Here is a 58,572-nt window from a genome sequence, read left to right as displayed (position 1 = left end):
ACAAAGGGTTTCTGGGTGCGCCTGGGGCGCGTTCCAGCAATGATCCCTCCGCTGGTTCACCAACGGAGACCTTGTTACGACTTTTACTTCCTCTAAATGATCGAGTTTGGATAACTTTCCGGCCCTGGGTGGTCGTTGCCGACCTCCCTGGGCCAGTCCGAAAGCCTCACTGAACCATTCAATCGGTAGTAGCGACGGGGGCGGTGTGTACAAAGGGCAGGGACGTAATCAACGCAAGCTGATGACTTGCGCTTACTAGGGATTCCTCGTTGAAGAGCAATAATTGCAATGCTCTATCCCCAGCACACGACAGAGTTTCACAAGATTACCCGGGCCTTCCGGCCAAGGAGGAACTCGCTGGCTCTGTCAGTGTAGCGCGCGTGCGGCCCAGAACATCTAAGGGCATCACAGCATTTTCGGTTCCTGAGCACCTGGATCATTCATTTATTCGTCAGACACTCTGGTGCGTGCGTGCCGGGAGATCAGTTTGGTGGCCGTGAGTCGATTTTTTCAAATCACCACGCAAACAGATTTTCCGGCACGGCTGAAATCGCACCAGAGCCCACCGCAGCGTGCCGAGACGTGAGACGATGTCGGAGGGTATACAAGAGGAGGAACATGAGAATCAAATCGGACCGGCGTGCGCCACCAAGAACAGCGACACCCGCCGCGTGCCAAGCCACAGGGCACAGCGGTCCAGCACGCGACAACCACGCGCCTTCCCGACTGCACCCAGCAACCCATCACGATCCCGATCTAACCACGACGACGGCAACTGCAAGACGGCCTCTTCTCACCTGGGTGCCCGGCAACACGACATGGCTTCCACCGTCGGGGAAGGAGCACACCGCTGCGCGGCGGCAACAAAACAACAAATGTCTCGTCGCGGCCTCACAGGATGCCCTCCCTCCCTCCAGGCTCAAACACACTCGCTCCGGTCCCCCAAGCTCGAATCATGCCGTCCGACAAGTCGCTCAAACGTCCCGCTGGGCGGGACATCTCGTCTTTCTTCACGCCGGCCAAACGACCTGCACTCTCCCCTCTCCCCGCCAACGCCCCAAACTCTGCGTCTGCGTCCGCGTCTGCCTCTGCCTCTGCCTCTGCCGCAGCGCCAGCATCTGCCTCTGCGTCCGCCTCTCCCGCCTCGCCCTCGCCGACCTCCCGCACCATGGAGGAGCTCCGACGCGTCACCCCCGCCCTGGCCGCCGCCACGCTCGACCGCTTGGTCCGAGGCTACACAGACAAGTCCGGCGCCTCGTACCCCGCAGCCCTCACGACCGCCAACGGGTGTGTGCTTGCCCAGAAGGGCACCAACCGCAAGGTGAGTTCACCTCCACAGTCGGAGACACTGGCAACCCGGACACTGACCGCCGCCCGCAGGACAACGGCTACGTCCAGATCACCCCCCTCAGCGCCCGCACGCGTGCCGGCACCTCGAACGGTTCGGTCGCCACGAAGCCTCAGCCCCAGGGCGCCCACCGGCTGGTTGTCATTGCCCACGGATCCGACGAAGACCGCCACCACCTCTTGCACGACGGCTGGCACGCCAGCCATCGCTGCCACGAGCCGACATGCATCGCCCCCGCCCACATCGTCTGCGAGCCAAAGGCCGCCAACGAAAAGAGGAAGGATTGCGCACGCCTGCTGTGGGTTTTGGAAACCAAGATTGGTGGGGTGGTCCGCGTGATTCGGTCCAAGTTCAAGTGTCAGTGCCAGCCTGCGTGTGCCCCGGTCCCTCGACGCGGAGGAAGAGGAAGAGGAGGAGTAGAGATTTTTTTTTTTTTAAGCCACGAATTGAATGATCCAAGCCCACAAGAACCTTACCAGCCAAGTGAATGATGCGCCATGTGACATGACACTAACCACCACTCGACCCCATGGAGCTTCGGCTGTCGGGCCTGTCTCTCCACGGCTCGGTTTATCATCCCGAGGGATTAGCACGTACCTTAAGCCCGGGTGCCAGACTTGCGTCCTCGACCCGAGCCCACTCCTTTGCGCGCGTTGCGACGGCCTGACGTTACTCAGGCTCGCCACAGGATTGGCCTAGACCGGTTGGCACCAATTGGTGCCAACTGTGGTCATTGAAGGCGTCCCCTACCCAGGTAGTGTCGCCCAACACCGGACCGCCCCCAGCGAACTGAGGACAGCCGACCCGCCCGACATGAGGGACTTCCCCACGGGTCTGGTGTGGACTAGCAGCATCCAACGGATCCATACTTTTACAGGCCTGTGAATACGGTTAACCTGTTATTGCCTCAAACTTCCATCGGCTTGAGCCGATAGTCCCTCTAAGAAGCCGGCGTGCCGCCTAGGCGGCACGGGCTATTTAGCAGGTTAAGGTCTCGTTCGTTATCGCAATTAAGCAGACAAACACACACCACCAACTAACGGCCATGCACCACCACCCACAAAATCAAGAAAGAGCTCTCAATCTGTCAATCTGTCAATCCTAGTTGTGTCTGGACCTGGTGAGTTTCCCCGTGTTGAGTCAAATTAAGCCGCAGGCTCCACCCCTTGTGGTGCCCTTCCGTCAATTTCTTTAAGTTTCAGCCTTGCGACCATACTCCCCCCAGAACCCAAAAACTTTACTTTCGTGTAAGGTGCCGAGCGGGTCAAGAAATAACACCGCCCGATCCCTAGTCGGCATAGTTTATGGTTAAGACTACAACGGTATCTGATCGTTTTCGATCCCCTAACTTTCGTTCCTGATTAATGAAAACATCCTTGGCAAATGCTTTCGCAGTAGTTAGTCTTCAATCGATCCAAGAATTTCACCTCTGACGATTGAATACTGATGCCCCCGACTGTCCCTATTAATCATTACGGCGGTCCTAGAAACCAACAAAATAGAACCGCGACGTCCTATTCTATTATTCCATGCTAATGTATTCGAGCATATGCCTGCTTTGAACACTCTAATTTTTTCACAGTAAAAGTCCTGGTTCCCCGACACACCCAGTGAAGGGCATGCGGCTCCCCAGAGGGAAAGGCCCGGCCGGACCAGTGCATGCGGTGAGGCAGACCGGCCAGCCAGGCCCAAGGTTCAACTACGAGCTTTTTAACTGCAACAACTTTAATATACGCTATTGGAGCTGGAATTACCGCGGCTGCTGGCACCAGACTTGCCCTCCAATTGTTCCTCGTTAAGGGATTTAAATTGTACTCATTCCAATTACAAGACCCAAAAGAGCCCTGTATCAGTATTTATTGTCACTACCTCCCCGAGTCGGGATTGGGTAATTTGCGCGCCTGCTGCCTTCCTTGGATGTAGTAGCCGTTTCTCAGGCTCCTTCTCCGGGGTCAAGCCCTAACCCTCCGTTACCCGTTGTAACCACGGCTGGCCAAGACCCAGCCGTCGAAAGTTGATAGGGCAGAAATTTGAATGAACCATCGCCGGCACAAGGCCATGCGATTCGAGAAGTTATTATGAATCACCAGTGAGCCCCGGAGGGCATTGGTTTTTAATCTAATAAATACATCCCTTCCGAAGTCGGGATTTTAAGCATGTATTAGCTCTAGAATTACCACGGTTATCCATGTAGTAGGTACTATCAAATATACGATAACTGATTTAATGAGCCATTCGCAGTTTCGCCGTTTAGGTGCTTAAACTTAGACTTGCATGGCTTAATCTTTGAGACAAGCATATGACTACTGGCAGAATCAACCAGGTAACTATCGTGAACGCCAATAAGGGGCCCTTATGGCGCCTGCCGCTGGTCGCCCAGCGGGAGAGATTTTTTGTCACCGGTGTGATGGCGCTGTCCCCAGAAGGCCCAGAGGACCGACCGGTTCGGCGCCGCCAGGAGCAGCCCCCGCGGCGTGGCCGCAGGAGCCACAGCTGGCTTCCGCTATCCCCTTCCAGGTTCCCCAGGGCGATGTCGGCTGGGCACAGGTATCACCAGCAGGGCTGATGACAGAGTGCCGCCTAGGCGCCCCAAGAGGAGACCGCTCCCCGAGGCTGCAGCTATTCAGCGTTCGCCAAGGGGGCGGGATCTCCTGTTGCTCAGTTTCAGGCCTGGCCAGCGGCCAGTCATCCACAGAGCCCATCCTCCGGCGCCGAGCGGCAGAAGCCGCCGACGCCTTTGGGCAAACCGCTGGCGATCATGCCGAAGCACTCTCGCTGGCGGCGGGGTTTGGTTCGAGCTATGAATCCCTCGTGACCGAGGCTACTAGGCCTGCTAGGCTGTTTAAAGGACCACGCAACAAGAACCGCACAAGATATGGGACCCGCGTCAGCTGCCACGACCCGAGGGCCGCGCGCCTCAGCTATGTTTTTTTTTTTTGGCGTTCTGAACGACCGCTAAGAGCTCCGCCGTCCCCGACTTATCGCCAACTGCAGTACCGGGTGAACCGCCCAGAGACCTTCATTACCGCGCGCTCGCGCACGCGACCTCACTCACGGGGAGGAGGGCCGGCCCGGATCAACCGCTTTACACCCTTCGCAGGGGACCACGAGGGCCGCAGGACCCGCTGTACCAGGGTGAATCAGGCCCGACGGCCGTCAGCAGAGCAAGGAAACGGTTCACCTCTCCACACAGGGGCTTACGCCTAGGAACGGGGTGCCCGGCAAGCCGGACAGCCCCCCCTAAGTGTCTACAGGGCACAAGACCGCTGGGAGAGGAGGCAAGCCTCGCTGACCCGTTGGTTTTTTTTGTGCCCTTATAGTCCCTCCGACATCGTATCACCCCGCAGCACGCTGCGGGGGGCTCTGGTGCGATTTCAGCCGTGCCGGAAAATTCATTTGTATGGGGAATCGAAAAAAAAAAAACTCGACTCACGGCCACCAAACTCATCTCCCGGCACGCACGCACCAGAGGGACTTCGTCGGAATTCTGCCCACGGCCGCGATTAGGCCTGCCACAGGGGCTTCGGCCGGCTTGCAGGCGCCGTAGGGCTGATTTTCAGGGGCTAGGCGCGGCGAACCACCGCTAAGCCCACTGAAGACCACTAAGTCTGAGCCGACCCAGACTTTTTTTTTTCCCCCCTCATATACCCTCCGACATCGTATCACCCCGCAGCACGCTGCGGGGGGCTCTGGTGCCAAAACGCCCGACCCGGAAAATTCATTTGTATGGCGATTTCAAAAAATCGACTCACGGCCACCAAACTCATCTCCCGGCACGCACGCACCAGATCGACTTCGACAAAATTTCGGTCCCAACGCCCACCGGGAGCAACGCCCACCACGAAATGAGCCGTCTGCCCGCCAGACCACAGCCAGATCGTCTCGCCTCGCCGTCGCCGACGACTCATCTGGCAATTGCCCACGACCACGCCGGCTGCACGCATCGTGTAAATAACCAAAATGTGCGCCTTGAAGAGCTCTTTCGAATGGTATAGTTTTCATTTGCGTGCGGCCACTGTGACGGGCTGCAGGGTCAAATTTGTCGAAAAGTCTAGGGTAAGTTTGGAAAAAGTCTAGGGTAAGTTCCACCCGTGCGGCGGGCGCTCACGGCTGGATTTCTCCACAGCTGCCGCGACTCACCACGAGTGACGTATACCATCCGAAAGCCCCTGAAAAGCTCTATCAAATGATATATATATCGTCTATATATAATATCTATTGCGGGTGCTGTGATGGAAAATAACAAAAAGTCTAGGGTAAGTTTGGAAAAAAGCTAGGGTAAGTCTCTCGGATGAGACTCGCACATAGAAATCTTGCTGTGTCGCGCTCACGGCCGGATATCTCCACAGCCACGGCGACGCACGACAAGTGAGACATACCACCCGAGAGCCCACGCCGGGCTCTATCGAATGGTATACGGCGCGGATTTTCCCCGTGGGTGTGGCGGGTGCTGTGGCGGAAAACGTTAAAAGTCTAGGGTAAGTTTGTGCTGAAATCTCGGATGCACGTCAAGTGCGATATACTTTCCGATAGCCCTAGATGTGCTCTTTCGAATGGTATATGTCTCATCCGCGTTTGGGTACTGTGGCACGTGCTGTAATGAGGAATGTCGAAAAGTCTAGGGTAACTCCCTCGGGTCCAGACGTTGGGATTTTTTTCCTCGGCCCACACCCGCGCTGACACCAGGTGGCGCATACCATCTGAGAGCTTGAGAAGGGCTCTATCCAACGGTGGTACCCCCGTCTGGGTTGAGGCAGTTGCGAGAGAGTTGGTCGGAAAGTTTCGCAACTTGGAAATCGGCCAGCACGATGCCGGTGTGAGCGAGTGCATTTTCAAAATGAAAATCAACCTGGGGACAAATCCGGCCGTGACGCCTGCTGTGATTTCCCCACGGCCAATAAGGACATACCACTGGAATGCCCTTGACGGGCTCTATCGGATGGTATATGTCTCGTTATCGCGAAGTGAAAATTGAGGGAGTTGGATCTTTCAAATATGGGTGGGTGGTGAAAAAATCTAGGGTAAGTTGCGAAAAAGTCTAGGGTAAGTTTGGGCTGGGGACTTGGTCAAATCACGATGCCGACCAGGTCTGTGCTCACGACGACGGACATCTCCCCCCACGGCACGATGCACCACAGGTGGTATATATCTCACCTGGGTGCGGCGGGTATCGCGTGCGTGGTGGTAGAAAACGTCACAAACCTCCAAATATCTCTGCGACGGCGACGATGCACGACAGGTGACACATACCATTCGAAAGCCGCTGACGAGCTCTATCGGATGGTATATGTCTCGCATGGGCGGGACAGGTTTGGCGTGCGCTGTGGTGGAAAATAGGGAAAAGGCTAGGGTAAGTTTGGAAAAAGTCTAGGGTAAGTTCCACCCGTGCGGCGGGCGCTCACGGCCGGATTTCTCCGCAGCCGCCGCGACTGGTTACAAGTGATATATAACATCTGAAAGCCCGTGAAAATCCCTGTCGAATGGTATATATACCGTTTGTATACGACGTCAATTGCGGGTGCTGTGGTGGAAAACAACAAAAAGTCTAGGGTAAGTTTGTCCGGCTCGGGTTGAAAAAGTCTAGGGTAAGTTGTGGAAAAAGCTAGGGTAAGTTTGTCCGGCTCGGGTTGAAAAAGTCTAGGGTAAGTTGTGAAAAAGTCTAGGGTAAGTTGTGAAAAAGTCTAGGGTAAGTTGTGAAAAAAGCTAGGGTAAGTTGCGAAAAAAGCTAGGGTAAGTTGCGAAAAAAGCTAGGGTAAGTTGCGAAAAAAGCTAGGGTAAGTTGCGAAAAAAGCTAGGGTAAGTTGCGAAAAAAGCTAGGGTAAGTTGGGGGTAAGTTGCGAAAAAAGCTAGGGTAAGTTGCGAAAAAAGCTAGGGTAAGTTGCGAAAAAAGCTAGGGTAAGTTGCGAAAAAAGCTAGGGTAAGTTGCGAAAAAAGCTAGGGTAAGTTGCGAAAAAAGCTAGGGTAAGTTGCGAAAAAAGCTAGGGTAAGGTAAGAAAAAAGCTAGGGTAAGTTGCGAAAAAAGCTAGGGTAAGTTTGTCCCCTCCACTTCCTCTCCCCTCCGGCCGCCTCTCCGCCGGCCGGCCACCACGACGCGGAAGAGGAGCCCCCCCCCCTAAATCAGGAGCCCCAGCACCGCCCGCCTGCAAAATCACGAGTGGACTTACCCTAGAGAAAAAAGATAGGGTAAGTTGCAGGGAAAGTCTAGGGTAAGTTGACTCGTGCGCCCACCGTGGAGGTCTAGGGTAAGTCCTCTCGTGTGAGGGCCACGCCAGCGCCCAAGTCAGACGACGCCGCCGCCGCCGCACGAGAAGACTTACCCTAGACCTCTCCCGCCACGCAGCAGCACAAGTCCAGAGGGTTACCCTGGACTTCGCCGCCGCAGGAAGGAAGGCAGGCAGGCCAAACTTACCCTAGACTTTTTCCACACCAAAAAAAAAAAAAAAAAAGGAAAGAAAAAAATGCAGAGAACCCTCTCCGCCGCGGATATTATTATTATAGTATATAATGTGTAATTAATTTAGCTATGGTGTGGAAGGTAGGTTGCAGCAAAGCTGCAGCCTTTCCTTATTTAGCTATAGGCTGGCTATGGAGGTTTATGCGCGGGACACGTGACGCCAGCTGGCAGCCGGCTAGCACTGGCTGGCAGCTGCTATTAATAAGATTAGTTTAAACTTTGCACCTTTAAATCTATGCATTGCTTTCAGCGCACTTATTGCATGGGCATGTTGCACATAATGCCTATATATATTATTCTTATATATAGTGTTGGCGGGTGCAGGGAAATACGTGAGAAATGGTACCGCGCTGAATTCCGGCTGGCTATAAAAAGCTAGCTTTAACGCTTATTCTAGACATTCTTTTAGGAAATCAATTCTTCTCTTTTCTTATACATTTAGTGCTCTGATTAAGCTTTTTTTATTTTTAAGAATTTCTAAAATATTTATCTTTTCCCTTTCTCTAGCTCCCTTCTATTCCTATCTTCCCTCTCTATTGCGTTAAAGCTCCTCCTTGAGTTGTCCTTAAGAGGGTCTAGCAGAACTTGTCCCTCATTGTTTAGGTGGCTTATTTTCACTAATGATTTAGCCCAGGTACGATTTCGGTCTTATGCATTTCTAATTAGTAATGAGAAAAATAGGAAGTTGGCTATAAGTTAGTTATCTACCGATTCTATCTCTTCTCTCATTTTCACATCAGATATTGCTAAACTGTTCCATGTCTTAGCCCGGAGCTTTAATTAAAGCTTGCGTTTATCTTTAACTTATTATAGAGAAGAGTTAAATATGATTAGACTTGCAATAGTATTATGAGTGCCTTAGGATTGTTTTCCGGTCTTAGGGTACCTCTTATGCTTTTAATATTTAGATGGAATACTACCTTGGTCTTATGTTAATACGCTATTAAGCTCTGGATTTGTTTTAAGTTTCTTGCTAGAGACTGTGCTTAAAATATGGCGGTAATATAGACTTGAGACCGAAATGGTAGATTTGAACTTTATGGATATTACTTAATACTAATTAAAGGTGCTTCGGACTCTTGGTTAATGTCCGTTGTTGCTATTGCAACCCTAAGTTTAGAGTGGAGGGGGCCGTGATGCGGAATTAAGACGCCCACCTTGCTTGCTTATGGGTTTAATGAGTAGCATTGTATTATGCATTTTTGTGTTGATTAAACCATATGGGAGGCTTGGACTTAAAGTGCGACCCTGCCTGGGCTTTAATTGGACTTGGATTTCAACTGCTAGGGAGTTTAATATGGTATTAATGGATAAGGCATTAAATATAAATTTAGGAGGCTTCCTTTATTATGGTTTTATAATACTTATCTCTTAATGGAATATCCTTCTATTAAGTTTATTTTATTTATTATATTTATTGATACCTTTATCCTTTGAGTTTTAATCTAAGTATCCTGCAGCAATATTAAAGATGGATTCCTTAAAAGCAATTGCTTTAATTAAAGATATTATTACTTTTAAGTTTCTTCATCCTTTCATTATCTTAACAGGAACTACCATAGCATATATATTACACTCTTAGGCTTAAAGCCCTTTTAAACCTGCTTTTATTTTAGGAATACCTTTAAACCCTAAAAACCATCCATTCTTTTCCACTTAAAGCTAAGAAAGGAAATCCAAGAAACTTATTAAGGGAAAAGGGAAACTTAATCTTGCTTACCACCAGCTAAAGCATTAACCTTGCTCTAATTAAACCCTATAATTTACTCCTAGCAATGAGTCGGGGACTTAAATTAACATTCCAAAAGTCTTACTTTTCGCTAATGCAATGGTTCCGCCATGAGTAGCTCCATTTATAATCCATAATCTAAATATTTTAAAGTTTAATGAGATTAATATTATTAAGGTTTTAAATAGCCTTAAGATTATTACTTATTAATTCTCCTACCTAGATAATTAGATCTTGGAATTGCTTAAACAATGCTGCATTATTTTAAACCTAGTAAGAGTGATTAAAAGCATTATTGCTAAATAATTTATTTGGAAAAATTAAAAGGAAGAGCTTTTTGCCTTTTATAAATTTAATAATTAAACTTGCTATATAAACTTAATTGCAATTATTAAAGATATTATTTGCAATAATCCTTATAATAACTTAAAAGCATAAAAAGGGAAGATTGCAAAATATAACTAAGAACTTGATAACATGGATGATATCTCTCTTATTATAACTTAGCCCTTTTATAAGGTGCTTTTATTATATTTAAAAAAGTGGCTAGTAGGGGAAGGGATTACTTATAAGTTAGTAAGGAATATTCTTTGGCCAGACTTTAAGCATGCCTTGCTAAAAGTTATTAACCAAGAATTTAAGTATTTTAGGTAAGATAAGTATTTATTTATATGGAATAATTTTAATTGGAATTTACTTAGTTTGGAAAGGCTAAATTTCCTTTAAGAAAGCTAGAATGATTTTAATTTTTTAAATTACCTTTAAAATGAAAATTTATAAGTTTAATGGTTTCTATTTAGATTTAATTATATTAATATTATTAAAAGATATAGTTAGGATTTATAAAATATGAATAAACTTATTAAAAGGTTTGCGGAATTAAAACTTAATTTAGTTAAGTTTAAAGATAAATTTAGGTTATTTTAATAAGATATTAAAGCTTTTTCTTATAATAAATGGTAAAGCAATCTTAGAATAACTGGGCTAAGGGCTGTAAATTTTGTTTAGCAGCTTTTAACAGGACTTAATTAGAGTGACCTTAATGATAATGAGGCATAAGTTATAGTTTTAACGCTTCTCTTTAAAAAGAATGGGTTACTTAGAGTTTGCTATGGCTGTACTTCTTAAGACTATGATATATACTAATATAATAAGCTTAAGCAACTTTCTTTAAATAGCTTATTAATAGCTTTTAAGCTAAAGGGATTATTAATATTCCTTGGCTTACCTAAAGATGCTTAAGCTAGCCTTTTAAAGTATTTAAACCCTACCTATATTTAGTTATATTATAATTAAAGTGGTTATGGTTTGGAAAGATATATTTATGGCTAGTTAAAGTTCTTATTTAAGAAGGGAAGGTTTGATTTACCTTATATAGTTAGATATTGCAAGCTTATTAAGGCAGATCCTTTATTTAAAGGAGAGGCCTTATTAGGAATCTTGAAAGTGATTTAAAAGCTTAATAATTAAAAGAAAGTTAGCTTAATCTTAGCACCCATAAATCCTATAGATTATATAATTTATATTAAGGAAAAGCTTATAATTATAAGTAATAATAAGCTTCTTTAAATAAATATTATTGTAATTAAGAAAAAGTATATAGCTAAGGATATTAAAGATTAAGATAAAGTTATGAAAACTATGGAGGTTGATTAGGCTTAACCTAAAGACTTTAGAGAGGCAGAAGATAATTAATCTTAAATTATTAATAATAGGTTGTAGCTAGGGGATAGGAAGAAGGTAGGGAAAAGGAAAAACCTATTTACTAACTAAGATTAAATTTAAAAGGAAAACGTTAAGTCTCTTATAATAAGAGCAAGCTTAGTAAATGCAATAAACTTAAAACTAAAAAAGCATGCTTAATAACCCCTATTACTTAAAGAAAAAGCAGCTTAAGTAATTTTAGCCATAATCATTAAAATGGGTGCTATGAATATCTTGGCGCTTAGCAATATTAATTTAATTTTAATTAGGTATTTATTAATAGTATAATTTAAGGCGCATACCTTGTTAAAGGTACCTTTTAAGTTAGTATATCTTAGGAATTATGCTAAAGACTTATTTCTTAAAATTAGCGTAATTATTTTTTTAAAAGATAATATTAAGGCTAATACTTTAATTAATTTATTGTAAATTATTTAATATTAAGTTAACTTTATTATTGCATTTATTATAAATATAATTAATTAAGGATATTTTAATTTAGCCTACTTAATAATCTGCATAAGGGTAAATAGTTACTCTCCGCAGCCTGTTCTCTTAAATACTAGAGCTGAAATGAATTTCTTGCCCTTATTATACTGTAAATATAATAAACTTTTATACGCTTTATTTAATAATATAAACTTAATAATGTATAATGGAGATTTCTTATCTTTAATTAAAGTTATGGAAAAGTAAATTTATATTAATTTAAATAAAACCAAAGCCATATTCTTTATTATAAATAATAAGGCCTTTAATACCTTATATTATATCCTTTTAAAAATGCCCTTTTTTCTAGATATAAATTTGGTATTTAAATAATTAAAAGGATACCTTTATGCTTATCTTACCTTTGGCAATATTAGGGTGATGTATGGTTTGAGATGGAAGAACTAGAAGCTTTTTAAAGTAGCTTTACTTAAGGGAGCTTAAGTTCCTTAAAAGTACCTATTGGCTTTCATAAGCATTTCTTTACTTTCTCTAAGCTTTAATTAAAGCTTAGTATTAATTAATATACTAATTACGCCAACCTATCTTAATATTAATATGGAAAAAGATAAAAAAGTTTTGGGCATCCTTTTAAATAAGGATATGAGAAGTTTAGTCCCTGTATTTGTAAAAAACTTTTAAGCTGAAATTTAAAAGATTTGTTAAGTTAAAGGGAAAGGTTAATAGATATTAACTTATATTTATGGTATTTATTTATGGAAAAAAGCTGCGTATATTAGAAAATAGGTTAATAAGATTCCTTTTGCTTTAATTGCTGCTAAATTGATTAATAAAATTGTTTAGCCTTTAATTAAGACTCTTTATAAGCAGGTAAGCATTAAAGTCCATCCTATGAATGATTATCCTTTTAATGGTATTGTTCTTAAGGGTATAATTAATTAAAAACCTGCCTATAAAAAAGGAGTAAAACTGGCTATAGATAAGAATTATAAAAGTAAATATAATGCCTAGATTTAGCTTAATTTTTCTTTAATTAATAAGGGATTAAGATTAATGCTTAATTAATTAAGTGTTTTTTTATGGAAAAACTATAATTTTTTTTTAAAGTAAGAAAAAGAGATATTTACTTATTTACTTTTTAATTAAGAGAAATTTTTAGCGTGGGATTAGTTTTATGTTGCTTAAATTAGTATTAATGTGGCGCTATTATAGTTTATTTAAATAATTCCTTATAAAGCATATTAAATAAAGATGATTTAGCTTTTAAGAGCTTTAAGGGAGATAGCTATTAAAATGCTTAGGGATTAATAAGCTAATGGAGTTATTAAGGAATTTTATGTTGCTTATAGGAATTAATAATTTCTTGTGGAAAAGAAGAACTTTAATTATTAACTTATTAATAATATCTTGGAAGCTAATAAAGTTATAATTAAAGATGCCTTTATTTTGCTATTAATAAATAAGTTTGCTAAGGAGTTTGCAATATATAAAATATTATTTTTCCTTAACTTCTTCTTAAGATATAATTAAATTAAGCTAAACGAGAAAAGCCAAGATATTATAACTTTCTTTATTTTAATTGGATTATTTTGGTAATATGGCTTACTTATAAGAGCTATAAATTTTATTGCTTAATTTATGCAATGCATGATTTAAATCTTTTATAACTTGATTCTTATAATATGCAAACTCTTTCTTAATGATATTATAATTAAGGGCCTAGAGATAAACTATGAAAATAAAGAATTACCTACCTTACTAAGGGTTTGGAAATATATAGTTAAGCATATTAAGAATTTTAATAATGTTTTCTATAATTTTAAGCTAGCTAAAGGGGTGATTAATGCTGTTAAATTGGAATGGTATAAGCAGTAAGCTAATATTATTGGCTATATTTATGGAATACTTAATTAATTTCCATTAAATAAAAAGATTATTAAAATTAATAAGTAAAATACTTATAAGAATATAATTAAGCTTAGATTTTTTTTAGGCTTATTAAACTTTTATAAAGTATAAATGCCTTTTTATGGAATCATTGCTAAGCTATTATTTAACCTTTTAAAGAAGGGTGTACCTTATTAATAAACCTTAAAATGCTAAAAAGCTATAAATATTCTTAAAGCTATAATTACTTTAAAGCCATACTTAGTTAATATTAATTATTTTAGCAATAAGATTATTCTTATAGTAAATATAAGTCTTAAGGGATGGGGTGCATGCCTTATATAAATTAAAGATGGAATGCAATACTTAGTTTAATATAAGAATAATATCTGGATAAAGGCTAAAAAGCTATATAATGTAATAAAGCAAGAATGCAGAATTGTTTTATATGCAATTAAGCGCTTATGCTTTTATATTTATAGCGTTTACTTTACCTTGGAGATAAATTTAAATATTTTGGTTTGATAATTAAAGGGATTTGCTTTAAATATACTAGGTGCCTATATTATAAGGTGGCTAATAATAATTAAAATGTATGATTTTACTATTTATTATATTAAAGGCTTTAAAAATATCATTATAAATATATTTTTTAAAAAGCTATTAAGGCTATTAAATAAGGTAAATTATAAATTTAAAGGGGATATTAAGAATTAATGTAATACTTCCCTTAATTAATTATCTTAACCTTAGTTATTTAATTAAAAATTACTATTGCTTAATGATTATTTTTAGTTAAAAGAATTATTTAAGATTGCTTAATATCTTTGCTATGAGATTTATCTTGAAAACCTAATACTATAGCAGCAATCATTTTTTTACAAAAAGGCTCATTATTTCTTTATTTATAAAGGAACTCTTTAAAGATAACTTAAAAAGGATTTGCTATAACGGCAAGTTATAAATAACCTTAATCAAAGGTGCGAGATTATTAGGAATTGCTATGCTCCTCTTAGGCATTATGAAAGAAACGCTACTTATTTTTAAATCTAAGCCATATACTATTAAAAAGGAATATACGCCAATATCAAGAAGGCCATTACCGGCTATCCTTATTGCAATAAGTGGGATATCCAAATCTATAATAATAAAATTATTTTAATTATATTAAATTAACTATTTATTAAAATTTATATTAATATTTAATATTTACTTTTTAATTAGGGATATAATAAGCTAGTTAAAGGATAATATAACTTAATAAGATGGGTTAAAGCTATGCTTCTTAAGGTGGCTAACTTAAAAAGCATTAAGAAGTTTTTTATTTAGAAATTCCTTCTTAAATAAGGGCTTTTAATAAAGGTGGTAGTAAATAAGGAATGAGAGAATATGGGTTAATTTGCCTAATATCTCTTGATAATTAAAGTTAAGAAGATTATAATTTTAACATACAACCCTCATGCCAATAGTGTTATTAAATATAGCTACTTTTGTTGGCTGGGTTAATGTATGTTGGTTGATAGCAGACTGGTTGTATTCAAATTGGCTATATAAAAGGAAGGAGGGTTGCGGCCGTAGGCTGCAAAACCTCCCTCTGGCTATAAACTATCTAGGGGTGGTTACATGCTGCTACACGTGACCCTTGCCTGCTGGTGCTCTAGTGCCAATTGCCCATAGTGCCTATCGCCCATATTGCTTATCATGCCCAGTACTGCTATCCCCCTATGGTATATTCATAACTATACTAACAATCTTTAATTAAGTAGTTAATGCATGCCTTTAAAAAGTATATAAGAAAAAGAAGTTAAATTAAATTTAAAGCTGCTAAGTTTAAATTTATTAATTAATTAAATTAATTAAAGGTATGCACTCATTTAATTATGCTAAGTGCTTATGAAAGGCAGGTATATAAAAAGGCTTAGGTTGTTATTAAGGGGTTAAAGGTTAGTTATTTTATTGAAGTATGCAATTGATAAATAAAGGTTGTTTTAATGATTGTGCATAGCAAATCATTCTAATTGCATTAATTAATAAAGCACAAATTATTGCTTTTACTATATAAATATTTTATTTATAATGCATTTTATAAACTTATGCTTTTATTACCTATGGCGCTTAGGTTGAATAAGGATTAAATCAAACCCTTGGATTAATAATATTATTATTTAATTTTTAGCTTATAATATACCCCGATTTAATCTAGCTTAAGCTTAATTATGCCTAATTTCCGTAATTAAATAAAGATTAATTAGCTGTGAAGGAAGGATAAATAGGATGAGTTATAGGGGTTTAATAAATAAGGTGTTTAAATAAAGAAAAGAAGTTAAGTACAAGGGATTATTAAGAGATTATTTAATATTAATTAAGTTAATAAATAAAAATATATATAAGACTGGTATGTAAGTATTAAACCGTAAAATTTAATTAGGGATGTTTATTAAATATAAGCTAGCAACTTAAGTACCCATAGGATAGTAATAATCCTTATTATTTAAACCCTTAATGCATAAGCACTATTATAAAAATCTTGGCTACAAGGTTTGCCCTTGGGAGGGAAGTAATTTTAAATATAGGCTATATTATATCGTTCCTTAAGGTAATTTATAGTTAATTAATAAAAGGAAGATCTAAACTTTTGCTAGTTTTATATACTTTTGCTAAATAAAAGCAAAGACTAAGTTGCTTTAGCAATCTTTTCTTTGCAACCTTATTTATAATTAACCTAACTTATTAACTTTTATTAATTTCCATTTAAATATTTTTCTAGTAATAAGTAGTGCATCAAGCTTTAATACACCTTTTTTTCTTGCCTAGATAAATAACTATTCTTAATTAACATATCTCTATACCTTAATCATAATCTTATTAATACTTATAAGCTGCTTAAGAGTCTTATTTAACGTACCCTTTATAAAGGCATTTATTGGGTTGCAGTCACTAGCAATTCATTAAATCTTAGAAATCTTATATCTTTTATATAATTATTAAAGTACTATTAAGTTAATTATAAGGCATTTCTTTTTAATTATACCAAGCTTAATTAAGCACTTATATAGAAAGTATAAATCTATATAAACCATAAGAGAAATAATACCAATGCTAAGACAAGTAGTAATTTAATATAAAATAGCTATTAAAACGATATTTATATTAAATCTATAAACTATACTATAAATCTTAAAAGCCAAAACGCTTTTAATAACTTTCTTGCACTTAATAAAGGACCAGTGGATAATGTTGCCATAGATATTTAATTTTATAAAGTTATTGCCTTAAGTTTTATTAATAAAAGTAATAATAAAGCCTATTTAAAAGCTAAGATCTTGGTTATTAATGAAAGAACTATTAATAAAGATAAGTAATTTAGCTATAATTAAGTTAAGTAGCATATATTATATACTGTATTTAAGATAATTAGCTTATCATTAAAGTCTTTTATTAAGTTAGGCATAGTTTTCTTTGCCTAAATTAACAATTTAAGCAGCTATAAATAAGTTAAACGCAGCTTTTAGTTAATAAATAAAAGCTAAGTAGGCATTACAAGCTTATTGCTTAGCATATTATTATCCTTAATTAAGAAAGGTGGTTTAAATAAAAGCAATCTTTATGCTCTAGCCCTTTTAATATATATTAATAATATCATCCTTTATAATAATAATCTTTATACTATTAAAGTTAAGTATTATTTTAAGGGTAAGTATTATTTTTAGCTTGCATTAAATATCTGCCTTTTTAATCTTTTCTTCCTCCATTATTAAGAATGCTAAAGTAATAATAAAGAAAGTATTATTTATTTATATAGCCATAATGCTAAAGTTATTTACATTATTATTTAAGATAAAAAAGCATAAGTTATAAGCAAAAATAACTATGCTTAGTTCCTTATAATAGTATTTATAATATATTATTCATTAATGTATACCAAACTTAGCAATGCTATATAAAGGTTTAATAATATGCATAATGGTATTAAAAAGATACTTATTATAAATCTTTAATAGTAACTTTGCAAGTATTATATATTTAAGTTTTAACTTTAATTATAAATAAGCTTAAGTAATATCTTAAAGCTTAATATGCATTTCTTACTAAAAAAGAAACAATGCTAAAGTAATTAAAAGTCGTTAGCTTAACTATTAAATAATAAGGGACTAAGTAAGAATTTCTTTCTTACCATAATTACTGCAATTAGCTATTATAAGGCATAACTTCTTATAAGGCTTTTTAATCTTACCCTTAATCTTACATACTATTTAAAACTTAAAGAGTTATACACCACTATATATCTTCTTATTATAAAGTATAAACTTAAAAACACTATATTTAATTAAATTTAATACTTCCTTATAATTAAATTCCTTAAATAAGTTTCCAAGTATAACAATTACATTATTTTATTAAAGCTTTAACATAAGTTTATAATTATTTTTCTTGCATTAAATAATAAATATTTATATTGAAAATGCCTTAATAAGAATCTTTAACTTATTCTTTGCTCTTAAAGATTATCCTTATTGCCTTAATCTTAAAGAATTTAAGTACATATCCAAAGGATTTAACTTAAAGTATATAATATGTTGCAAACTATTATCTAGCTATAAAGTTTAAACCATGGCATCCTTTATCTTATCATAATAATATAGCTATATTACTATAAATTAAAAGACTATTAAGCTATTTAAAAGATTTAAAGTAAAGTTATAATTATTAATGGCAAGAAATTTATATAAGCCTTGCTATTTATCCTTCTCTTATTACATTCTTACATTACTTTATAATGATAAACTAAAAGTTTCTATAATACTAAGTTTACTATAAGTATTAAGAGCTATATTTACTTATTATTTAACATTTATTCTTCTTAAAGACTTTATAGCCATCTTAATAACTTTAGCTTACTTTTATATTAAAAGAGTTAAAGCTAAGTCTTTTGCAAGATATAAATAAGCCTTAAAGATAAGTAATATAGGTACAATGCCTTAAGGGCTATAAATATCATTAATGGCCTTTACTATTATCTAAAAAATAGCCTTTTTTATACAGGTAATAATTAACTTGACATATAAGATATTAAATGCTTATTAAAAAGAAGCATAATAACATTTAACCTTATTAATAAATTAATAAGCTTTTATTAAGACTTATTTATAAATAATTCCCATTACTTATATTATTCCTTAAAACTTAGTAAATACAAAGTTTATACTAGCATTATAAAGGATCCAATTAAGGGGGCTAAGATAAGTATTAATCCAGCACTTATGGAGTGCCTCTTATATATTTTTAGTTAAAAGTAACTTAAGAAATTAAGCTGCTTAAAACGTTATTACTAAATTAATAACATAAAGGACGGGCTTATTTCCAAAAAGATATATAATATTAATAATAATCTTATAATTAAAGTTATAATTATCTTTTAAAGTAAACTTAAATCTTTATAAAGCAAAATCATAAAGTTAGCAGTAATGGCAAAACTTTATAATAATCTTTAAAGCCTTTACCTTTATATTATATTTAACATTCTTTAATAAGTAATTAAGATATTTAATTAATAAGTATTTAAAACATTAATATAATTAACATAATTCCTTTTTTATAAAGAATATAATAAGGGTATATAGAAAGTATTATAAATATCTTTACTTCCAGGTAATTAAAAATATCTTTTTAAAGCTATTTAATTATCATTGAATTAATTCATTTATTATATTTTATAAATAAATATACAACTTATTTATATTACTTATATAAAGCAAAAAAGGGGTATGTTTTCCAATAATATAAAAGGTAATTAAACTAATTATAGCCTTTACTATTATTATTCCTAAAGATAAAGCCTATAATTCCTTACTAAATTTAATAAGCGCTTCTCCTATTCATAAAGTATTAAGTTAAATAAAAGGATTTTTACATTAAAAAGCAAGGTATTATTTATATCCCGTTATAAAAAAGATTGCAACCTTTATATTAAGGATAATACCCTAAAACTAAATATAAGCATATCTTTTAATTAAGGTAAACTAAAAAGCAAAAACAAAAGTAGCTGCTATATTCTCTTTATCTTTATTAACATTATCCTCCTTAATAATTATATCTTTTAAAAAGAAACTATAAAGGAAGGTATTATTTATAATAATTTAATAATATACCATATCATCCTTATAATCATTTTCTTTTTTATTAAAGGTAATTCCTATATTAAATCCTTTATACTTTATAAGGAATGCAGCATAATTAATATTAATAGCCTTATAGCCAGCATACTTTACCTATATAAGATATTAATTACAGCGTTATTAACGTTTTGCTAGTAAGTAGTTTAAAGATTAATAATTAATCTTATCACAAATATAATACTTTTTATCTTTTAAGGTATTTTATTAACTATTATAATAAAAGTTATATTAAGGATAAAAGCTATTATTGCTAAAATTACCCCAGTTAAAGTTACCTTAGTTAAAGTTGCCATAGCTAAAGCTTCCTTAGCCCTATTTACCACAGTTTAACGGCCTATTATCTCGATATTAGCAATTAATATAATATACTTTATTTCTCTTGCCATTAATACTTTAATTATCTTTATTATAATATTAACTGACATTACGCTAAAGATTAAATTTAAGAAAAGATCTTAATTTTAAAAATAATGCTTTATATAAATACTTAAAATTAAAAAGTACGTGCTATAATTCCAGCATGCCTATATAAGCGCAAATAACTATCATTCATAAAAAGTTATCCCCTTAATAAAGTATGCTAAGTGCTTATTAACATAATTATAGTTTATTAAACATTATAATGAAAACCTCTTAAGGGTACTTACTAATGTTTTCTAAGTTAACATGCATGCCGTTAAATATAATTAAGGTTTAATTATAAAAGTATTATTAATAATTAACCTTTATATTAAAGTAAGCTTTAAGCTTTATATATATATTATAAATAAAGAACCTTATGCCAATATAATAAATATAATAAATCTTAACATAATCTTTAAGAATTAAGAGAAATATTATATAAAACTATTTAAGTTTAATATTTACCATTTAATAAATATTAAGGAAGATCCTTATCTTATTATTCAGCAGATTATATAATTCGCCGCCTTAATTCTTATTTCTATTTTACATTTTATTAAATTATACATTACCATTAACATTAAAAAGATTATTTATTATTTCCTAAGGGGGTAGGTCTTAATATAAATTATATAATTATAAAGGTTTTAATGCTATAATAAGTAATAATGCTAAGTATAATATCTTTATTAACTCCTTAAAGGGAATGCCTATAAATTGTTCCTTAAGTTATAAAGTTTTTAAGTATTTTAATAAACTTAATTTCCATTAAAATAATATTTCCTAATATCCTAGGGAAGTCCTTATATTTAATTAATTAAGGGTTTTCTTTTTATAAGATAATAATTATAATACTTATTATAAGGGAGTTAGTTAAACAGAGTTTTATCCCAATTTTATAAATAATTAAGGATAAAGAGGTTATAATCTTTAAGATCCTCCATTATCTTTAATAAAGGGAATTGCTTGCTTTAAATTCCAATGAAAAGAAGCCATAAATAGTAAAATTATATTAAAAGCTAGGGTTTCTTAAATCTCTTAAATAGCAGGTATTTCTTAAGTACTTGCTATTTTTAACTTTTAAGATTAAAGCTATTAAGTGTAAAACCTAAAGAGTTTATGCATATTAGCCGCCTTATATAGTTTCTTTTCCCGCTATAAAGAATACTTATTATATATAAGCAATACTTCTAGGTTAATATATTGCTTATTAACGCTTCCTTTAATATTAACTCCTTTCTTTTAAAGGAATTTCTTAAAGTTTTAAATAATAGTTAACTTCTTAAACATTATTATATTTTAAAAAGCAAAGTCTTTTATAAAGCATTAAAGTAAATCATTATTTATATCTTAATATCTTATTATTTCCTTTATAAACTTAAAAATAGCAGCGTTTACTTAATTAATTATGCTATTTACCTTTATTATTAATTTATCTTAATGGCTAAGATTAACTTATTAATTTTAAAACCTTTTACTAAGATTAAAAAGTAATTAAAGTTCTTATACAAAAGCATTATTAATATTTAAAGGTATTTCCTTAATATTACTATTAAATTTAGCCATTTTGCTAGGCCGTTAAAATATTTAAGTAATTTATATATAAAGAAAAAAGAAAGAGGGTAATTAAAGGGATATAATAAGGTTATTTTAAAGCGTAAAAAGAAAGTATTAATTATGCAATAAAAGAATATTTATTAAAGAGTATTTATTAACTTAAGTAAATATAAATTATTATTTATGCCAAAGTAAAGTAACTATAAGCATTCTTAGCATTAACTATATAATGAAATGCACCATATAATTAATAAATTTAAGGTACTACTAAGGACTTATTAATTAATAAGTTAAATCTCTGCAATAAAAAAGTTAAGGCACTATTAATCTCTTTTTATTAGTTTTAATTATAGCATAACTACCGGCATTTAATTAAGTAGGGTTTTATTACTAACAATTGCTTACCTTTATAATATTAATATTAACTATTTAACGTAAATATCATAACTTAATCATAATGATTCTCATTATTAATGGTTGCCGCTTAATTAATGGCAATATAAATTTATTGCTTGCTTACCTTATTGTTTATAACTACTTATAGGTAATTATTAATTAATATTGATTAAGTTAATATATATTAATTAATAGTAAACTGGTTATATTTAAATTAGCTATATAAAAGGAAAGAGGGTTGCAACTATAGGTTGCAAAACCTCTCTCTGGCTATAAACTATCTAGGGGTGGTCACGTGCTGCTGCACGTAACCCTTGCCTACCAGTGCTTTAGTGCTAATTGCCCATAATGCCTATTGCCCATATTGCCTATCGTGCCCAGTGCTGCTGTCCCCCTATGGTATGTCCATAACTACAACTTTATCATTATAGCTGCCATTAGGAAAATGCTTAATAAAGGCATTAAAGGCTGGGTATGGATCTTACCCTATACTTTCTTTGCTAATTAAACTTTACTTAAGAGATTTCATGGAAAAAGTCCCTTTTATCTTTTCTATGGCTTTAAACCAATCATTTTAATTAAGATTATTATTCCTATATAGCGTATCCAAACTTGGACTTTAGATATATTTGCTTAAGATGCTTTTAATTCTCAGCTTTAATTACTCCTTAATCTCTTATAAGATGTAAAGATAGTAATTAAATTGGTCTTTAACTATAGAAAGAAAGCTGTGCAATAAGATATATATTATAGTTTTTCTTAACCTATTCCCTTAAAAAAGAACAACCTAGTTTTGCTTATTAATAAGCAAAGAAAAGTTAATTATTCCTTATTTTAAAAACTAACCTATTGTTAGTTTAATTCTTTTATTATTTATAAAATTTATTATAATAATGTTTATAAACTTTAAACACTTAACGGTATTTACCTTTTAAGCATATTTCCACCAAAATAATTAAAAAGATTTATTAACCATTCTAGGATATGGGAACTTAAACTTTATTTGCTTTGGGAAACTAATTCTATAGTTACTATGGATGATAACCCCTTTTTAAATATTTTAGTGGAATTTAGTTCATTTAACCTTATCTTGGATAACCTTAACTTTAATTACTATCAAGATTAATTAAATACATCTTTATTTGCTGCCTAAGCATACTAATTATCCATAAGCTTAAATTTATTAAATTCTTTAAACTTTAATATTTAGGATGCTAAATCTATAAAATGCTTATATATAAAGCAAAGAAACTTAAGAAACAAGCCTTTATAATTTATTAATATTCCTTTACTCTAATTAAATAACCCTTAACGTTCTTAATATAACCAGCTTAGCAATACTTTTAAATCTTAGCTTGGGTATTTATTTAAGGGGGGGGGTTTTATCTTTTCTTATATACGCATACACATACCATTTATTATAATATAGAATTTCTTTTTATATATATTTATTTATCTAATTAAATCTAACCTTAAGTTTAAATATAAAATATTATATTTTTAAAAAATGCATTATAAAATTTACTGCATACTTATTTATTATTTTCTTATTAAAATTAAAAACTTTCTTTTTCTTTTTAATAACTTAATTTACTTTTCCCCTTTTTCTTTTTATCTTAATTACTATTTATATCTTATTAAAAGCTTATTCCTATAATTAATATGGTAGGAATTCTATATTATAAGGTTGCAATTATTAACCTTAAATAATGCTAGCTTCTTTATTTTGGATGGTATTAAAGCTAATCATTCCTTTAAGCTATGCCATCTTATTAATAATAATTATAAAGCTAAGCATACCTTTAAACTTTATTTACTTAGCTGCCATAACCTTTTGCACCTTCTTTATATTATTATATTTATTAAAGGTATAATTAAATCCCTTAATATAATAAATGCAATTAGCGTAAGTATTATTATAAAAATTATGCAAGGAGTAATAATTAAAAAAGGGAATTATAATAAGAACGTTCCTATTTATAGTTAAGGAAAAGTTGCAACCCATGTACTTTAAGCAATACTTGCAAGAGGAAGCGTTTTAATAGCTATAAAAGGCTATAAGCAAAGCTGCTTAATAGCAATAATTAAAGTAATTATATATTATTATTATATACTTTTTATAAAAAGCTTTATTATTTTCCTTAATAATAATAATGTTTGCATAACTTTTAATTAAATTCTTAATATTATTTAAAAACCACTCTTTTTATGGCTTATTAAGAAATTTATTAAATAGTTTCTTAATTACCTTTTTAAAGGTAAGATTAGCAAGTTGCTAGGCAAGGTACTAATTTTATTTAATACCAATGATTTCATATATATAAATACCTTTTATAAAAGCATTATAAAGGATAGTTTTAATAAACTAACCTTTATTAAGGATGCTTTTTAGCTTAAAGGAAGTGTAAATGCCCTTAATTAAGATTTGCTTAGCTTATAGGTTATAATAAATGGCTTAAAAAGGGGGAGGGGAATCCTTTTATATTAAACTCCCCAACCTTAATTAAGAAGGGTTTAATAATAAAGATATTATTATAAAAAGATATTTAAGAATAAGAGGATTATAATATTCTGCTTTAATTTTAGCTTAACTTAAAGGCTAATTAAAGTTAAAAGAATATTAAGAAGAGGAAAGAAGAAAAAGAAAACTTAAGGGAGGAAAGGAAATTTATATATATAAAGTTGCTATAATAAGAGGAGGCAGGTAATGCTAATAATAAGCTACCCTATTATTAAAAGAAGTAATTTATTACCTTACTTTTAATTAAGGTTAGTTTATTACTTAAAAAAAGTTACTTACCTTTAATTCCTTACCTATAAAGAAGTTATTTATCTTTCCACTGCAAAGGAATTTTAATTAAGTAACCCGTTTTAGTTTATGCTTAATAGACTTATGGATTAAAAGGGGAGTACTTTATAGTTAGCTGCTATTTAAGAAAAATAAAAGATTGCATACCCTTTTACTTTAATTATTAACAAAATAATAAACCAATAGCTTTTAATAATAACTTATAAGCTTCCTTATCGCTCCCTTCTTTTAATTAATACTACTATTTAACTTAAGGGCAATAAGTTATTAGCTTTTGCTACTTTAGCTTATATACGCTGCTATACTTATTTATTTATAGCTAAGCCCTCTTCCTCTCTTTCTCTCTTCTTCTTCTTCTTCCTACCTTTATATTATTATTAATTAAAAGTTAAAGGTTAACTGCTACCCAGCTGTTTTAATAATAATATACTTTTAATATATTAATTTTTTTCCCTTACCCAATTCTTATTTAAAAATAAATAATGGTTATTTATAAAAGCTGCCTTAAGCTATAATTAAATATTAATTATATTTCTTCCTTATTTCTAACTTTCTTTATTTTAATCACTTATATAGTAATTTCTAAGGGTGCAAGGCTTTTTTATTGCTATACTTTCCCTCTTTATTACCTAACTTTTATTACTTACTCTTTACTTTACTATCTATTTATTTTACCTCCTTTCCCTATAATTAAAAGCTAAAATATCTTTTAACTAAAAAGGTAAGGTAAAGAAGTAATCTTAATTACCTCTATGCTATAAGATACCTTAAAACCTTAACGCCTTAATTTTAATAATTAAACCTATTAGTTTAAGAAAGAATAATTTAGCGCTAATAATTATAAAACTTTCTTACTTTAATAACTTTAAAGACTTGCTTAGCAAAGCATTGCAATTTTTAAATATTATGGATATTTAAAATTAATAAAACTGTGGTTATAGACGTACCATAGGGGAACAGCAGCACTGGGCACGATAGGCAATATAGGCGATAGGCACTATGGGCAATTGGTATTAGAGCACCGGCAAGCAAGGGTTACATGCAGCAACACGTGACCACCCCTAGATAGTTTATAGCTAAAGGGAGGTTCTATAGCTTATGGCCGTAACCCTCCTTCCTTTTATATAGCCAATTTAAATACAACCAATCTGCTATCAATCAATATACATTAATCCAGCCAACACTAATTAGTAATTACCTATAGGTAATTATAAATAGCAAAGTAAGCAAGTAATAAATCTATATTGCTATTAATTAAGCGGCAACTATTAATAATGAAAACTACTATAATTAAGTTACAATATTTACGCTAAATAGTTAATATTAATATCATAAAGGTAAGCAATTATTAATAACGGAACCCTACTTAATTAAGTGCTGGTAGCTATGCTATAATTAAAATTAATAGGAAGAAATTAATAATGCCTTAACCTTCCTATTGCAAAGATTTAACCTATTAATTAATAAGTCCTTAATAATACCTTGGATTTATTAATTATATAGCGCATTTTATTACATAGTTAATGCTAAGAGTGCCTATGATTATTTTACTTTGGCATAAACAACAATCTATATTTACTTAAGTTAATAAACACTCTTTAATAAACACTCTTTTATTATATAATTAATACTTTCTTTTTATATTTTAAAATAACCTTATTACATCCCCTTAATTACCCTCTTTCTTTTTCCCCTATATATAAATCACCCAGATATTTTAATGGCTTAGCAAGATAGCTAAATCTAATAGCAATGCCAAGGAAATACCCTTAAATATTAATAATGCTTTTATGCAAAAACTTTAATTACTTTTTAACCTTAACAAAAGGTTTTAAAGTTAATAAGTTAATCTTAGCCATTAGAATAAATTAGTAATAAAGGCAAATAGCATAATTAATTAAGTAAACACTGCTATTTTTAAGTTTATAAAGGAAATAATAAAACATTAAGATGTAAATAATAATTTACTTTAATGCTTTATAAAAGACTTTACTTCTTAAAACGTAATGATATTTAAGAAGTTAACCATTATTTAAAACTTTAAAAAATTCCTTTAGGAAAAAAGAGTTAATACTAAAGAAAGCGCTAGCAAGCAATGTATTAATTTAAAAGTATTGCTTATATATAATAAGTATTCTCCATGGCAAAAGAAGGAATTACATAAGGTAGTTAATATATATAAACTCTTTAAGTTTTATACTTAATAGCTTTAATTTTAAAAGTTAAAAATAGTAAGTACTTAAAAAATACCTGCTATTTAAGAGATTTAAAAAACCTTAACTCTTAATATAATTCCGCTATTTACGGCTTTTTCTTATTAAAACTTAAAGCAAGCAATTCCCTTTATTAAAGATAATAAAGGATCTTAAAAACTATAACCTCCTTATTCTTAACTATTTATAAAATTTAGGATAAAACTTTATCCAACTAACTCCCTTATAGCAAGTACCATAATCATTATCCTATAAAAAGAAAACCCTTAATTAATTAAACATAAGGACTTTCCTAAGATATTAAGAAATATTATCTTAGTAAAGATTAAGTTTGTTAAAATACTTAAAAATTCCACAACTTAAAGAATAATTTATAAGCATTTCCCTTAAGGAGTTAATAAAGACTTCATACTTAATACTACTACTTATTACAGCACTAAAACTTCCATAACTATATGATCCATATCAAGACCTACCCCCTTAAGAAATAGCAAATAATCTTTTTAATATTAATAGCAATATATAATTTAGTAAAATATAAGATAGAAATAAGAATTAAGGCAATAAATTATATAATTTGCTAAATAATAAGATAAGGATCTTCCTTAATATTTATTAAATAATAAATATTAAACTTAAATAGTTTTATGCAGTATTTCCCTTAATTCTTAAAGACCATGCTAAGATTTACTATATTTATTATATTAATATAAGATTTTCTATTTATAATATATACCTAAAGCTTAAAGCTTACTTTAATATAAAGGTTAATTATTAATAATACTTTTATAATTAAACCTTAATTATATTTAATAATATACATGCTAACTTAAAGAATATTAATAAGCACCCTTAAAAGGTTCTCATTATAATATTTAATAAACTATAATTATATTAATAAGCACTTAACATATTTTATTAAAGGAATAACTTTTTATAGATAATAATTATCCATGCTTATATAGACATGCTAAAATTATAATATGCACTCTTTAATCCTAAGTACTTATGCAAAGCATTATTCTTAGGATTAAGATCTTTTCTTAAATTTAATCTTTAGTATAACGCCAATTAATACTATAATAAAGATAATTAAAGTGCTAATAGCAAAGGAAATAAAGCATACTATATTAACTACCAATACCAAGACAATAAGCTATTAAGCTATAATAAATATAGCTGGGGAGGCTTTAATTATAGCAACTTTAATTAAGGTAACTTTAACAATAATAGCTTTCATCCTTAATATAATTCTTGCTATAGCAGCTAATGGAATACCTTAAGAAATAAGAAGTATTATATTTATGGCAAGATTAATTATTAATCTTTAAATTACTTACCAGCAAAACATTAGCAACGCCATAACCAATATCTTACGCAAGCAAAGTATATTAGCTATAAGGCCACTAATACTAACTATGCTACGTTCTTTATTAAATATAAAGGACTTAATATAGGAACTACCTTTAATAAAGAAGAAAATAATTATAAAAATAGTATAGCATATTATTAAATTATTATAAATAACGCCTTCCTTTATAATCTCTTCCTAAAAAACATAACTACTAAAGAGGATAATATTAATAAAAATAAAGAAAATATAGCAGCTACTTCTACTTCTACTTCTTAGTTTACCTTAACCAAAAGATATGCCCATACTTAATTTTAGGGCATTATTCTTAATATAAGAGCTGCAATCTTTTCTATAATAAAATATAAATAATACCTTACTCTTTAACGCGAAAACCCTTTTATCCAACTTAATACCTTATAAACAAAAGAAGCGCTTATTAAATTCAGCAAGGAATTATAAGCTTTATTTTTAGAAATAATAATAATAAAGGCTATAATTAATTTAATTACCTTTTATATTATTAGAAAACACACCCCTTTCTTGCTTTATATGGGCGATATAAATAAGTTATGTATTTATCTATGAAATACAATAAATAAATTAATTTAATAATAATTAAATGGCTTTAAAAAGACATTTTTAATTACCCAAAAGTAAGAATACTTATAATACTTTCCATATACCCTTACTATGTTTTTTATAGAAAAGGAATTATATTAACTATACCAATATTTTAAACACCCATTAATTAAACATCTTAACTACTTATTAAAAAATACTAAATATAATATAAAGGCAAAGGCTTTAAAGATTATTATAAAGTTTTGCCATTACTATTAGCTTTATAATTCTGCTTTATAAAGATTTAAGTTTACTTTAAAAGATAATTATAACTTTAACTATAAGATTATTATTAATATTATATATTTTCTTTAAAATAAGCCCATCCTTTACATTATTAATTTAATAATAACGTTTTAAGCAGCTCAATTTCTTAAGTTACTTTTAACTAAAGATACATAGGAGGCACTATGTAAGTGCTAGATTAATACTTATCTTAACCCCCCTAACTAAATCCTTTATAATGCTAATATAAACTTTATATTTACTAAGTTCCAAGGGATAGCATAAGTAATGGGAATTGCTTATAAACAAGTCCCAATAAAAGCTTATTAATTTATTAATAAGGTTAAATGCTATTATGCCTCTCTTTAATAAGCATTTAATATTTTATATGCTAAATTAACTACTACTTATGCAAAAAAGGCTATTCTTTAAATAATAATAAAGGCCATTAATAATACTTATAGCCCCCAAGGCATTATACTTATATTACTTATCTTTAAGGCTTATTTATACCTTACGGAAAACTTAGCTCCTACCCCTTTAATATAAAAGCAAGCCAAAGTTATTAAGATAGCTATAAAGTCTTTAAGAAGAATAAACGCTAAATAGTAAGTAAATATAGCTCTTAATACTTGTAATAAACCTATAATTATAGAAATTCTTAATTTATCATTACAAAGTAATATAAGAGTATAGCGAAAGAAGGATGGATAGCTAGGCCTATATAAGCTTCTTGCCATTAATAATTACAATTTTACTTTAAATCTTCTAAATAGCCTAACAATCTTCCAATCTATAGTAATACAGCTATATTATTATAATGAAATAAAGGATGCCATGATTTAAACTTCATAGCTAAATGATAATTTACAACATACCATATACTTTAAGCCAGATCCTTTAAATATATACCCAAATCCTTTAAAATCAAGGCAATAAGAACAACCTTTAAGAGTAAAAAATAAGCTAAAGACTCCTGCTAAGGCATTTCCAGCATAAACATTTATTATTTAAGCATTCCTTAATTAAATATTCATTACTTAATGCAAGAAGGATAATTATAAACTTATATTAAAGCTTTAATAAAACAATATAATTACTATACTTAAAAACCCATTTAAGGAATTTAACTATAAAAAAGTATTAAACTTAATTAAATGCAATGTCTTTAAGTTTATACTTTATAATAAAAAGATATATAGCAATATATAACTCTTTAAGTCTTAAATAATATATAAGATTAAGAGCAAAACTAAAAAGCCTTATAAAAAGTTATGCCTTATAATAACTAATTGCAATACATAATAAAAAAGAGATTCTTACTTAATTCCCTACCATTTAGCAATTAAGCTAATAACTTTTAATTACTTTAGCACCATCCCTTCTTTAACAAGGAATATATATTAAGCTTTAAGATATTACTTAAGCCTATTTATAATTAAAGTTAAAGCTTAAATATATAATACTTACAAAGTTACCGCTAAAGATTCATAATAAGTATCCTTTTAACACCATTATGCATATTATTAAACCTTTATATAGCATTACTAAGTTTAATATATATTAATAAACAATATATTACAAATATTACTATAAGGAACTAAGCATAATTATCTCTACTTATAACCCATGCTTCCTTATCTTAAATAATAATATAAATAACTTTAACATTATAACTATATAAATAAATAACATTTTCTTTATTATTACTTTAGCATTCTTAATAATAAAAGAAGAAAAGATTAAAAAGGCGGATATTTAATGCAAGCTAAAGATAGTACTTATCCTTAAAATAGCACTTAACTTTAACGGCATAAAGATTATTATTATAAAAAATAATATTATTAATATATATTAAAAAGGCTAGGGCATAAAGATTACTCTTATCCAAACTACCTTTCTTAATTAAGGATAATAATATACTAAGCAATAAGCTTACAATGCTTACTTAGCTTTCATTTATTAACTAAAAGCTATGTTTAACTTATTTATAGCTGCTTAAATTATTAATTTAAGCAAAGAAGACTATGCCTAGCTTAATAAGAGGCTTTAATAATAAGCTAATCATCTTAAATATAGTATATAATATATACTACTTAACTTAACTATAGCTAAACTGCTTATCTTTATTAATAATTCTTTCGCCAATAACTAAGATCTTAGCTTTTAAATAAGCTTTATTATTACTCTTATTAATAAAACTTAAAGCAATAGCTTTACGAAATTAAATATTTATAATAATATCATCCACTGATCCTTTACTAAGTGCAAGAAAGTTATTAAAAGCATTTTAGCTTCCAAGATTTATAATATAGTCCATAGATTTAATATAGGTATTATTCTAGCAGTTACTTTACATTAAATCACTACTTATTTTAGCATTAATATCATTCCTCTTATAATTTATATAAATTTATACTTTTTATATAAGTGCTTAATTAAGCTTAGCATAACTAAAGAAAAATGCCTTATAATTAACTTAATGGTACTTTAATAGTTATATAAGAGATGCAAAATCTCTAAGATTTAATAAATTACTAATAATTATAACCCAATAAATGCCTTTATAAAGGGTATGCTAAATAAAACTCTTAAGCAGCTTATAAGTATTAATAAGATTATAATTAAGGTATAAAGATATATTAATTAAGGATAATTATTTATTTAAGCAAAAGGAAAAGGTATATTAAAGCTTAACATACTGCTTATTATTAAAAAAATGTTTAAATAAAAGTTAATAAAAGTTAATAAGTTAAGTTAATTACAAATAAGGTTATAAAGAAAAAACTGCTAAAGCAACTTAATCTTTGCTTTTATTTAATAAAAGTATATAAAACTAATAAAAGTTTAAATCTTTCTTTTATTAATTAATTGCGAATTACCTTAAGAAATAATATAATATAGCCTATATTTAAAATTACTTCTTTTCCAAGGGTAAACCTTATAGCTAAGATTTTTATAATAGTACTTATATATTAAGGGTTTAGGTAATAAGGGTTATTACTATCTTATGAGTACTTAAGTTATTAGCTTATATTCAATAAGCGTCCTTAGTTAAATTTCGCGGTTTAATACTTATACATTAATCTTATATATATTTTTATTTACTAACTTAATTAATATTAAATAATCTCTTAATAATCCCTTGCACTTAACTTCTCTCCTTTATTTAAATACTTTATTTACCAAACCTTTATAACTCATCCTGCCCATCCTTCCTTTATAGCCAATTAATCTTTATTTAATTATGGAAATTAGGTATAATTAAGCTTAAGCTAAATTAAATCAGGGTATATTATAAGCTAAAGATTAAATAATAATATTATTAATTTAAGGATTTAATCCAGTCCTTATTCAACCTAAGCGCCATAAGCAATAAAAGCATAAGTTTATAAAATACATTATAAATAAAATATTTATATAGCAAAAGTAATAATTTGCACTTTATTAATTAATATAATTAAGATAATTTACTATATATAATTACTAAAATAACCTTTATTTATTAATTACATACTTTAATAAAATAACTAACCTTCAACCCCTTAATAATAACTTAGGCCTTTTTATATACCTACCTTTTATAAATACTTAGCATAATTAAATAAATACATATCTTTAATTAATTTAATTAATTAATAAATCTAAACTTAGCGGCTTTAAGTTTAATTTAATTTCTTTTTCTTATATACTTTTTAAAAGCATATATTAATTACTTAATTAAAGATTGCTAATATAATTATAAATATATTATAAGGAAATAGCAGCATTAGGTATGATAGGCAATATAGGCGATAGGCACTATAAGCAATTAGCATTAAAGCACCGGCAGGTAAGGGTTACGTGCGGCAGCATGTGACCACCCCTAGATAGTTTATAGCCAGAGGGAGGTTCTGCAGCCTACGGCCGCAACCCTCCTTCCTTCTATATAGCCGATTTAAATACAACCAGTCTGCTATCAACCAACGTACGTTAACCCAGCCAATAAAAACTTTGCTTAGAAAGCAAATGCTAATTTTTTTAAAAATCTTTTTAAAATAAGAATTATTATAAATAGGGTTTACTTAAATAATATTTAGCAATCTTAAACCCTTAATTAGCTATTATTCTTTAATATAAAATAAATAGCGTTTAATAATAAACTTATAAAGATAATATAAAAATATTTCTTAGGCATTAACCTTTATTTTAAGCTAAGAAAATTAATTAAGTTAATAAATTTAATGGAATAATATTGGGCCTTTCTTGCCTTTAATTTTTTTAATATAAAAGGGATGCTTTATAAATGCGAAGAATTAAGAACTTAATATATTATAGCCTTTATAACTTGGCAGCTTTTTAACTTTTAGGATATTATATTTTTGCTTAAAAAACCTTTGCATTATAATTATACCCTACTTAAGAAATATTAATAGCGTAAATTAATAAAGAATTATAAATTTATTATTATACTTATTTATATACTTAATTATTAAATGATAGCAATTTTTAATAAAATAAAGAATTACTGCTTATTATGAAATAGTTTTATATTAAGAAATAGGAAGAGTAAGATGAATAAGGATGTTAAAGCGCTTATTTATAAATATTTAATAGCTGCCTTAAAAGATAAAATGTAAGATTTTAGCAGGGAGTTTGCATTAGAATTAAGATAAATTAATAAAGTATTTTGTAAATAGCATGCTGCTAAGTTTATTAAAAATTACTTTAGAGAAAATTAAGGAAAGAATAATTAAGAGGTATGGGATTAAGCTAAGGCTTCTTTAATTAAAATTATATATTTTAAGATGCTTAAAGTTGCTATTAGCATTGCTACTTAAATATTTGCTATTTAATTAAAACTTAATAAAACTAATAAAGCTATTTAAATATTTATATTAATTCCCTTTATTAGGATTAATGGCATAAAAGTAATTAAAGCAAGAAATGGGCTCTTATTATAAAGGGATATCATTTAGTAATAGCTATTTAAATTGCAATATGTTAAGATTGCTATTAATTGCAAAAAGGGCGTAAGGGAAATAATACCTTTAATATGGATTAGTTTAATAACTTAATTCTAAATGTTTAATATATAGCGAGGTATAAACTTTTGTATAGCTTAAAATTAGCTAAGTAAAACTTTAATTAAATAAGCCTTTGGCTTAAGCATTACATTATAAAATATTTTAAAGCTAGTAAGAAATGCTTGCCTTAATATATATAAGGATCTTTTTTGCTTGCTTATCTTAATAATGAATATAAATAGAATTTAAAGCGCGTTAGCTAACTTAAAATAATTGGAATAGTAATGAAATTTGCTTAAGGATGATTTAAAAGGCTTATAAGTAAGCTAGCTAAGTAATTAAATGCAAAGCATGGATATTAAAAGTAGAAGTATTATAAAAAGTAAAAGTGGAAGCGGAAGCTTTGTGAGAAGTAGGAGTGGAAGTTAGTAAAGCTAGCATGTTATGCTTAATGTAATGATTAAAAGGAAAAATAAATTTGCTTTTTATTTTATAAAGGTATTTAAATCTTTAATAGCTATGCTAATGCTAATTATTAAAGTAAATTTTAATAATTAGGAGGATATAATTAATAAATATATTATTAAGCAGGTTTTAAGAATATTTAAAGCTTTTATAAAAAAGCAAAAGCTATAATAAGATAAATAAGCAAGGGATTAAAGATGGTAATAATAATTAAGATTATAATAAGGTAAATTTTAAAACTTAAAGGCTTAATTAAAGATAGTAAAGTTTTGTTTTAGCGGTTTTTGCAATACCTATTATAAAGTACTTAAAAAGGGGTATATTAGCAGGTATAGGGAAATATGTAAGAAATAGTATTGCATTAAATTCCGGCTAGCTATAAAAAGCTAGCTTTTATGCTTATTTTAAATATTCTTTTAAGAAATTAACTCTTCTTTTTTCTTATATATTTAGTGCTTTAATTAAGCTTTTCTTATTTTTAAAATATTTATCTTTTCTTTTTCTTTGGCTTCCTTTTATTTTTATCTTTTCTCTTTATTACGTTAGAGCTCTTCCTTAAGTTGTCCTTAAGAGGGTCTAGCAAAACTTGTCCCCTATTGTTTGGGTGGCTTGTTTTTAATAGCCTTAATATTTATTAAGTTAATATAATAATTTTTTAAGCTTTTTAAGATATATTACCGGAATTATATAATAAGCTAAAGTATAAATATAATAATAAGGTTAAAAGTATAATTATTATTAAGTATTTTTAATTATAATTATATATTATTAATTTTTTAATTAAATAATTTAATATATTAATAATTAATAAATTTATCTTAATATTTAATTCATTTAATTTATGTGGGAATAATACATATGGGCATTATGTGCAGCGTGCCCATGCAGTGGGTGCGCTGCAAACAATGCACAGATTTAGAGGTGCAAGGTTTAGACTAGTCTTATTAATAGCAGCTGCCAGCCGGTGCCAGCCGGCTGCCAGCTAGCGGTTACGTGACCCGCGCACGAACCACCATAGCTAGCCTATAGCCAGACAGGGGAAGGCTGCAGCTTTGCTGCAACCTACCCTCCACATTATAGCCAATTTAAATATAATCAATTTACTATTAATTAATATATGTTAACCTAGCTAACACTAATTAATGCTTGCTTAGCAAGCATAAATAATTAGGTATTAAAGAAATAAATCTCATTTCTTAAAAGCTTGTTTGCTTGCAATAATTCCATTAAGGGACTTTATATTAATAATAATGCTATAAGCTATTAAAAAGTTTAACTAAGCATTAAAAACTAGTTTATAGCGTTAATACCTAATTTCTAATTATATTTATTAATGTAAATCGTTAATAATAATAATTATGAAAAGCCTTAATTAAGAAGCCTTTCTTAATATACCCTTAAGCAATTATAACCTTCCCTAACCATTAAAAGCCCTTTTATAATACCCTTAATTATTAAATAAATTAACAATAAGCTTTACTTAATCCCATTTAATTTATGGCAAACGCTTAACTTTTAAGTGAAATTAACTAATTTATAGCAAACGCCCAGCTTTTAATTATATTGCCCTTATACCCTTAGCCCTCCTTATGATACCCTTAAGAAGCCCTTGCTTAGCACCCTTAAGAAGCCCTTGCTTAATACCCTTAAGAAACCCTTACTTAATACCCATAAGAAGCCCTTAAGTGGCAACCCTAAGAAGCTCTTGCTTGGTACCCTTGAAAAGCCCTTTTTTGCAATTAACACCCCTTAGGGCACTTAATTAACGCCCCAAGCCCTCTAACCCTTTAAAAAACCCTTAAATACTTAACAAAGCATAAAACACTTAAATACTTTAAAGTATTAATAAATAATATTTCTTTTAAGCAATTTATGCATTTAATTAGCATGCTTAATTAAAATACTTTAAAGTATTAATAAAAAAAGCAACTCTTTTAACTAATTTAAAACCATTAAGGGGGATAATTAAGATTTATTATAAGTTTAGCTATATAAATAACTTAATTAAATCTTTAAGATATTTACCTTTTAATAATAATTAACATTTAATTAATAAATATAACCTTTCCTCTTTTTAATGCCTTTTTTATTAATGCTCTTTAATAAAATCTTAAGCATAAATTGCTTAAAAAGCTAATAAAGGTTAATTTACCAAGCAATAATAGCATTTAAGCGCCATTACTTATAAATAAATAGTTTAAGAGCTGGTTATTAGCCTATAAGCATAATATAAAAACATCCTTTTCCCCTTCCCCTTTGCTTTATAATTAATTATTACGAGATTTACCTTAATAGCAATAATCTTTATATTAATAATAGCCCCTTTTTTTAATAAAAAGGAGGTTATTAATATAATTAAAAGCCTTAAGGGTTATTTAAGCTATAATAAAAATCTTTTTAATAAATTTTAATATAAGTTTTATAAATAAATAAAGGAATGCTTTTAAAAGATTAATTAAAGGCTTTTTTATAAGCTTAAATAAATATTTTATTATTATAAAATATATATAAGATATAATTATATGTTAATAATAAAGGTATTAATTATTTTAGCTTAATTAAATAATTAAAAATTGCTTTAATAACCTTAAAAAGAGTTTATAATAATAACCTTTTACTTATAATTAAAGATATATAAATATTAAAAAAAGCTTAAGCTAATTAAAATAAAGTTAATTATTATAAAGCAACTACCTTTTCCTCTTTATTAATTATAACCTCCTTCTTAGCCAGCAATACCCTTAATACAAGCCCTATAGCAACAACCTCTTCCGCAATAATAATAACAACCTCCTCCTTATTAAGAAATATAATAATAGCAGCCATTATTAGCTTAAGCTTAATTTATTTCTTAGGTACCTTAGCTAACTTAGTAATAAAAAGAAAGAAGCTGCTAAAGTAATAATTAATTAATTAAAGCATAATATTTAAATACTTTAAAGCTTTAAAGTATTAGTAATTTAATGATTTAATTAAGCAATTTAAGCAACTTAAACACTTGCACTTAAATATACTTGCACTTAAACACTTGCACTTAAACACTTGCACTCAACCCATTAAAGCAATGGCCACAAGGCACTTAACCCATTGTAGCCCCTTGAAGGACAAGATATTTACGTTAACTAAGCGATTTAATTAGCTAAGCAATGATTTGGAGGAAAAGCATGATTTTGGAGCGTTTGCATGCATACATATAAAAGACTGCTAATGTGGGAATAGTATGTATGGGCATTACATGCAGCGTGCCCATGCAGTGAGTGCGCTGCAAACAATGCACAAATTTAAAGGTGCAAGGTCTAGACTAGTCTTATCAATAGCAGCTGCCAGCCGGTGCCAGCCGGCTGCCAGCTGGCGGTCACGTGCCCCGTGCACGGACCACCATAGCTAGCCTATAGCTAGACGGGGAAAGGCTGCAGCTTCGCTGCAACCTACCCTCCACACCATAGCCGATTCAAATACAACCAGTCTGCTATCAACCAGCGTACATTAACCCAGCCAACAATTTATTTATATTATTATATAACTTTCTTAATTATTTTATTAACGCTAGTTAATAGTATAAGCATTATCATTATTACCTTTAATTATTAGCTTAGCTTATATGCTTGGCTGGATTTAACTTCCTTATTCCGTTGACAATTCTTACTTATTATGGTGGAGTAGGCTTGTAAGGACTGGCTTGGCTGCCGGCTGGACACTTGTGATGCAAAGATGGTGGGCAGGTATTGCACAAAGCATGGCTTAAAGGCTGGGATATAGGCACAAACAATACCAAGGTTGCATTCTACAGTTCCCTAGAGATCCTGTTCAGCACAGTCCCAGCTCTAATTGGAGCTTCGGAGGAGACCTAGGAGAATGTGGATCTGATATATGGCGATGCAGCAGACACTGCAATTAAGCAAGTCTCAGCGTTAGTTTCATGCACACTCATGACCTCATGTGGTTCTTAAAGGTTACCCACAAGCCGCCTGATGCAAAGAGGATGAGGACGGTGCAGAAAATAGACCACTAGGCCAAAAGACCTACTGCAAGGGCATTTTGCTTGCCCTGCAATCCAATTATATAGTTACACCCTCTATTTGCTGCACCAGAGGAGTGATGCTTTCTGTACCTTAAGCATCTAGAGAGTTATAATAACCTAAGTGGGAAGAAGCAAGATAATTATGTTAATTATAATGTTGGCAGTACTAGGCGTTATCATTAATGAAACCTTGTTCACACACTGGCCTTGGATAAAAAGGTCCCACTGTAATGAGACAGGCCGGCAGAGAAAAATACCCATGAAGATGTAAATGGATGTGTAGAGAGCCGTGATTGTTAGTACCGTGTAGAATGCTCGGCGGAAAACGCGGTTAGGTGACAGTCAAAGATAGATGGCCAGGATAGACAGTTTGGTAAAGGACACGCGGCTGAAATAGGAAATTGTTGTTGCCAGATTCACCTGAAGAAACGTGTCAGTACTATGCTCTCTCTCATACTTCAGGGAAAGCAGACTCACTGCCAGATATGTGATGAAGTCATCATAAAGCACATTCCACACGTTGTTCAGGCCAGCACCAAGTTTAACAACTGGGTTAAGATAACATTAGTATGTTACCCGTGATATTCAAAGGCTTGTTTCTGTGTATTGAGAGGCACATAAATGAGATGAACCCAGCCATTGAGATTGTGACAGGATCTTGGAAATGTCAGCAAAGTGTTCACTTCAGTTCATTTCCTGCACACTTACAATCATCCCATCCCAGGCCCCAACGTGTGACATGAGTCCTCGTAAATAATCTCAAACTTAGAGCAAGTAGCGCAACAATTGTATTTACAACGGCCATTGGCACTTCACTCCATTGAAAGGTGGGTCCACTGTCATCCTATTTTGTCCGTCGGGCGGCTCTGCCACGTACATTGGTGTGGTTGCCATGAACTCACGCAACACTAGTGCGATAGGAGCATGATTGAAGGTGCACATCGTAATTCATCGAGGCAGATACTTTCCGAATATGGGTGCCAGAAGAGACATGTCACTCATGTTGGTCCTTTCATCATCCGCCAATAAGAAACTGTTGAAGAAATTATGCGTATAGAGCCAAGACCCATCGTATATGGGCAGGCAAGACTACCACGTCCCCACTTCCCGTCCGAATCAAATCATGGATTGCAGTCTGGGACTGTAGACACCCTGGGTACAGACGACACCGCAAGCTCATTTGCGGCCTTGACCTGAAGTGAGCAAGGCATTTATCGTTCTTTGGGTTGATCTTCAAAATTGTGGCAGACCGTTTCACTTATCTGCTCTTCCGGATCATCTATCACATTTGATATGCAGCCAAGACTCTCAGCATCACAGGACCTTTACCGAGCCAGGTAAACACAAAACTGTTGGACCTGCTGACCATCCCATTCCATGCGTGAGGAATCATCTCCGTGTCACATATCATTCCACGTGAATACAGGTATCCTCTCCCTTGTTTAAACAAAGGAGGCTAAGACGCACATAATTTTCGACTGGTTTTGAGGCCCACGTGCAGAGCCCCTGATATTCCTTGCAAGCCGAGGTTTTGCACAAGGAGAGAAGGCTCATTTGCTGTGCCGCAGAGAGACTTTTTTTCACGTCGAATCCGCACTTGCTGGCGAATCTGTGTCCAAATTGCTCCCTTCATTCCTCACGGGTTTCTCTCTGATACTGTGTTTCGTATACGGGGACAGCTACTGTCTGTAAAAGCAATTCCCTTCATTGGACGAAAACAACGGTACAACTCTGCCAGTAATAATTTAAAACGCTCAAAATGGGCTCTCACACAACTCCAACGCTTGAAACGGATGGAGACAAGGTGACGCCGGTGTACAGGTTTGATGACACGGCACTCAACCGCATTATGCCGGTATGCCAGGTCCTCCGATTCCGAGACATCATGGATGCCGATGTCTAGCACACATCCCTTGAGACCCTTCTCAACATTGGAGACTGGAGGAAGCTTCGAGGCCGTTGGAGACTTGACGTAGGTTGAAGATGAAACTTTTGGCTTGCTTTGAGGTGCATTGATGGAAGCACAGGCCTCTGGAAAACTATTCATCCATGTGCCGCCCACGGCCACGCGAGCACGCCCAGCTATTCGTTTCAAACACACGGAAATGACAACGTCCATCGAGGCCCATCCCTTGGTGTCTCAGATCGCACGGCTGCGAAGTGACCGCTCTTCCGTGCAGACATCCCTGTCATCTTCGGTTCGTTCTCCTCTTGACTTTAGTCAGGAATGCATGTCAGATTATTAGTTGAAGTCAGACGGAACTTTGGTCGGTTCTAATTCCGCCAGAATGGCCGCAAGATATGGCACATCTCACAGACCAGAAGGGAGACTACCCGATTTTGGGACTTCACGTTATGTCTTTCGAAGATGCAACAGTCGTCATACTCAACTACAACCACGTTCTCATGGATGGCGGTGGCTCTAAGGCCTTCTTGAAAGCATGGACAAATGTGGTCAACGGCAGGCAAGGCAATGTCGTCCCACTGGCAGGTGCGTGGAGCGACCCGCTCGACCTCATCCGCGAGGACATCAAACAAAAAAGCGACGAAGAATTTGTCTTGCAACACGGGGTGATAGACATGGGAGACTTCCTACCTGAACGGCCAGGCCACGACACTGCAAGATCCGGGTTGGGACATGTCTTCGCCCGAGTCCCGCTGGCGTGTGATATGCCTGACGTCTAGAGCTGCGGACGTGATTTTGAAGCAGGCAAAAGACACCTTGCCTCCCGGTTCTTCAGCTACCGAAGACGACATGATAGCCGGCTGGGTTGCCAAGACCGTTGCCGGCTTTCTGCCAGCCACCCGGCCCATCAACCTGATGCGAGTGTACGATCTGCGCCGCGTCTTGACCAAAGCTGGCATCTTGGAGCCTGAGACGGCACACGTTCAAAAAATGTATCAGGTGGCTTGGACCTTGACCCCAGAAGCAAAACATTTGGCACGTGCGCCACTGGTAAGATCGCAATAGATCTTCGCTCGTCTCTCGCAGAGCAGACCTCAATCGGCCAAATTCGGGCGTCGATTAAGGCGCGCCTGGACTCGGGCATGACATCGCTGTACAGAGATCCCAAGGGCATGATATTCACCGCCAACAGTCGCGTTAAGAACCATGACTGCAGGAAGATCGACTTCTCCGGGGCAGTCAAACGCACGTGTGCGGCTGATGGAGAAGGGAACGCCGTGGAGGAGGAGAGGTTGCTGGGGGCTGGCATGCGTGATTATGTCGAAGCGCTTGTTCAACTCCCAGGTGGGTCCACCCCCGGGTCCGAACTTCATCCAGGGCGCAATCGACAGGAATGGAAACAGAACTATGTGCACCTTCTTGTCGAGTGCAATGTGGCCCAGGATGGAGGAGGCATTGAGGCAGCTCGATCAAATGGCTCAAGCAAAGTAAAGACACAGTCTTTGGGCAGTCAGAGTGGAACCTTTGTGAATTGTGTAGTGGGTGAACTGAATTTGGAGCCCGCTGCACATATGTTTCTAGGACAGGTTACCTCGAAACGTTTTAATTAGCTCATCCAGTGATGCACAACCAGATGGGTCATATGTTAGCATTTGACAAGCTTCAATGGTGTTGCTTGGGAAGTTGGCCCGTCTAAGTGACTGATGAATGTGGAAAGCAACTAATATAGGCAGGGACACCCAGACCCTACTGGCACATCGCCCACCGTGCGCTGGCTATCATAATCAGATGCGGGTTGTTTGAGTGCAGGATAATCAGCGCTAAAATAACCAGACATGGGACAACCAGACATGGGACAACCCAACGTGCGATAACTAGACCTGTGACAACAAGATGTATGATAACTAGACACGGAACACCCAGTCCGAGGATGCCGTCGCATATGCTTCTCGATGATCTGAACAAAGCGTGAGCCATTCAGTCTGTCTGACAAAACATTGTATTCTCTCTATATTCAATGAAGTATTGGCATGTGTAAAAGGTTCTCATGCCAGTGGAGGCCACGCTAGTACCTTCGTCGCAGCTTCTCCTTGGCAGCAGGATCCTAAGACAGATGTCAATACTGACTGCACTCGTAAGAACACAGGCAATCATCTCGAAATACAAGTACTTACGATAAAGCTACAAGGTGGCAGCAATGGTGCTGCCCTCTGCTGGCCGACACCAGTGCTTTTCTTCGGTGTGGCCGGGCCGACCGCTGCGCCCACATAACCTGGGCTCAGTACCTTTTGACACCCCTAGCTACACATTAAGAATACTGGCGGCGTTTGTGATGGAGGAGTAGGAGGAGGTCGGGTTGTCTGTTTTAAGTTCAGCTTTGGATGCATGCAAAGAAGAACTGCAATCGTTGACTTACGCGTTTGCACACATTTCTTGACTAAAGATCAGGATCTGAGCGTTACTATGGGCAAAACCAGAGTTGGATCTCATTACTTGCGGTTGGCGGCGACAGCGGCAGCTTTCGTTTTTTGCTACGTGCCTGAGAATGTCGTGTTAGCAAGATAATGTCGATGTCGGACTTGCTGATCCATTTTAAGTCCCGGAATGTATCGTGTTGGCCACATGGACGTAACTCACTGCTGTTGTTGCTGCTTATTAAGTTAAGTCGGTTTAAGATCGTTCAGATGAGAAATATGAGGACAAAGGCTCGTGTCTGGCTGGCTGGCTGGCTGGCTGACTGACTGACTGTGGTTGAGTTGTATCGGGAGCATTGTTCCGTGCTGGGCATGGCCACATGCCGTCTGGTGTCCATGGCGAAGGGAATGCGGACGAAAGAAGATTGGAGACGGAAACAGTGAGAGTAGGAGATGTTCTCTCTATTGGAATTTGCTAGCACCCTTAGACGGTCAACTGGCGATTATTTGAAAGCATTTGTGGCGACAGCAAAAGTAATGTGGAAGTCAACAAATGGCTGCTCTGAGCCTTCACAGCGCTGGGTTGTTATTGCCAGCGTTACCAAAAGTTGACCACGTTGAATAGAAGTAGAATTTCGGCAAGGGCGTTCCAACTTCCAGATACCGGGTTCTTGAAAGCATAACAGCACGGAACTAACACAGGCTTACCCAGGGTCATTGTTGCGCTGCCGGAGCTGTGTTTGTCACGATCACTTCAACCCTCGAAGACCAACGGTATGTACCTTATGTATCCCGAGAGGAACAAGTGCCAGGGGCTCCCGGACAAACTGGCTTCGCCTTCAAATACAGAAACACAACCAGATAGCCCCGCCCCGGCCTCCAACATGCCATCTCCTGTGAGTGCTCTAGATATGGCTCGGGGATAGCAACATACTTACTTCGGACGAGACTTGTCGCCACTGCGGCCGCCTCGGCCACGCCTAGGAAAAGTGCTGGTCCCGGCCGGCAGAAGGCAGCACCATTGCTGCTACCATTGGTAGCTCCGTCTACCACAACAACAAAGGCGAGAACCTCCTGGCCAAAGCCCGGGAGCAAGAGGCGAAGATTGCCTCACTCAACTGGCAGATTGCGGCCTCCGAGAAGGCGCTTAAAACCTTTGTCACCGAGGCAGTTGCAGAAAAGAAACTGGCAGACGCTGCTGCCGCTGAGGAGAAGAAATTTGGTGGGGACTCCAGCATGGCTTCTCGGCTGTTCAGACAGATGATGGAAGATCAGCAAGACGGCGCCGATGAGACTCATCAGGAGGATACCGGGGCTCCTTAAAATGCCCAGGGGTGACTGCCCTGCCCTCATGCCCGCCTTCACATTTTGGTCGCCTGCGCCTGCCCATATCGCAGCATCAGGCTGTGTGTCTATGATGCGCATGAGTTCTTTCTACGTTCCCATCCGGGCCTCGGTCATCACAGACAAGACAAACGACACACACTCTCTTTACGGCTACCATTTTACCACAAGCCAGATTTTGAATGTCCTGCCGGCGATCACCAACTCGAGCGGATGGGCACAAACCTTGCATGATTTTCTTCCTTGACAAACACCAGCAGGCCTGGGACGAGACTCGACACCGCTGGTGACCATCGGACCTCCTCGAGACGAACGAGACAAACAAGAACCATGAACGTGGGTGGCATCATCAGCATCGCGGTGGGAGGCATTTGCATCATCGTCATGCTCATCGTTCTGCTGTGCAGAATAGGGGCTTGGAGCCTTGCCGATGGGCTGGAGAGGAGGCACGTCGTCTGAGCTCGACGATGCGGGTGTTGTTGCCCGAGCCGGGCTCAGGTGGACTGGGATCCGGCAGACAATACCGAACGACAGGACAATATGGTTTGGTGGATGAGCAGCACATGCACGTCCGCACAGTCGTGGGCAGGAAAGCCATGGTAAGCAGGATTGGACGGAAACAAGACGGTCAGGATAAGCATGGTATGGGACTTAGGCAGATGCCCTTCCCAGGTTAGCCCGTCATCATGATAATGCGGCTTGGCGGCACAGACGAGTGGTCACTGGTCGACGTGCAAGAACGCGTCCCTTGCATCTCATCCCGGCGCGGCTGACGCGGTGTCCAGAAATCCATCGTCCACTGGTGATGAGTGAGTGGTCTACAAATATGCTTGACCCCTCTTTCCATAAACCTGTAACAGCGTCCTATTTCTTTCTCCCTCACCACCACCTTCCATCATCACAACCCTCCCAAATCCACGCCCTTATTCACACCACACAACAACATGGCCGCCCCAAACATCAACCGAGCAGGCTACAACCGCCGCCTCGCCGTTGTCCAGACCATCCTGGACAGACACCGCCTGATCGCCACCGCTGTCACCCCAGTCGAGTACGACGAGCGCTCCCCCTTCCCGTACAACAACTTCCTCTACAAGCTCGACCTCGCCTCCCCGCCACCGCAGCAAACTTCGGCCCGAAGCCATGCACCACCCTGCCTCCCGTCGACGGCGTATCGACATTGATCCTGAAGCTCTCCAACCCCAAGGCTGAGGGCTTGAACAACGCCAACCGCGTCGAGAACGACGTCATCGCCTCCTCCCTGATCCGAGAGTCTCTCTCCCAGCGCGCCCCCGACATGGCCGACATCGTCCCCGCCATCTACGCTTGGGAGCCTTTCACCGACCCGTCCCCGGACACAGACGAGGCCTCCTCGGGCTGGACCCTGATGGAACACTGGCCCGGTTCAAACCTGGATGGGCAATTCGCTGGGATGAGCGAGCAAGAACAGCAAGCCATCATGGCGCAGGTCGCCACCATCCTTTCCGCCATCCAGGCCGTCCAGCTGCCCGCCGGCGCCAGCGGACTCGGTGGCCTGACCATCGCCAGCGACAGCATCATCGTCACCGGCCAGCGGCCCCTGCTCCCCGGCGGGCCGTGGTCCTCCTACGCGGACATGCTGGCCGCTAAGCTGCGCTTCCAGCTCGACGGCGACGCGGAGAACAGCACCGTGCTGCGCGGGTGGAGGAACAACGAAACACTCAGGGAGAGGCTGGACGCCTTCATCTCCGGCCCAGCCATCGAGCGGGTGCTGCAACGCGGCGGCGTTGACACCGGCCACCGGGTCCTGACCCACGGCGACTTCAGTAAGGCCCTTCCCTTCTCCACGGAACTGATCTCCTAACAGGTACTTTGTTTTTCTTGCGCGCCTTGCAGCCATGAACAACATGCTCTACGATCCCACCACGAGGCGCGTCTCCGCCCTGCTCGACTTCGACTGGGCCGCCGTCGCGCACCCGGCGCACGAGTTCTTCTCGGGCCTGCACGACCTGCAGGGCAGCACTCACCCAGATGACGCGGCCCTGCAGTCCGCCGTGCTCACCGGGGCATCCAACACCACCACTTCTCCCGCCGCCGAATGCGAAGAATCTGGCGCCGACGAGCCCAACAAAACCTGGGCCCTCGCCAGCTCCTGGGATGCCGCCCTCCTCCGCGCGGGCGGCCTGCGGCCCAGCAGCCTCGCCGGCGTCACGACGCTCGAGTCGCTCCGCGCGCTCGAGGACCTGATCGCGCCGTTCGGGCTGTGCAACACCGTCATGGTCGGCCGCACGCCGGCCGAGAAACTCCAGGCCGCCAGGGCCGACACGGAGGCGAAGCTCGACGCGCTCCTCGACAGCCTCACTCGGCAGGCGGGCCTCTAAGCCCAGCGCAGTCACCCAATCCCCCTCCTCTTCCGCGGGCTCAATAGCCAGGTAGGTCAGGCCCCGAACTAAGGGGAGCCCGCGAAAGGGGAAGGGGAGGAAGGGGAACACGATGCTTGCCTGGTATCAGACATGCCGTCGTCGTGACGGAGCAGGGGAACTCCCGGTGACGAGACGGACAACGGGAGCAGACGTTCTAGACGAAGGGAGTCAGGCCCCATCCCGGGTGCTGGCTTGTCCTATGTGGCCTCCTTTCCATAAGGGAAAGGACGCATCATCAAGTTGATGATGCATGGCTATAAACCTTCGCAAGTCTGCCTCCGTCTTGTTTCCCGGGCGGTTCCTCATGCGAGTCATTGTCGTATATGTACCACATCAGTTGCAAAATGGCTCGTGGACTTGTGTGCTCACCCGCTTTGTCGAGAGAGGGGATTTGTCGTGGGGTGGTCCAATCGGGTCAGGGGATTCGGGTGGAAACATGGACTGATGGGAACAACGACGGTATGGCAACTCAACATTTGGGATTGGCTATTGTGGCGGCAAACGGACGTAGGCACATGCTCGTCCCCACCCAGTATTTTATGTACAGCAATGATTCTATCAAGCCATGCCAACACAGACTTCGTCATACTTGATTCTCTTTACCCCCAAACGGTATCCATAGCAATGCTTGCGCTCCAGTCCGTCGACTTCATCGTACTTGGTTCTTTTCACGTCGAATCAGAATCCACAGCAATACTTGCACTCTGGCGTGCAGACTTCATCATACTGCATTCTTTTCACTCCGAATCGGAATCCATCGCAACACTCTCACTTCTCCATCCACCCCTCGGAGGCGGGGGTGACTTGGCCTTCTTGGCCTTGCTCTTCGTCTTGCCCTTGGCTTTGCTGGCTCCTGCAGAAGACTGGTGGATGTTCTCGGGCTCCGCCGACGCCTTCTCAGCTGCTTCACCGTTCAAGTGCTCGGGGATCCGGATCGGCACGGCCTCGTCTCTCTTCTTCCCGTGGGTTCTCTTACCCTTCCCTTTGCCTTTCTTGCGGTGCTGCTGCTTCTCAGCACCCTCAACGTCCTCTTGCCCAAGATCAAGGCTGCCCGATCTCGGGGTGTGGTCTCGACCTCGCTGCGCGGGCTCGCCGTGCTCATCGTCGTCGTTGCCTGGGATCCGAAGAATCTGACTCGAGACCTTCTCGCTGGCCCGGCTGCTGGCCCGGCTGCTCGCACTGCTCGACCGCCGCTGCCTCTCCCTAACGGCACGAGGCTCCTGGGAGGGTGTCCGCCACACCTTGCTGCCGGGGTTGGTATTGACAAGCTTCTCCTCCACTTGCTCGTCGGCCTGATGGTCTTCGATGCGAGGCAGGGACTGTTGGACGTTGTAATAGTTCAGTAAGTACCGCGCATTAGACTGAACATCCTGCTCCTCATGATCTGGCACCGTCTTCCGTAGTCTGAACCAGACTAACTTGAGACTGGGGCGCCGCCATTTTGCCCTGAAGCGCTCATCCACAAGCGAGTTCCAGCGGATTTTGGAGTCACTGGTTGCGCCTGAGTCGTGAATGGCCTCGATCACTTGGAGCTGGTCGTCGACACTCATCACGCGGTAGTCCTCGCGCGCGTTGGCCAGCACCTCACTCATGCCATTAATGGTCTTGGATTCACGGGAGGCTTCAGGAAGGTGGTCATTTCCGTCGCCAACGACGCCCTTGTCCTTGAGGTCCTGCCATTTGAACTTGCATTGTTGCCGATTCCGAGTGAGACCCATGGCTGCGCTGATCTGTTGCCAATCCAGAAGGGACTCGTCGTCAAAGCCTTTGGCGCGGGGTCTAGGACGGAATTGGTCGTTGTTCTCACGGTCGATTCTGATCTTGTTGAGGGCCTCTTCAACCGCTTGCTTGAGCATCTCCGTCTCGTCTGGCTTCCACCGCGACTTGCGCTGATGCCCATCTACAACGTAGTGATTGCGCCAATAATCCCTGATGTCCTTTTGATCGCGATTGATCAACGAAGCAATCGCAGCGAATTTGGTGCCATGCTTGTCGAACAAGTCGTGCAGCTGTTCCTTTTGTTCTTCGTCCCAGCGGCCGCGGCCTACAAAATTATTGTAAAGCCTGCGAGTCCGTTCGACGATTTGCCTTCTGGTTCGCTTGTCGATAGCTGCAACAGCATTGTCCCAAAATTCCTTGTGCAGCGGATTGGTCATTTCGGGCCGTTGGTGTATCATGTCGTTGAGTTCGGACTGTTCCATGTCGTAAGCCTTGCAAAACTGGTCTACTACTCGCCCGAGTGCGACCAGCTCTTCGCTGGTCCAGGGGCCGGTGGCGATCTCGCCTTGCGATGACCGCTTTCTTCTTGAGGCGACTGCGGCTCTGTCGCGATCGCTGGGATCAAGGCCCTTGCTGGATTTCTTGGACTTCTTGCGCTTGGACGGGCCTGCAAGTAAATCCTCCAGCTCGTCTTCCGATGCGCCGTTAGAACGCCGCTTGCGCTTTAACTTGGCCTGCTTAGGCAGACTCGGCTCTTGAGATGGCTCGACGTTGGTTCCTGTCTCGTCTTCGGGGCTATTGCGCTCACCGCGCATGACGTCCTTGAGCTTGGATCTTTGCGACAGAGACACTCGGGGCTGATTGTCACCCTCACCGAAGTCATCTTCTAGCTGCGAAAGCGAAAGTGATTCCTTCGAGTGGAGTTGGCGCTTCTTCTTCGCCTTCTTCGGCTGGGTCGCAGACACCTCGGGTTCCTTGTCAGCACGTGCTTCTGTATCCCGAGTATGAAGCTGCTGCTGGAGCTCTCGTTGGATCGCCTCTTCTGTTTGCAACTCGTCTTGAGCGCCGTTGTGCACAACAGCCTCCGCGCTCTGATCTGCAGCTTCATGGTCCGACTCTTCCACCACATCCTCGTGAGTTCTTCGGCGGGCAGGCTGTTGGAGCCAATTTGCAACCTTGTCCACATCCGTGTTCAGCATTGGGTTATCGCTCTGATGTTGTCGGCCTTTCTGAGCACTCCTCTTGCGAGATGAGGCAGGTGCGTCGGGGCGTTCGTCGGCATCTCCTGCCTCCGCCTTGCTTTTATGGGCTTGTTTGTGGCTCTTGGGCTTTTTGGCGGACTTCGCTTTTCTGGCCTGTTTCTCTGGAGGACTGACATGCCCATTAGCAAAGCCTTGATCGTCCACGTCCAGATCCATAGCGTCAATGCTCTGCTGGGCATTGTGCCAGCTCGATGAATGTGCTGAGTCTCTCGAGGTGGGTCTCGCGTCTTGGGTCCGAGCTGGAATGCTTTTATTTGAGCCTGTTGACGAGCGGCTTGGTAGTGTGGCTTGGTCGCCCGCGTCGAACTACAAACAACAAATTAGCGGATGAAGTGAGACCACTAGGGGTGCCGGTAGAAACTCACACTTTCGATTGCAGGCTTAACTAGCGGCGGCCGAGAGATGGACCTCGACCTCGACCTCTCCAGTCTGTCCAGTCGTGCCACACTGGGAGACCCCAAGTCGGACTCGCTCTCCGAGGAAGGAGGTTCAGGCTTAACCTGACTTGGTTGCAGATCTGGTGTGGCCGCCTCGTCATCGTTTGCCCTGTCCAATCTGTCGTCAACGATGGACATCTCTCGCTTGTGCATGAACGGAGACTTCTGGCTCGGGTCGTCGCCATCGACGATGCTGTCGTCGGCGATTCCGGCGATTCGGAAGGGCAGCTCGTGATCTTGGACGTCGTCCACATCGGTGTCGGGCTCGGTTTTGAGATGCGCTGATGCGATATCCTCCACACTGCTTGCCGGAATTAACTCTTGCTCCGCTACTTCGATATCCAGGGTCGGCGCGTGGCCTGCAATTCCGTTCACATCAGGTTGCTGGCCAGACGGTGGCGAGCCTCCCACAGCATGCGACACAAGCAAGTGTTGAGCATCAGGGCTCTGCACACCATTGGGTTCCTTGTTGCGCGACTTCTTCTTACTCCTGCTCTTCTTGTGAGACTCGGGTGCGGCCGCGGGCGCGTCGTTCTCGTCGGCCATTGCAGCTGTGGTGGCGTCGAGATGTCCGTTGGCCGCGTCGCTGTCCAAGCTGTCGCGCCGCTTCTTCTTCTTCTTCTTCTCCTTCTTTTTCTTTTTCTTGATTGATTTGGAGTGGTCCGAGTCTGAGGATCGAGCGTCGTCGCCGCCGTCAGTGCGAAAACCACGAGGCTTGCGTAAGTCGCGGACCTCGCCGGGGTATGGGGGAGGACTGGGGGACATGGGCGTGCCGATCACCCTGCCTCCGCGTTGCTCGTCCTCGGCTGCCTCAGCTGCCTCCTTCTGCAGCTGGCTGGACTCGTTGCCCATTGTCGTCATCGCAGACGGCGACGAAACGTTTCGACAGGCACGAGGCGCAGGAAGCTTGCAGCCTCCTGGGTGGCGCTAAGAGGGTGAGAGCTCTTAGCTCCTTCCGTCTGTTGGAGGCAGTGGGAGGTTTTGCTGCCCCGCAATTCGGTTTCCCTGCCAGGCCCCACTGCGGAAAGCTGCAGCGTGCTGGACCAGAGCTCTGCCCCACCGGATTCGAGAACCCCACGGCAGCAGGCAGGCAGTCGGTCAGTTGTCACAAGTGATGGTGGTGATGGGGAATGATGGATGATGGAGAATGGGGAGGCAGGTATCGGTGTTGGGTCTGTTGTCGTGTACAATGGTTGTACAATGGTGATGAAGCATCAAAGACCAGGGGTTTAATTGGAGTTTGCCCAAAACCTTGAGGAACGCGCCGCGACACGCGAGGAAAGGGAAAGGGAAACTTGGAGAGGGTGATGGTCGAATCGATTGGCCAATGGCACGGGGACAGACGCGTAAATGAACGTGTTGCAAGGTGAGCTTTGAGCTTAGGAGGTCTCGGATGCTGCCGTGCAAGCTCGATCTAGTCCTGCACCTTGTCAATGAGAGAAAAACCGCTTATGACCAAGGATGAGAAGGCACTTAGGGCCCAAGCTGTGACCAGACCACCTGCTCCAAGAAAGGAAGGTTGGTTGATGGATGGATGTCCTGGGAAGGAAGGCACCTTGGTCCTGCACTTTACAATTGACCACCTTGATGTCAAAACAGTTAGGTGTACCTACTTTGCCTCTCAAACACCTGTCAGGTCATCGTGCCTTTCGTGGTTTTTGCCTTGGCATGGGTGACACACATCTCCAGAGTCCGATCGGAGCTTCGAGCGAGCACATTTCAACCTGTCAGCCTTGGATGATCCTCCTGTCCGCTCCAGACCGACCCGGGGTCAAGCCTCCAACGTCAGCTTACCATCTTGATAAAGCACCAACCCCATGCATGCATCTCATCCCATCCTGTTTTGTTTAGGATATCTTGCTCCTTGAGATCTGTGTATGTGGCTGTCCCTGGTCTGGTGGAGGTTCTGGCCTGCTGCACGCCACTCACATGGCATTCATCGGTGAGCAAATATGCACTTTTCAGAAATGCATGTAGATCTGGATCATGAGACTAGATGCTGTGCTGTAAAATCAACCCATCTGGTAGCGTACATATGCATGCACCCATCCGTGGACTTTGTCTCACTCTTGCTGCCGCTTGTTTTTGTCTGCCTCTGCTCCTGCCTCTCCTCACCTCCCTTTTCTTGCAGAGGCGCGGGCACAGCACAGACCAGCTCAATTGACTCTTATTACCTGCACTGCACCTTCCCCAATGTCCCACCAAGGCCTGGTAGACCAGACCATGTACTTTCCCACACACTATTGTGAGAAGAGGTACTTGTGTGTTTAAATATCACTCAAATCCAGGGGTCCCCCATTTCAAAAGTGAACCCGCCTCCTGGGCCTTGGCTTCTCGCCAGCCAGGCCTGGAGGTCCGCAACCTGGCGGCCAAGAAACGGTTCCAGGTCCGCTCGTCATGGCCGGCCATCTCCTGCTGTCAAGGGCTATCAATGGACAGCTTGACTCTTTGTCGCCGTCGTCGCACAACAGCAGCCCGAGCCCGCCCTTTCGGTTGGCCTCACTCCGCCGGGTCCAATCTCAATTCGCCCTCTCCTTTCTCATCAACACGCCCTTGCCCTCATCAACAACCAAATCTAAGTCGTTCGCAACCCTCTTCGTAAACGTCTCATTCTTCTTTCATTTCCGTTCCGTCTAGAATTCCCATGTCTCTCTTTACGCTCCCATAGCGGAGCCAGCCACTCCTTTTTGTTCCTCCGTACAACCTGTCTATTTCCCTCACACATATCACTGGACAACCGCGCAAGCCATAGTGATAGGAGGAAATAGGCAGCCTCACATCATGGCTTCAGGCCAGCGCGTTTCCAGCGCCGTCCTGAAGCAGCTCGTGCGCTCGCATGCACCATGCAGGGCCGCGCACCAACATCATGCGCCCTTGACAGCCCACCACGCCCAGTTCCTGCCGAGAGGCCTCGCCATGCGGCAGTGGCACGGCGCAGCATGCACGACCACCGGGAATAAGACGCCGCGCAGCTTCTCAACCGGCCGATCATTACGCAAAGAAGACGCCGGCAGCAGCCGCCCTTCATCCTCATCTAGCAGCGGCGGAGGCGGCGGCGGGAGCAACTGGAACTGGAGCGGGAGCCACAATGGCCACGGCAACGCCCACGGCAACGAGGAGCCCTCGCTCGCGTACAAGATGCTCGAGTCGGCCGCGACGTCCTTCGCCTCCGTCATGGTGCTGGCCGTCGGGTTCGCGAGCGCCGCCTACGCGTACCACAAGTTCTACAAGAAGGTGCAGCTGCAGAAGATGGCCAACGCCTTCGAGCCCGGCGACCCCGTCCTGGAGATGGCCGCCCTGGGCAAGGGCATCACCAAGGGACACGCCCCCTCTAATGTCCACCGCAACGGCGACGACGTCAACAAGGACCACTGGGTCCAGCGCCCTGAGCAGGCCAAGGTCGACGCCATCGTCTCCGGGCTCGATTACGGCCATTACCACCTCTTTATGGGAGACAAGGGCACCGGCAAGAGCAGCATGCTCATCGAGGCTATGCGCAAGATCGACGGTGACGGCGGTAAGTGATTGAGTTGTCTCCCTGTATTTTTCCTGTCATTTGTGTAGGCGGTCTTCTCGCCCAGGAGGCACAGGTCGCAGCAACAAGAGGTGACACGGAATGAGTCACGAGTCCCAAGCAAAGGTAGGCGGGCGCAGTCCGTAAATAATTTCGAATTCAAAGACTGCGTCTACGAAGTAAAATATAGCTCCGTGGGGGCCTTTCTATTAGCAGGGTCTTGAAAACCCAGATGCCATTGGAATGTCTCCTCGACTCCGGAATGGCCTCACGCTGTCCGGATCATGGTAATCGGGACTCTGCCGTATGTGCTATCCTGTCACAACTCACAGAATGGCACCTCTTGTTGCTAGACCCCAGACCTCACAGCCAGATCCAGGCATTCGTGCGCAAGGACTACACCATTCGCGCCTCACTGGAAGACAAACGGAATTCGCTGACATTTTTTAAAACCCAAGTGGCCATGTTCGAAGCACACTCAGACCTAGAAATCTTCCGGATCCGGCTCGGCAAAGCTCTCGACTACGAGTTCCACGAGGACTACATCGGCGGGTACTTCAGCGAGAAGGGGCCAAGGGATGTAAGTAGTGACTTTGGTGTGAGACTTTCATGTTGCGTCAATCGCGTCCCCCCGAATGTTCTCAGCACGGCATGCGTGGGGTGGTACAAGAGGCTGTGGCATCTGAGACAACGTGCGCCCGCGTCACTTCAGGGGGCTGTCCCATGAGTGAGGCCAAGCACGCCCAGCCAGAACCAGCTGAGAAACCTATCTTGCCTTCTCCTACCACGATAGCGCTGACGGGAAACCCCCCCACCACAACAGACAACCGCCCTGCTAGACATCGAGAGGGCCCTCAACAAGCTGGAGAAGGTCGCCCTCGACCGGAGGGCCAAGGTCGGCCGCCCACTCGTGATGATCATCAACCAGATGCACCTGATCCGCGACGACGAGGACGGCAAGGACCTCTTCGAGCTGCTGCAGCAGCGCGCCGAGATGTGGGCCGCTTCCAACCTCGTCACCATGGTCTTCAACTCGGACGACTACTGGGTCTACGAGCGCCTCAAGCAGCTCGCCACCCGCATGGAGGTCCTGAGCGTCCAGGACCTTCCAAAGGCCCCCGCCACCGCCGCCCTCAAGCGCTACCGCGCCCGCTACTTCGGCGAGAGGCTGTCCGACGACCTCGCCACCCAGATCTACGACAAGGTCGGCGGGCGCCTGACCTTCCTCAACCGCGTCGCCAAGAGCAGCAACATGCTCCAGACGTGCGACGACATCAAGGAGGTCGAGAAGACTTACTTCCTGAACCAGTGCTGGATCCTTGGCGAGGAGATGGACGATGACGTGATGGACCAGCAGAAGTGGGCTGTAAGTGATTGAATCTCCTGTCTTCTGGATCGCTGAGCCGCCCGGCTCGTCACACACCATGTTCTGTCCCCTGTCAATACTCGGCCACATATTTCCAGCCTGTCGCGATGGCTCTGTCTTGTTCTCGACGGAATGGATGGGTATGATCGGATGTGGATAACTGCTGGCTGTGTCCAGCCCTCGTGGACGAGGCACAGTTCCCGTCGGCGGGCGTTCTTAAGGAGTGCAAGCAGCGCTTCCCGCTGGGATGGTCATCAACGAGTCGGAGAACTTCGTTTTCAATCCCGTCCTTCCCATGCGTGAGTTACTCAACTTACCCAGACAGACCAGCTGACACCTCCCAGGCCGCAGCGATGGTACTAGCCCTGGCCCTAGTGGACAAGGAGCGCGAGCTCGACGACGCGCTGACCTACGACCCGGTGATCGGCCACATGCTGCCGTCCTACCCGATGCACAAGGCGCAGGAGATCCAGACCCGCGCCGACTTCGTGAGGCAGCTGGACCGTATGAACCTCTTCACCATCACGAGCACCGCCCAGATGCGCGCCTCGAGCGTGCCCATGCACCTCGCCTTCCGCGAGATCTGCGCCCTGCCCGGGTTCCGCGACCACCTCGACGCCACAATCGAGCGCATTTCCGCCATCGAGAGTCTCGGCCGCACGCGGGAGCTGGTGGCCAAGGATCTCGTGCTGGGCGGCAAGTATGAGATTGCCAAGGAGGGCAGCGGGTGGGACAGCAAAGCCATCGTCTCGCTAAGGCAGCCGCCGGAGGAGGACGGCGACGGCGGCGACGACGACGACGGGAAAAGCGACTGAGTTTCCTATGGATCCAATAGCCGGTATACACTGGGAGTTGGGGCCGGCCGGTGCCGGATCGGGACCGGGATTGGATGGCCATTGTCCCGGTCCGATGGCCGGCATTTTCCTAATAGCCGACTACAACGGCAGTTGCTGTCTCCCACAGCTTGCCTTACCCAAACATCCTGATTTTCCCCAGCCTTGGCACAGGAAGCGCCAAGCTAGAGCCAAGGAGGACCTGCCTCACCGACAGAGACGTCCTCGAGACTAATCAACGCCACGCGCCGCATCGTTGACGGCTAGAGTTGCCTAGCCTGAAGTGGGAGCAGCCATGAGGATGGAATGACATTTCCTGGCGTTTGGGGGGCATTTGGAGCGTTGAGCGTTGAGCGTTGAGGGTGCAGGCAGTCCGAGCGAGGAGGGAAGAAAAAAAAAAAACAGAAAAAAAACAAGGAAATAGGCGGTGAGCAAGTTGGAAGGAGATTCCTGCTCTCGTGGACTGAATCTACCACGTGGTATTTATGTATTATATTGTGTAATATGAATTCGATTGTCCGTGATTCCGCGTCACCATTGCAGCTGACGGATGCAACGGTCGGCCGACGGTTGGGAGGCATGTTCCTTGTGCCTTGCTGCTCTTACTCCTTCTACCGAACCTTCTGCTTGTTCCAGGCACCAAATCTTGCGCAATATTGATAGCTCCGCTGCGCCGAGGCGGATCGTCAGAAGACAGACAGACATCGGGACAAAAAAAAAAGTGGCAAGGCTGCAGCTGCAACCGCCATCAGAAAAGCATGACTTCATGTACGTGGGACGCCACATCCCACCGCCCTGGATCTCGGTACCCCAGGGGGGGAGTACAGCACAGTCGGAGTCCGGAGTAAGCAAGATGTTAGAAAAGAGGATAGAACATGCATGCGCTGTGTAACACGAAGTCTTACAAGCCGGGCATATTTCTGCCGGTCGGCAAAGCAAGGTGGTCTCGTTTGTCTGTATGTCTGTCTGTCTGTCAACAAGGGACGAAGGAAGAGTAAGCACACCCAGATGCGAGCGCGTCCCCGTCCACGCTGTGCTGTGCCTCATTTCTTCCCCACAAAACAAACGAGCGCCCGGATGGCACCTTGATGGGTTTTGTTGTTGGCAAGATACAGATCTGCACGCTGGCCACATGACCGGCACCATGGGCGTCAAGCTGCCAACGATTCGCTGGTGTTGGACTTGGCGGTTGGTTGCAGGGTCGGATAGTCCCCGCTGTCGTGCATCGCACCATGGCGGAGTACTGGCAGACTGGGCAGACTGGGAGTGGAAAACACAAAAATAAAACCCCCAAGCTGGGTGAAAGACGGGGGAGACGACAGCTCGAAATCTTCGTGTCTCCTGCGCGCAGGTGGAGCGGCGCTGGGGTCAGACCCCTCCTCCGTCGGTTGATGCTGGCACTTGCACTGCATCTAGGGACCCTCCGGCGTGGACCATGGTGCGAGTTGGAGCAATTGTGAGATGTGAGATGCATGCACGGAGGAAAGATGGGTACAGCAAAAGGATTTGACACAGAGACGACGAGCCCGCAGTAGCGGGCAGACCCGCATCTCCTCTTCCAAAGGGGGAGCCCATCGTCGCACCAGCATGCATACGCTCGACGAGCTTCGGTTCAACTGGCCGAGAGTGCCAACCGCGTGCCCACCCACCCGCACCACAGCTGCTGCGGCCGCTAGCAGCAGCTGGAGCCTGGAGCAAGATCAAGTGCGCTGCGTTCCCACTCAATGACGGCATAGCTGCCCTTGCTCGTGCCCTTGCTCCAGACCCGCTTCTCCTTTCTGCAAGTGTGCGCAGTGATGTGCAGATACAACCACCGCGACTTGGGCCGCGATCCATCCCGTTGCGTTCTGCTGGCGCGGTTGAAATTCAATCTGTGCCCCCACAGCACCACAGGCACGGGTCGGCAGCGGTTGGCATGGCGCGATATCTTGTCCGGATGGCAGCCAGTCCAGTATTAGTGACCGATAGTGCGTGGGCAAGGTCACCGGCCTCGTCAATCAGTGGAGACGGTACACGTGCTGGCTGGTGACTGAGTCGGTCCAACTGAGGCCTGAAGCTGAGATTCAGGCCCCGCATGCAGAAACCGGATGTTGTTGAAGACACACGGCACGGGATGTGGCGAAACAAAAAGCGACTCCGAACGATGAGGGCTTGGGGGCCGGAGGTGTCCACGTCGCACGAGTCAACGTCGAAACGTGTCAGCGCCGCCGACGAGACTCGTCAAAAGCAGCCGCGTCGCTCATCCTCACCAGAGAGGCGCGCGCGTGAGTTCGCTGTCTGTCCATCTGTCTGAGTGACTGGACTGACTGGACTGACTTGACTGACTTGATTGACTTACTTGGGCCGTGATCGCCAGTGCCGATCGGAGGACCCAGTAATCGTGCCGATGGCTACCGTCGGTCTCTGATGACACCTTCCGCCTGCAATCGATTCAGAATTTGTGCCGTAGCGCAGCCCCTTGTCAAGAGCCGAAGCCACGAGTGATTATGGTCATTATCGTGATTGCTAACGCTGCCTGCTAGCATACGCGGGCAAGGAAGGAGAAAAGAATGGAATAG

At 39.3% G+C, this 58,572-nt stretch overlaps 6 protein-coding genes across 6 annotated transcripts, besides 3 other annotated features; 4 read left to right on the top strand and 2 right to left on the bottom strand.

Moving 5' to 3' along the window:
* The first annotated feature begins 955 nt into the window (after window positions 1-955).
* Window positions 956-1,321: a sequence feature (Protein overlapping with rRNA (INS49_014031, KAG6358147.1) was converted to a misc_feature.).
* A 59-nt stretch (window positions 1,322-1,380) lies between these two features.
* Window positions 1,381-1,646: a sequence feature (Protein overlapping with rRNA (INS49_014031, KAG6358147.1) was converted to a misc_feature.).
* Window positions 1,647-1,710: 64 nt separating this feature from the next.
* Window positions 1,711-1,768: a sequence feature (Protein overlapping with rRNA (INS49_014031, KAG6358147.1) was converted to a misc_feature.).
* A 37,391-nt stretch (window positions 1,769-39,159) lies between these two features.
* On the bottom strand, window positions 39,160-39,558 carry INS49_014030 (uncharacterized protein; the record flags this gene model as incomplete). The annotated part of the gene is made up of 4 exons (XM_043174722.1): window positions 39,160-39,237; window positions 39,295-39,365; window positions 39,450-39,474; window positions 39,526-39,558. 4 exons carry the CDS (start codon window positions 39,556-39,558, stop codon window positions 39,160-39,162), a joined length of 207 nt encoding a protein of 68 aa, XP_043021667.1.
* Window positions 39,559-41,118: 1,560 nt separating this feature from the next.
* INS49_014029 (uncharacterized protein) lies at window positions 41,119-42,597 on the top strand (the record flags this gene model as incomplete). The annotated part of the gene is made up of 4 exons (XM_043174721.1): window positions 41,119-41,308; window positions 41,559-41,773; window positions 41,848-42,067; window positions 42,572-42,597. The coding sequence occupies 4 exons, from the start codon at window positions 41,119-41,121 to the stop codon at window positions 42,595-42,597; spliced, it is 651 nt and encodes a 216-aa protein (XP_043021666.1).
* A 1,424-nt stretch (window positions 42,598-44,021) lies between these two features.
* Window positions 44,022-44,460, top strand: INS49_014028 (uncharacterized protein; the record flags this gene model as incomplete). The annotated part of the gene is made up of 2 exons (XM_043174720.1): window positions 44,022-44,037; window positions 44,147-44,460. 2 exons carry the CDS (start codon window positions 44,022-44,024, stop codon window positions 44,458-44,460), a joined length of 330 nt encoding a protein of 109 aa, XP_043021665.1.
* A 617-nt stretch (window positions 44,461-45,077) lies between these two features.
* Window positions 45,078-46,841, top strand: INS49_014027 (uncharacterized protein; the record flags this gene model as incomplete). Its single annotated transcript, XM_043174719.1, has 4 exons — window positions 45,078-45,123; window positions 45,267-45,275; window positions 45,606-46,286; window positions 46,357-46,841. 4 exons carry the CDS (start codon window positions 45,078-45,080, stop codon window positions 46,839-46,841), a joined length of 1,221 nt encoding a protein of 406 aa, XP_043021664.1.
* A 779-nt stretch (window positions 46,842-47,620) lies between these two features.
* Window positions 47,621-51,153, bottom strand: INS49_014026 (uncharacterized protein; the record flags this gene model as incomplete). Its single annotated transcript, XM_043174718.1, has 2 exons — window positions 47,621-50,170; window positions 50,230-51,153. The coding sequence occupies 2 exons, from the start codon at window positions 51,151-51,153 to the stop codon at window positions 47,621-47,623; spliced, it is 3,474 nt and encodes a 1,157-aa protein (XP_043021663.1).
* A 1,929-nt stretch (window positions 51,154-53,082) lies between these two features.
* INS49_014025 (uncharacterized protein) lies at window positions 53,083-55,996 on the top strand (the record flags this gene model as incomplete). The annotated part of the gene is made up of 4 exons (XM_043174717.1): window positions 53,083-53,818; window positions 54,169-54,395; window positions 54,639-55,181; window positions 55,526-55,996. 4 exons carry the CDS (start codon window positions 53,083-53,085, stop codon window positions 55,994-55,996), a joined length of 1,977 nt encoding a protein of 658 aa, XP_043021662.1.
* Window positions 55,997-58,572: the final 2,576 nt, after the last annotated feature.

This window comes from Diaporthe citri (genome assembly GCF_014595645.1).
Source record: "Diaporthe citri strain NFHF-8-4 chromosome Unknown scaffold_7, whole genome shotgun sequence".
Lineage (NCBI taxonomy): Eukaryota > Fungi > Ascomycota > Sordariomycetes > Diaporthales > Diaporthaceae > Diaporthe > Diaporthe citri.
Note: the sequence above shows the minus strand (reverse complement) of the source record. Positions and strands in the feature narration are given on the sequence as shown.